This window comes from Strix uralensis, chromosome 22, assembly GCF_047716275.1.
Source record: "Strix uralensis isolate ZFMK-TIS-50842 chromosome 22, bStrUra1, whole genome shotgun sequence".
NCBI classification, from domain to species: domain Eukaryota; kingdom Metazoa; phylum Chordata; class Aves; order Strigiformes; family Strigidae; genus Strix; species Strix uralensis.
This window is the reverse complement of record NC_133993.1, coordinates 4927994-4998060: the sequence shown is the minus strand read 5'-3', so window position 1 is coordinate 4998060 and position 70067 is coordinate 4927994. Positions and strand designations below refer to the sequence as shown.

The window sequence follows — 70067 nt, the reverse complement described above, 5'->3', positions numbered from 1 at the left end:
GAGGCAGCACAGCAAACACAGAGCAGCGGCCTCTGACTACTCTGGCAGGATGACACTATGGGGAGCAGCTGCTATACCCCAAACCCAGTAACCTACGGTCCTGCATCAGGACCCAGACGCTTTCTTTACAGGCCAAGAAAGTTTCTTGAAAGGCAAATGTGTCTGCTGGACAACCCCAGCTTCTAACAATGTTTTACTAGTTGGAGAGGTGTCAGCATGATGCAGAGCAGCCAGTCCTGCTCTGAGACTACAGTCCTGGAGGAGGAGGGCTCTGCGTGTAGCACAACACAGCAGAGGCCAGGATCACCTCAGGTTATCTGTTACATGGATCCAGAACTCCTCAATGTACAATGGTCTTCAGGTGAGGGTCACAACACCCTGCCAGTTGTTTACTTCATGTGAACAAATGCCAGTTCCTGAACCTGCTCAGAGCAGCTTTTGCATCCCTGTTTCTTAGGGCCTAAATCAAGGGGTTGAGATGGGGAATAAGAACAATGAAAACAAGAAGCACTGCTCTGCCTAGTGACCCTGCTGAAGGGGGGTCCCATGTAGATGAAGACACATGGGCCATAGAAACAGGCCACAGCAGTGAAGTAAGAAGCACAGGTTGAGACAGCTCAGTGCCTGCCTTACACACAGCAGACACACAGCATGGTTTAAATCACTATTAAAAGACAACCAATTCTGGAAACAATACCCTTAGTTTGAAGTATAAAGCCTGCATGGCAACTGTGCCCTTATCCTAAATTTTCCACATCTCCACAGTTGTGCATTCTAACTAGAAGTCATGCCAACAGTCAGTAGCAGAGCTTTGGCAGTGTTTCGTCCAAAGGGCTTACTCATCTGTCAGAAACAATGCCATCCCTCCCTCTTCTACAAGGACAATTGCAGACGGTATAATCATTGCGAAGGACCTGAGGTACCTTCTGCTTCTGATAAGGTCTAGTCTGGTAGCATAGGAGGTCTATATGAGATGATGATGATGGTTATTAGCAGCATGACTAGGTAAAAATGATTTCAGACATGCAAGTGAAACGCTGTTATAGAGCTTTTGTCTTTCAGATGTTCTGAGCTGTGCTTCATGAGCTGTAATTTCCTCTTGATGAAGGACATGTGTGGGGGGATTTCCATTCTTCCACTTGTACACTTTTGTCAAGGCATCTGGATGTTCACATAGGAAAAAGCATGAGAGTGTAGTGTCTGCTGAGACACATTTCCACCGATCAGAAGGGATGAGATTTACATGTAATAAAGTCCTCTCTCCCCACAATGGCAGCCAGTTCCTGAGCACAAACTCTCTGGAGGGACCAATGAAGCAGTCAAGAGCTCTGCACTTACCCACAGCTCTCTTGGGAAGTGCACCCAGCACCCTTGTCCTCACTGATCTTCATGTTCTCCTGCACACTATGTCTCAGAGCAATTAGATCCCCCTCAGAAATACACTGTCTCACTGTCTCCATTTCTGACTACCCTCAGGTCCCACAGGCGTAGCTCCAATTTCCAGCCTCAAGACATTCAGCAGCATGGGCGACTTTTCCCTGCTAGTCCCGTCCATGTTTGCTGGCCATGGCCCCTAGATTGAGTGGTGGAGGGCAGAGGAAGGTGGAGTAGCAGCTCTGGGCCATCCCAAGGGCTCTTCCCTTCTTTACCACTCTTGTCATTCTGCAAAGCAAATCACCTTTCAGAGCCCAAAGCCAACCCCCTGCCAAGGCAGTGCAGCTCCAGCCATAGCAAGAGGAACGCTCTTGCTCAGGAGCTGATGGGGCTGCTGAGCCCTCAGAGCCTCCTGCCTTTCTGGGCATTTGTGCACAGAGACACAACAAGGCAAGGTCTCCTTGTGCCCTCACCCCCTTGCACCCAGAGCAACACCCTTCTCCTTTGGCAGCTTGGGGCGTGTCCACAGAGGGAAGGACCACATGGAGGCCAGGCTTGAATGCAGCAGAACTTTAATGAGTCAAAAGAGGGAAACAAAGTCACTCCAAGTGGAGGTCAGCAGCAGAGCGAGCCCTGGGGGCAGCTGAGAATCTGCAGTCCTTGGCCATAGAGAAGTTCCTGCATGATGTCTGTCTGCCTGTCCGAGGGAGGGAGACGAGATAAATGGGCCTTCTCCAACTGCTGCTGGGAAGACTGTCAGGGTGAGGTGGTAGGAAGCAAACAAAGAAAATGGAAAGAAAGGGAAAACAATTCAGCTATCCTGAAAAGCAACCTCCAAAATGTTCATCCTCTGCGCAGCGACATTTTCTGAGTTCCTCCAGGTGTGTGCCTGGGGATTTCCTAACACCTTTAGCAGGGGGGGCACCTTCTGCCACAGTAGCGGCTGGTAATGCAGGAGAGGTCAAAACCCCCAGAGTTGATGGGCACTCCGTCACAGCTGAGGATGCTGCCAACGGCAGCGGAGGTGGAGGAGCCCACAACGGTGTTCTGTGGGAAGGAGCTGAGGATGGGTCCGGGCAGGGTCACCACCACGGGGGAGGGCTGGATGGCAACGGTGGAGCTCTGGCACTGCCTGACACAGGGCTCATTGCAGCTGTTGGCCAGCGGGGTCGGGCCGCAGGGCCGGCATGGCAGGCACTGGTCGTAGCAGGACATGTCTCTGAGGGTGGAGGTGCACCTGGGTAGAAGCAGGGAGGAAGCAGAGCACAAGGGTGGGTGAGGAGCTTCCTTGATTACCCTGTCACAAAGGAGCCATGTCTACTGCTGAGTAGGGAGCTGGAAGCTCTGCCAGAAGCCGTATGGTCTTCATGCCCACAAAAAAGAGCAGCCTGACCCAACAAAGATCTGTCCTAATTCATTAAGCAAAACCGCCTTAACTTGCCAGTCTCTCTGTACACAGACCTTGTCCTCAGTTCCCTCTGTCATGACAAGAAGATCCAAACCCCAGGACAGGAAAGAGCAATACCAGCTGGGATGTCTCTCAAGTGGCAATCTCACTGTGGAAGAGGAGGAGAAGGGGCTTCAGACTCACCTGGTTCCCAAGCAGAAGGAGCCAAGAGAAGTGCATGAGAGAGCAGGGACTTGGGCTGCCTTTTATACCTGCCCTTCACTGCCGCAGGACCAGAGGCACCTTTGCAGAGGTAACAATTTTCTGACAAGCTCATCTTGAATGCAAACCATCGCAGCTAATGCTATGGGCTGTGCTTTCATTTCCTGCACTGCTCCTTTTCATTTCCAGGTTTGTGCCATGCCCATTCCCCAGTGAAGGCTTGTTCTGAGCACTGGGATGAAAGGCCCCAGGATTTCCAGGGCAGGAATGCAGCAGTGCTGGCAGAAGACTCAGCTCAAGTGTTGGATGTTTCCAGAGCAGGCAAGTGATGTCAGTCTGGGTCACTCTGGTGGGGCTGTTTGAAATGTTGTTTCTGAGGAAGAAGCTCCAGCCGTCCTCAGATGGATGCCGTGGGCTCCCATGCATGAGATTGTGCCATGTCATGTTCTTTTCCTGCCTCCTTCTTCAGCTCACCTCAGTTGTCTCTTTTTGTTGCCTCCCCAGATGTAGGTGTTGTGCTACTGCGGTTTGACCCCATCATGCCTAACACTTGGGATGCTCAGCAGAGGCCATGGTCCCTTTTGTTCCCATCTGTGTTCTTTCCTTGTCTTTGCTTGTAAGCAGATGGGGTTTTTTTAATGCATCTGGGAGCATAGACTTGTGTATACTGCCATGATGGTGTGCAGAAGCCTCTCTTTTTATGTCCTTGTGTGTGTCCTTTATCACGAGGGAATGTGCTGCTCATGGCCCAGACACTCTCCTCTGCTCTGTCCATGAGCACCACAGAGCAGCAGGTTGCCAGGGTCAGAAGGAGCCTGAGTGCAGCTGAACGGTGATGGCACCAGCCTGCTAGAGATGTGTCCAGGGAAGACACTCTGAAGTGCAGCCCCTGGATCCTGAGCCCTCCTGTTCCTGCCCCTCCAAAGCTCACGCTCTGCTGCTGCCAATGTCAGGCCACTACAAGGATGGTTTCACTCCAGCTTGCCTCCTTACTTTAATTCAGTGTAACAGCAGTGGGAGTGCCTCAGCACGGCTGGCAGTGCCCCCTCCCTGCCTCTCCAGGCCAGGACACGGCTGCTCTCCCCAGCTCTAGAGAGTTCAGAAGGACGGGGATTGCTTTCTGGGCAAGGAGAAAGGCTGAGGAATCCTGCTGACCATGTGCTGGCCATCCCTGAGTGCATCTGCTTCCCGTGCAGTGTCGGTGGTGTCTGGGCTGGGACATGGCCCTCTCTCAGGTCCCTGCACATGACAAATGTATTTGTGCATCCCATTAACCTGGTGCTGTATCAGGCAGGGACCGAGATCTTGGAAGAAACAGGTACTGAATGAAAGGGGTATGAAGCCTGATATCGCTGTGCTGTGAGTGGGGGGACAGACCTTGTGGGTTTCACAAGGAAAGCCAAAGAAATTATGATGGCTTGGGATTTCAGACCATAGAAACGTACATGCCCCACACTGGAATCTCACTCTGAGTGCCCAGCAACTGCCCCGGGCAGGGAAGGGTCATTAGGTTTGACACCACATCCCCCAAAGCCTGCTGCTGTCCCACAGGGCTGTCCAGAAGAGACTCTCTTTCCAACAACGGGTACAGTGGGTAAGTTTTCTAAGCCCATCTCCCCTCCTGAATATTTGTCTGCCTGGGCTCAGACCCAGCTTGGACACAGTGCAGCCAAGGCTTCCCCCCTTCCCTTGAGTGACCTCGGGGAGATCAGTGCCAGGGAGCTCTGCTGGGAGAGCTCAGCCAGGGCTCATTCCCCTCTCTGTGGAGCTGCTGCTGAGCTGAGACTCTTTTGTAGCTGAGGACCACCCTCATTGCTTTCTGAGGAGTTAAAAGGCACAGTGGAACAAGGAAAGGGCAGGGGAGCTGCATACCTAAAGTTTAGCAAGACCTTGACAGCCTGTCTTGCACTTCCTTTATGAACGAATTTTTGAGAGATGGGTTCAGTGAGAAGATGATCAGGTGGGTGAATATTGGCTGGACTATGAGGCTCAAAGAGTTGTTGATGAGTCAAAGCCCCGCTAGCAAACACTTACTGTTGGGCTTTCTCAGCGATCAGCAGGAGGATCGATACTCAAATGTTTTCATGAACACCACGAGTAGTGGGAACATCAGAACTTCCTGCGAGTTTGGGGATGACACCCAACCACAGGCAACGGGCAGACACTGATCTCTGTCAGCCAAATTGTTCCTGCAGGTGCAGGAAATAAGATTTCAAAGGAAAGAGAAAAGATGGACTAGACTGTGGACGTGCTCTAAGACTCTGTAGGTATTTTCCCTCCATGTGAGACACCTTTGGAGTGAGGAAGAGGAGGGAGGACCAAGGGCTTGTGAGTCACGGTGTCAGCTGGGGAGAGAAGCTGCCTGAGAAGTGCTGGAGAGGAGGGCTGGGTTTGTCCTTGTGTTTGCAGGGAGGAAGAATCCATCTGGCTCCAGAAAGATGCTGTTTCTCTCCCAGACCTCATCCCTGCCAGCAGCACTGATTTCTCCTCTCATGCGTTCAGCTTCTCCCCCTGTACTTTTTCCACCTCCCCCGCTTGCACAACCTCCCCCTGCCTGCCCTCCTTGCCCCGAGAAGTGCCCGTCAGCACTTGGTTCTTCCTGCATTTTCCCTGGCAGTCGACACGTGCGTGGCGTGGCCTGGAGACTTCACCTGAAATCTGCCTTTGCCTTTTGTCCTGATGGAGGAGAGCACCCAGCAGCAGAACCGCGTGCCCTTTCCTCCCACATCTTTTACTCTTAAGTGCCCGGTTTTCCAATTCGAACACACAAAGCTTCCCGCCACGCCCTGTTGCCGTGCCGTTCCCCGTCCCCTTGGGCTCCTCCCAGGGAAGCGGCGTCCCCGCGGCCGAGGTGGCGGTGCCGGTGCCGCCTCTGCCCGCACTCCCGCACAGCCCGTGTCGCTGCGGGCAGCTCCGCTCCGGCCGGTCTCTGCCGCGGCGCCGCCTCCTGCTCGCTGCGCGCTCCCAGCCGCTGTTCCCGGGGCCGCTGCCGGCCTTTCACGGGCCCCTCGGCCGGCGACAGCGGCTCCGAGGGCAGCAGCAGCCCGAGGGGCCCCCGGGGCGGGCTCGGAGTGCTTCTGGGGTGCCTTGTCCCCGCGCAGCAGCAGCGCCCTGCACCGGGTTTCAGGAGCTGCGGCAGCGCCGGGTGCCCCCGCGGCGGCGGCTCGTCCCGTGCCCGTCTGCGCCGGCCACTGCGGGGGGACCCGGGCTCGGCAGCGCCGCGTTCCTCGCCCCGGGGGCAGGGCTCAGCCCCGGGGCGGAGCTGGCGGCGGCCGAGAGGAGCGGAGGCGGCCGAGAGGAGGTGCCGCGGCCGGAGCAGAGAGCCGGGGCTGGCGGGGGGCAGCGAGGCGCGGGCGGCGGAGCGGCGGGATGCGGCGGGGCCGGGGCGCAGGGCTGGCGGGGCTGGCCGCGGTGCTCCTGGGTGCGCGGGGCTGGCGGCGGCGGCTGGGCCAGGGGCTGCGGGGGCCGGGGCTGGGCCGGGGCTCGCCTGTGACCCTCCTGCTCCTCTTGAACCTTATTCTCTTCTCTGTCCTCCCTTCTGTCCCCAACGAGCTCTTCCCTCTAAGCTTTCTTCTCTATTCTCTTACTCCACTTCCGCATCCATCCATCCATCCATCCATCCCAGCCAATCTCTTTTCCTCAGTCCCTTCTCCTCTTCCTCACTCGGACTGTCCTTCCAAACATTCCTGTCCCCAAAGAACCACTCTCAGAGGAACTGTCTCTCCATCCCGTGTTCTCAGATCACACCCCCATCATTTGTGAAGTGTCCCCTTCTCCCCTCTCCCGCTGCACGACATGTTCAGCTGAAGCAAAGGGATTCTTCTTTTCTCCTCGGCAGTGGCTGCGGGCAGAGCCCAGGTGCAGCAGGAGCCGTCGGCAGAGACCACCGAGGGCACCGGCGTCACCATCACCTGCTCCCACCCCAACATCCAGACCGGGAACGTCATCCAGTGGTACCGTCAGCTCCCGGGCCGAGCTCCCGCATTCCTCGTGAGCTCTTTTCAGGGCTCCAAAGAGCTGCAGGCCCCGCCGGGGCGGCTGTCGGTGGCGGCAGACCGCCGGTCCAGCGCCCTGTGGCTCGCCCGGCCCCGGCGCGGGGACGCGGCGGTGTATTACTGCGCGCTGGGAGACACGGGGAGAGGAGCCGGGGCTGCGGCCGGGCACGAACCGCCGCGGGCGGGGCCGGGCGGGGCCGGCGGGGGCGGGGGGACAGTCCGGGGAGGGCCCGCCAGGGGGCGCTGCCGCTCCGCCCGCCGCGGCCGCCTCGCCGCGCCCGGCCCCGCCCGGCCCCGCCTGTCCCTGGGCCCCGGGCCGCTTCCCCCGCCCGCCCGGCCCCGCCACCAACACCGGCACCACCAGGCCCCCCCAGCAGTCAAGGCCTGGCCTCAGCACCTCTTCTCATTGACGGCCGCTGCGGGTCTGTGCTCCCGAGGCCACCAAAGAGCCGCGCTTGGGCAGCGCTGCCCAGGGACAGGCAGACGGGCTGGGCAAGGCAGGCAGGGCAGGGCGGGCTTTCCCCCAGGCTCTCTTGCTGCCTCCCGACGGGCTCAGACTCTGCTGCCTAACGGGGCGTCCTCGGGCCTGTCTGTAACGGCCGGCCAGCTCTGCCTCAGAAATGCCTCGCCCAGGGGACAGAGTCTCCCAGAGCTTTTGCCCTTCCCGGGCACATGCACCAAGGGCTCCCCCAAGGCTGTTAGTACCGCCAACAGCCTTCCTGCACGTTCGACGGAGCCAATTAGCAACGGGGCAATTAAGAAGCCAATGCACCCAGGAAGTACAAATTGTAGAATACGTCGCTACTGCTGTCAGCCCTTACATGGCAAAGGCTCATTCCAACAAAGCAGAAACGTTTGTCCGAGCTCTACCAAGTTCTCTTTACTGTGGTCTACCACCTGCTCGTCCACCCTGGCAGGGCCAGACCTTCATCTGGGGTAAGCTGGTTACCTTGCCTTGCAGCAGTGGTTGATTTTATTCCTCTGACACCAACAGAGACAAAGGATCAAAATGAACACACCTTTGGTTCCTCCCTCTTGCCTGGGTAGCTCTTCCAAACAGGGCAGTATGTTGCCCCAAAGGAAACACCAACACAGTGAAGCGGGGTGACCTCGCCAGGGGGCACCTGGCCCTGCTTGTCTTTGTCTTCTCCATTTTTCTCCTCATCTTAGTGGGAATAGCCTCATCCTTGTCCCCGTGCGGAGTGAGCAGCCCCCGAGTCTGCTGATGTGTTTCCCCCTTGGCAGGCTTTCCTACCTGGAGATCTGCTGTGCCACCACCATTGTCCCCTAGAAGCTGGAGACATTCCTTGTCAGCAGAACTACCATTTGTGTTTCCTGCTTTCATTTTCCCACTTCTTCCTGGGTACATTCCTGATCCCCTCAGCCACGTCATTCTATCATATATATCAACTTATGCAAACTGTTTGGTGAAAAACACCATCATGATGAAGAAAGTCTACTTCCTGTCAGCGCTGGCAGCGTGGGCAGTGGGCTTTGTGCTCAACTACTCCCAGGTGACTCTGCTCCTGCATCAGCCTTTCTGCACCAAGGAGGTTGTTGGCCATTTCTACTGTGATGCTGGGCCAGCACCATCCTGGCCTGTTGGCGTTGGGCTGACCTTGGCTGGTGGTCAGGTGCCCACCAAGCTGACACGGGGGGAAAAGAAAACAAAATACTCGTGGGTTGAGATAAGGACACGGAGATCACTCAGGCATTACCATCACAGGCAAAATGGATTCGACTTGGGGAAATTAATTTATCACCAATCAAATCATAGTAGGATAATGAGAAATAGGAACAAATCTAAAACCAAGTGCCCCCCACCCCGCCCTTCTCCTCAACCTCACTCCCAGTTTCTCCATTTCCTCCCCCCAAGTGGCACAGAGGAATGGGGAATGGGGGGTGTGGTCAGTTCATAGCACAGTTTCCCTGCTGCTCCTTCCTCCTCACACTCTTCCCCTCCTCCAGCTTTGGGTCCCCCCCATGGCAGACAGTCCTTCAGGGACCTCTCCAATACAGGTCCTCCCATGGGCTGCAGTTCTTCATGAACTGCTCCAGCGCGGGTCCTTTCCACTGGGTGCAGTCCTTCAGGAACAGACTGCTCCAGTGAGGGTCCCCTGCGGAGCCACAGGTTCTGCCAGAAAACTTCCTTCAGCGTGGGCTCGTCTCCACAGGGCTACAGGTCCTGCCAGGAGCCTGGTCCAGGGCTCTCATGTGGTCACAGCTTCCTTCAGGGCACATCCACCTGCTGTGGCGTGGGGTCTCCACAGGCTGCAGGGTGGATATCTGCTCCACCATGGACCTGCATGGGCTGCACGGGGACAACCTGTGTCACCATGGTCTTCACCAAGTGCTGCAGGGGAATCTCTGCTCCAGCACATGGAGCACCTCCTCCCCCTCCTGCCTCAATGACTTGGTGTCAGCACAGTTGTTTCTCACATTTTCTCACTAATGTTTCCCGACTGATATTGTGCAACAGGTTTTTTCCCCCCTTCTTACATTTATTATCATAGAGGTGCTACCAGTGTCACTGATTGGCTCAGCTTTGGTCAGTGGTGGGTCTGTCATAGATCAGCTGGAACTGGCTCTGTGCGACATGGGGAGGCAGCTTCTGGCATCTGCTCAGAGAAGCCACTCCTGCAGCCCCCCTGCTACCAAAACTTTGCCCTAGAAACCCAATATATTCCACCCCTCTGCTCTGTGAATCACATATTTTAGAATTATCATTAATATATACATTCATCACACAATCTACAGCGTTCACAAACTTCACTTACATCAACAAAAAGAATTCCTCACACCAAAATTAAAATAACACATTCACAGCACCAACAAAGGCAGACAATTTACAGACACTTCATCTCTTGTCCCTTCACCACAATTAAAACAGCAGAAATTCCCCACAATTATTCCACTCCCCCCTCTGCAGCAATGTTCAGTCCATGTTCCAGGGTTCCCCAGGGCTCCATTTTAGGGCCATTTCTCTTCAAAGGTTTTATAAATGATCTGGACGCCGGAATCAAATGTACTTTAAGTAAGTTTGATGATGATACTGAACTAGGAGGAGGTCTGGACTGCCTGGAGGGTAGAGAGGCCTTGCAGAGAGAGCTGGACAGACTAGAGACCGGGCAATCTCCAACTTCATGAAATGTAAAAAGAGTAAGTGCCGGATTCTCCACCTGGGACGGGGTAATCCTGGTTATATGAACAAACTGGGGAACAAGAGGCTGGAGAGCAGCCTCACGGAAAGGTCAATGGCATCCTGGTTTCTGTCAGCAATAGCGTGGCCAGCAGGGACAGCGAAGTGTTCTTACCCCTGTACTCGGCACTGGTGAGGCTGCACCTCGATTACTGTGATCAGTTTTGGGCCCCTCAGTACAAAAAGGACATTGAATTACTCAAGCGTATCCAAAGAAGGGCAAGGAAGCTGGTGAAGGGTCTGGAGCACTTGTCATACAAGGAGCAGCTGAGGGAACTGGGGTTGTTTAGTCTGGAGAAGAGGAGGCTGAAGGGAGACCTCATCGCCCTCTACAACTACCTGACAGGAGGTTGCAGAGAGCTGGGGATGAGTCTCTTTAACCAAGTAACAAGCGATAGGAGAAGAGGGAATGGCCACAAATTATGCCAGGGAAGGTTTAGACTAGATATTAGGAAGCATTTCTTTATAGAACGGGTTGTTGGGCGTTGGAATGGGCTGCCCAGGGAAGTGGTGGAGTCCCCATCCCTGGAGGGGTTTAAGAGTAGAGTTGACATAGCGCTTAGGGATATGGTGTAGTTGGGAACTGTCAGTGCCAGGTTAACGGTTGGACTAGATGATCTTCAAGGTCCTTTCCAACCTAGGTGATAATGTGATTCTGTGAAAGAGATGTGGGGCTTTGTGTTCATGGTAAATTGACTGTGAGTCAACAGTGTGTCCTGGCAACCTAAAGGGTCCAACAGTGTCCTGGGGTGCAACAAGCAGAGCACAGCTAGCTGGCCGAGGGAGGTGGTTGTCCCATTCTGCACTGGTGCGGCCCCACCTCAAGTACTGTGTGCAGGTTTGGGCACCTTGAAATAAGAAGAACATCAAACTATTAGAGTGTGTACAGAGGATGGTGACCAAGATGGTGAAAGGTCTTGAGGGCAAGAGTTATGAGGAGTGGCTGAGGTCACGTGGATTGTTCAGCTTGGAGAAGAGAAGGCTGAGGGGAGACCTCATCACAGTCCACAACTTCCTTAAAGGGGGCAGCAGCAGGGGAGGTGCTGATCTCTTTCTGGTGACCAGTGATAGGAAATGGAATGGAAAGGAAAAGGTCAAGGAAATGGAGTGAAGCTGCATCAGGGAAGTTCAGCCTGAACATTAGGAAAAGGTTCTTCACTGAGAGGGTGGTTGGTCACTGGAACAGGCTCCCCACGCAAGTGGTCACAGCAACAAATGTGTCAGAGCTCAAGGAGCATCTGGACGATGCTCTCAGCCATATGGTTTAGTTTTAGGCAGTCCTGCAAGGAGCAGGGAGTTGCGCTCGATGATCCTTATGGGCCCCTACCAACTCGAGATATTCTATCATTGCATGATGCCATGACATGACAGCACACATGAAACCACATGTGCATGCACAGCCAGTTGCACAGGAACCCCTGCACATGCACATACACACACATGCACACACACACACACACACACATTCAGCCCCGAATCACATCAGTGAATCACACTGTGATTCACATTATCACATCAGTGTTCACAGGTGCTCCTACACCCTTGCACACTCACACTTGCGTGTAGATAGACGTGCAAGCTCGTGTATTGAGATAGATATGTGCTCGTCTGCACACACAGATGCCTACACACATACACAGACATGCACACTGACACCACACACCTGCAAAAATGCCCAGGTACACAAACCCCTGCACAGACACACACAGACAGGCACTTGTTCACACACACACTGGCACACACTCACTCTCAAAAGTGCTAGAGACCATCCCTATTGCTGCAGCTGCAGGGCTTCCCCGCTTTACAAGTCAAAACAATCCCAGAGTCGGACAAGATCCAGCCCATCCCTGGTGATCGCCATAGGGCAGCTGTGGAGGTCTGGGACCAGTTCCAGTTGAGCACAGGGAGAGGTGCTGCCCTGACATGCTCCCATGGCAGCAAAGGGCTGTGTCTGGGGTGAGCCAGATGCCCTGCAGCTGCAAATGCTGAGGCTGGGACACCAGAGAGGAAGCTGTCCTGATGAAGTTGCCTTAAGATAAAGACCTGCTCTTCAGTGGGTGTCTGATGTGTCTGAGGGAGAGATGGGCCACAGGGAAAGAGAAGGAGGCAAAGCGAGTGAGGCACCTGGAGAAAAGTGTCTCTGTGAGGTCCTGCAAGAGATATGAGAAGTCCCCTTTCCACCTGGATGGGCTAAGAATTATATGATGTGGATCCCACCTGGAGGTTGAATTCAGGCCTGTCCTCATGCTGGGATGTTCCCAAAGAGCTGTGAGAGAGGGTTCATGTTCTTGTAGGAAACACAGACATCTGGGCTAGCAAACAATAAATATGTTGGAATATGGGGGTGCAAAGTAATTAATTCCAGAATGACATTTCACATGACCTAAGTACTTTTTCACACCACCTTACCTCTGAGACTGATGGCTCATTTGGCCAGTCTTTCCCTTTTCCTTCATGTTTGCCACATCTCGGGTGTCCTGGAAAGTGAATGCCATGGCTTAGTGCTGCTGCAGGTGCTGCAGGGACACACTTCAAAGACTGAGCTCACCTTGGGGTTTCCCTCCAGAACTCAAATGACCCAATTTTCTCTGGCGTCAGGAAACTTTCAGCGTCTTGAGGAACTCACTCAGCTGAGGAACTTCACCAGACGTCACTTAAAGGCCTGTGGAAAGTGAGAGCATCCAGTTCACTAAGGCTGTCTGATCAAGTGCCCTTCCCTTTCAAAGGGAAGAACAAGTCAAAGGGAAAGTGATAATCAAGGCACACAATGACAGCAGTCTCTCAGGAAGTGATGAGGGAGACAAGGAGGGAGACCAGAGCTCTTCAGCCTCTAATTGATGGGCCATCAGGGAACTGCAGGTGCAGCTTTGAAGTGTTTGAGGCTGAGCTTTGTAAGTGACAAGAAGTGACAAGAGGAACCTGAGGATTTCGGATGTTTGAGGGGGTCTTATGGGACTATGGAACAGTTCTGAAGGAATATTTAGGGGAAGGGTCAAAGGTGGTGGGGAAGAGGGAACTGCGGAGGAGCAAGGGGAGGCAATAGAGGGGAGGAAATATAAAAGGAGGTCAGTGCCCCTAAGCAGGGGCTGGTCAGTGCACTTGGTGGGATGAGCCCTGTGCCTGATCACCACAGTCCCCCCTGATTCCTTATTAAATCCTTTCTTGACCACCCTTCTCTGCAGCTTCACTCCCTTTCCAATGTGTGAGTGCTGCAATGTCTGAGCGCCAGTAGCTGGAGAGACTGGTGTGAAAGGGAGAGCTGGGTGCCAGTAAGTGGGTGAACAGCCAGTGCCTACAGGGATCTTAGACCTTGGTGCCAGTCACTGGAGAAGGGTCACAGGGTGTTTCCCTCTTTGTGCCAGCACCTGGAGGGACTGATGTATAAGCAGTGTGCTTGTGACCCCAGAGAGTGTAAGTGTGTGTGTTTTCACTGGGAACTCTGTGTCTCAGTCATACTGGAGACAGTCAAACAAGGGGCTACTTCCATGATGAAGAGCCTGGAGCATGTCTCGTATGGAGATCCCAGCTGAGAGTGCTGGGACTGTTCAGCACAAAGGAGAGAAGTCTCCGGGGAGCTCTCATCACTGTGTACAAATATCAGCAGGGAGGGTGTGAAGAAGGCAGAGCCAGGCTCTTCTGCGTGGTGCCCTGTGACAGGACAAGAACATTGGGCACAAAGTGAAATGCAGGAGGCTCTGTCTGAACACCAGGAAACACTTTTTCACTTTGAGGGTGAGTGAGCACTGTCACAGGATGACCAGAAGTGTTGAGGAGTCTCCATCCTTGGAGGTTCTCCAAATCCCTCTGGACATGGACCTTTGCAACCAGCTCTAGGTGACTCTTCCTGAGGCAGGGTTTGGACCTGCTGACCTCCAGAGGTCCCTTCCAAATGTACGAATTCTGTGTTTTGGTAACACGAGACATGAGGGGATGCTGAGAGAACTGGCCTTCTTCAGCCTTCCAAAGAGAAGCTTAAGAGAGAGTTTCTTGATGCTTCTAACACCTGACTAGAAGATGCATGGCCAGATGGAGTCAAGCTCTTCTTTGAGCAGAGCAGTAATGCAAGGAGCAGGGAAAACAGTCTGGAACAGGGGAAATGCCTACTAGAAATTTGGAAATGCAGTTCCCTAACTTCTCCATCAACAATTGTCTTGTGGTTACTGTGGGCCTCTGCCTGTGGGGAAATGGATTCCCTGGTTCATGGGGTATTTTCTGAACAGAGGGAGAGAGTTCACACTAAATGGGTGTTTTGACAGGGACAGTCAAGGTCTGACTTGGAGTGTCATTCTTCAGGTGTCTGAGACCTACATCCTAGAATGGTGCTGGGAGAAGCCTCAGGGCAGACACTGATGGACTCAGGTGCAGGCAGGCCAGACAATGTGTAAGGGAAGGTGAGAGGAAAGAAACAGGTGTGATAGAAGGAGAGATTCATGGGTATGTGGCTCTGAGGTCAGTGAGAATGGTTGCTGGTTGAGGACTATGGCTCTATTTCTGCTCTCATTTGAAATGCTGAAGTCCAAATGTTGCTGTAGATGTCTGCTGTGACTCTTAGCAAGGTAGATCCATCCCTTGGAGGGTAAACTTTAGCCTGCTCTTCCACCTGGGAAAGGCTTTGCTAGCTGCAGAACACTCCGCAGTTCTAGGACCCTCCTTTTACCCCAGAAGGAGGTGAAAAACTTCCATGAGAATATTCCTATTGTTAGCATTATCATTACTTGGGTCATTACCCACCGCACTGTGGAGGTTTTATGGGGCAAAGCCTATATGAGACTCAACCAAGATGAACAGGCTTTTTTATCTCTGCTGTGATTGGTGCATGGGATCATTCTGGAGTTGATCTGGAAAGGGGGTGGCAGTAGGGGTCTCCCCCTGCCCATCCCCCACCCTTCACATGTTCTTTAATCTCTGGGTTGCAGGGCTGCCCCATCCCAGCCTGCCACTTGTGCTCCCTGGGTATGTGTCTGGGTGACGCACTGATCCCTCATTCTGTTCCCTGCTGACCCCTCACCCCTTCCCCTATAGAATCAGTTCTCTTGTCACCTCTGGGTTTGTGTCATCCAGCAACCTCACTGGAACCAGGTTCCTCTCTCTCCCCATAGGTTACCACACCAGAATAAGACAAAGGCAGAGCCCCTGAGTGTTGCACAGCAGGGTTCATCTTCTATTTCTGAGCATCTGGGGGAAAGATGTTGTTCCCAGGAAGCTGATGTAGGACAGGGGAGAAGTGACAGAAATGGAGGAGGCTTCTGTTCCCAGAAGAAATAGCAACATCCCCAGAGAGCTGAAGACCCCAGGTGAAGATGTGAAACCTCAGTGGGGAAGAAACCCCTGACATCCCAGATGGCCCAGCAGTGGCTGTGCAGAAGAGCAGGCGAATCTAGCTGGGGAGGTGAGGACTCCACTGCCAGCTGACTGGGTATAGCGCCCTTCCATAATTGGGGCCCCCAGAGCCCCCAGGGCCCCTCACTGTGGAGATGCTGGGAATGCCCTTGGCTAAGGGAGCCACAGGTATTGATGCTGGAGGAGGGAGAAACCCAGAAGGAGCATTTCAGACACAGGAAGAACGGATCGTTTCTTCCCCCAGCTTCTTCCTTTGCTCCCCCAACAGTCACTTCCGGCAGCTCCGTTCTCTTGGGGCTGGGAGATGCTTTTCTGACTCTCACTCACTGAGGAAACGGGCAGGTTGGTCTCGACATGCACCTCAGATATCTCATCCTCCTGACCCTCTGGGGGCAACTGCTAGGTAAGTTCTGACTTTAAACACATAGTTCTTCCTCCCCTGTGGAAACCATCACCAGCCTCATCAGGATGATATGGGCAACTACTATTGTATAATAGGAAAACATTTGGAAATATTGGTTCCAGATGATCTTACTGTTTGAAACAAGAAGAGAATAGAGAGAAGAGATAAATGAGACCCCTTATTTTGTTTTTGTTTCCGGTTAAATCCACTCTCTCTGTGTCTCTCTCTTATGATCAACATGCTGTCATTCTCAGCAACTTCAAAATTTCACCCTTTCCACCACAAATTAGCCCAAACGGTCAATGCTGCTACCAGGACATTAATGCCCTCAACCCAAAGACATCAGTAGGGTGTCCCATTCTGCCTCCTGACTGGCACATACCTGCCATGGCCTGCAGTTTGGCCTGCTGGTTGGTAACGCAGCCAGGGTTCCCTCTTTCCGACATTGGGCTCAGCATTGCATGTACTCAGGCAGCTAAGAGCCCTCTGCAAAGACAGGGAGGGGAAGAAGGATGAATCATTTTCAATATCTCCCTGGCCCCTCAAACTGCTGGAAGGGTGCTGGTCAGAGAACATAAAGATGAGGGACGACAGGCACCAGGAAGAAGGAACAGGGACACAGCACAGCTCTCCTTCAGGTCCACACTGGTCTGAGAGCTCCAAGTTTATGCCCAAAACTAGTCTCCACCTTGCTGTGCCCAGGCCTCATGATATTCCTGCAGGGCAAGGGCAAGGCAGCCTTATCCTTCAGGGTTTTGCATCCATTCCTTGTTTTCCTCCCAGAGCCCTTCCCTGCAGTGCTGCTGACCTTCCCTTTCTTCCAGGCACCATGGGTCAGAGCACAGTCACCCAGCAAGAAGGACAAGTCACAGTGAAGCACAGAGACACCTTCCAAGCCTACTGCACTTACCAGATCTCTGGCTTTGATGCCTTGCTCTGGAACCAGCAGAGGAAAGGCCAAGCTCCCCAGCTGCTCTCATATCAGGCAACAGCTGGCCCCAAGCAGAGCGGCCGTCTCACCACATTGCTGAACACCACAGAGAAATACAGTGTCCTGCAGCTGGAGGAAGTCGAGGTCTCTGACAGTGCCTTGTACATCTGTTCTGTACGTGACACCCTGGTGCAGGGAGCTTCCTTGGCTGTGCAAGAAGCCAGGGGAGGGAGGGAATGTGTGTGCAAGGCTGAGCTTGGGGAAAGGGGCCCTCAGCTCTCCTCTGACAGCTCTGCTTCCCCTGGGCATGCAGGGATGTGCAGGTCAAAATTTTCTTCCAGGAGGGGAGAGTGTCAGTGGTTTGAGATGAAGGAGAAGGTGGTGACAGAGTCTCAGGTCCTCTTGTTCTCACCATGGTTCACATGGTTTTTCTGCCCATTAGATATGGTGAGGGGGCAGGCAATGCAGGAGGTTGTGGCTATTTGTTCAATGGTTCCTTGCTGCTGCTCTTTGCTTTCTGTTTTTCCCTGTTTCACATTGCTTCTTCAGGTTTACCTGCAGGCCTGTCTCTTAGAGTACCTGCTCCGGGATGTGTCCCTCAGAGGTCAGAGTTCAAAGTACGATGGAAAACATAAATAACATGTCATGGGGCGACACTCCTTCCTGGAACTGCATGATTATTAGAATAGTGGATAATAGTCTGAACCACTTTGTGGACTCTTCTGTTGCTGCGTCGTCATGTGCTGGGATCCAGAGGACCTGCTCTCCCCAGTGCACTCTGCTGGTCCTTGGAGCCCTTCTCATGCCCTACCTCATGGGCCTGCCACGAGAGGACCCGGCCTTGGGGACAGCTGTCTCATGCCTGGGGGAAGGAATCTCATGAAGCACAGATGGACCATGGGGGTTTGGGCACTGGCTGCTGTCCTTGGGGTGCCCTGTCTGGTAGGAGATGGGGGTGTGTGAGTGACAAGAGGGGTCCGGTGTGAGGGCCAGACAGGCTGATTTGAACATCAACCTTAGGGTCATCTTAGCCCTTTGAACTGTGTAACTGCTGGGCTGTCCAGTGAACTCTTTGGGGGATGGAGGATGTAGAGGTGACCTGTCCTTGCTATCCTTGCCTTTGAGTGCAGGTCATACCCCCTCATTCTGGGGACAGGTTGGAAGATGAGGAGGAGAACTTCTGGGGCTGTTTTAAAGGATTATTCTCACATCACCCCTTCTCCTGCATCCTTTGCAGACGTCTTTTGACTGAGCTTCTTTTCCCAGCACTAAAGCAAGAAAAACTCCCTTCTGCACAAACTTGTGAGCTACTGACCTCTCAGAGCCTCCAGCAACATTTGGCTCCTCTCTAGGTGATAGCAGTGGTCAGGTTTCTTTTCTGCAGGTCATGCTCTGAGGCCAAGGGCCTGTGTCAGAGCAGAGATACCAGAAGGCAGAGCCCTACGGTCACTGGCTGTGGAGGAGCCAGGGATGTCTTCCTCAGGTCTAAGAAACAGTGCCTGAGAGTGCCCCACTGACATGTGTCCCATCCACCCTTCCTCTGGGCATGATAAAACTTCTAAATAAAAGGATTATGTGGAGGCAGAGGCTGGGATGCAGAAAGCTTTAATGACTCTGAAGAGGGAAATGAGTTCACTTTGAGAGGAGGCAGCCAGAGCAGGGAGAGCACCAGTAGCTGCCAAATGTCTGTGCCCATCGGTCACGGTGGATATCCCAGAAGGGATCCATCAACATGGAGGGAGAGGGGCCAGTAGATTCCCCAGCTTGCCTTTGGGGGTCTTACAGGCCAGAAAAACATAAGACAAGAAAAAGATGGGAGGGAGTAGAAGGCAGAGGAGTTAGACTTTGGCCATGTTATCAGAGAGACCCAGCTGCCCTCCCTTGGAAGGATGCTCAGCCTCTCTGAAATCACTGGCCAGGAGCTCTGTCCTCAGTCCAGCATGAGCTTCTGGGTTCCTGGGGGTCCTTGTCCGCGCTGTCATCAGTGGGTTTAGCAGGGGGGGCATCTTCTGCCACAGTAGCGGCTGGTAATGCAGGAGAGGTCAAAGCCCCCAGAGTTGATGGGCACTCCGTCACAGCTGAGGATGCTGCCAACGGCAGCGGAGGTGGAGGAGCCCACAACGGTGTTCTGTGGGAAGGAGCTGAGGATGGGTCCGGGCAGGGTCACCACCACGGGGGAGGGCTGGATGGCAACGGTGGAGCTCTGGCACTGCCTGACACAGGGCTCATTGCAGCTGTTGGCCAGCGGGGTGGGGCCGCAGGGCCGGCAGCAGGGCTCGCAGGGCTGGCACTGGTCACAGCAGGACATGTCTTGGGATGTCAGTTGCACCTGGGAGAGAGGTCAGGGAGGAAAGAAAACATGGGGATGCATGATGAGCAAATTGTCGCTGCAGTATGAGGCTGTGCAGAGATGTATTGGGGGCGTTCTTGACCTCATCCTGCCAGAGTCCAAAAGCTCTACCCCTGAGTACAGAAGCCTTCTCAGTACTATGCCATACTCCCTCCAAGCTTAACCGCTCCCCACTCCCCTATCCCATGACAAGCAGCCCCAAGATCCAGTATAGAACAAAGCCAGTCACAGCTGACAGGTTCACTGAAGTGAGATCTCTTTTGAGAGAAAACAGAGAAGGAGAAGGGGCCTCAGACTCACCTGGTTCTCAAGGAGACAGACACAAGAGAAGTGGATGAGAGAATGAGGAGCTGGGCTGGCTTTTATCCTGGACCTTTACTGCCCCAGGCTGACAGAGGCATCCCTTGTAGAGGTGGTTATTATCTGACAAGCTCGTCCCGAATGCAAAACATCCCACCTAATGCTATGGGCTGTGTTTTGGCTTCCGGAATCGTCTTTTCATTTCCTGCTTGATGTCAGGTACATTCCCCAGTGAAGGCATCTTTTGCATGACAGGATGAGAGGCCCAAGCATTTCCAGAGCAAGACATGTCAACATGAGCAGAGGACTCACCTCACATGCTGGAGGAATCCAGTAAAGGATACTCAAGGTAGACCAAACAGCTGGCTTAGACAACACACACAGACTCACAAGCATGTGAACATGCACACACACGCACACACACACACACAAATCTAAACCTCGTCATTCAGAGTTAGTTCAGAAGACTCAAGGTGCCAAAAGAGAGACATATATATTGTCGCCACAGGTGCTGGACTGCAGAGAGTCATCTTCTCCAGACTCTGTTTCCAAGGGTTCCATATGGCTGAGGGAAGACCGATCTGTGCTTGTTGAGCGCGGGAGAAGAAACTGATGAGAGTAACATGCCCAACTTGAGCCCAGGACAGACTGTAGGTTCACTCCTGGTCGCATGATGAAGCAAGCCATGGAGATGTGACCAGGTAGGTCATCCCTGCTGTGAGCTTATGTTAGCTGGGGAGTTCAGAGACCACCATGGGTCAAGGGCAGGATCAGTGTCTCCAGAAAGAAGATTCATTCCATTTGCCATGCACATGTGCTTTGGGGTGGCATAAGTCCCATGTAGGAGCTAATGTCTCTTCAGTGACTGTGGGAAGAGTCTGCAGAGTCTGTTAGAGCGGGTCCAGAGGAGGCCTCAAAAATGATGAGCGGGATGGAACACCTCTCCTATGAGGAAAGCTGAGTGAGGTGGTGTTGTTCAGCGTGGAGAGGAGACGGATCTAGAGAGACCTTCTTGCAGCCTTTCAGTTCTTAAAGGGAAGCTTATAAAATAAACAAGGAAAGAAGTTTTAGAAGGGCCTGTAGTGACAAAGGAGCAGTGGCTTTAAACTGAGAGAAGGTAGATTTAGATTGGTCTTAAGGAAGAAAATATTTCCTATGAGGGTTTTGAGACCCTGGAACAGATTGACCTGAGAAGTTGAGAAAGTCCCATCATTGGAAGTGTTCAAGGTCAAGTTAGATGGGGCTCTGAGCAACCTGACCTAGTGAGAGATGTTCCTACCCATGGCAGGAGGCTTGAACTAGATGGTCTTTCAAGGTTCCTTCCAACACACGCTCTTCTTTGATTCTGGGAGTCTATGAATTATGCTGGTGAGTCTGGGCTGAAAGAGCCTCTACACAAGGATGTGCTGGAATCTGAGTTGGTCCCACAGGGCTGGAAGGACATATCCCCTGAAGGGATCTTGTCCAATTTCACTCACAACCCCTTAATTACCTGTATTTTCTAAAAATGAGGTGCACATTTTCTAAGAGTAAGATGCAAAACATGGCACAGAAGTCAGAAGAGACTCCTTCTCCCTCATGTGGAAGAGCTCATTTGGGCAGCGTGCATGGCAGCAGGAGGCTGCAGCAACACTACACAGCTCTGACTTCTATCCCCACACAACCTTCTTGGACGAGTGAAGACTACTGGTCAGGGGTGGAATGTGCCTGGCAAGGTGAGGCAAGAATGTCTTTCCAAATTGCTGCTAAACTGGGAAGGAAGTATTTAAAGTACGTATGGAGGGAGAGGTCTCCCACAGACTGAAGAGCAGGGATGTCACAAGGGTAGAAGAGGTATGCACGGGGGAACAGCATGCCAGGGGAGGCTTTCACACTTCCGCTATGGTGCAGGTTGTGGTGTACTTAGGTGACTCTTACACATCTCCCGCCCAAGAAGAGGAGGCAGATGACACCTTTGTCAGGCAGTTGGTGAAAGCCTCACAGTCACAAGCCCTGGTACTCACCTGGTACTACCTCCAGCTTTACTGCTGGAGGAAAATGGCTGGGCACAAGCAAAACAGGACATGTCTGGGACCTATGGAAGCAAATTCTTCATGCAGGCAATCCATGAATGGGCTAGAAAAGAGGAACGCTTAGACCTGCTACTCACAAATGAGGAAGAGCTATTGGATGATATAAAGTTCATGGGCAGCCTTGCCTGCAGTGACCAGGAGACTGTGGAGCTCAGGATCCTCAGAGGACTGACCAAGACAAACAGGAGGATTACTGCCCCTGCCTTCAGCAGAGCACGGCTTAGTCTCATCAGGGACTTGCCTGTTGGTATGCTGCCATGGGAAACTGCCCTGGAGCACAGAGGGTCCCTGGAGAGGGGGCTAACCTTCATGACCGCCTCCTCAGAGCACAAGGATGGTCCCTGCAATGTGCGGAATGGTGAGTCAGGAAAAGAGAAAGCACAGCTGGAGTGGGAACTTGTAATGGAAGTGAAGTGATACAAGAAAGTTATCTCTGAGCCGATTTGCAGCAAAAGGAACGATACGTATTGTTCGGGGAGGAAGGGGACTTGGTGACAAATGACAGGGAAAAGGCTGATGTACCTGATGCCAATTTCTTCTGTGTTTTTACTGATAGGGCTAATCCTCAGGCCCACCACAAACCTCAACCTTCCCGCAGACTCTCTGGGAAACAACGCAACCCACAGCAGAAGCAGAAAGAACTAAGGAGCTCTCTACTTTCATCTGGACATACACAAGTTCATGGGATCACTTGGGATGTATCCAAAGGTGTTCAAGGAGCTGACAGGACAGACTCTACTCCGTCTCTGAAAGGAAAATGGAGCAAATATTCTCAGAAGCCGTTCCTAAACTCATGAAAGGCTCAAGACTGGACTTGGGAGCAGCTCACATGAGTTGACTGAGGATAAATCATGCCTGAGTAACCTCATTGCTTTCTGTGAGGAGGTGACTGGCAGTGTGGGGCAGGGGAGGGGCACTGGCTGGGCTGTACCTGGATTTTAGCAAGACATTTGACATATCCTCTTGGCTGCACACACATGCACACCTATACCCACACTGAGGGATGCACACACACAGACGTGTGTCATATCTGTGCACTTACAAAGAGGTGTGTGCACACAGGTTTCCAAAGGAGCCCATGAGCAGACACAGGCACAGCCACCCCACAAACCAACATGTACACACAGATATTCAACACACATGCTGACATATATGCATCCTCCTGAACCCAGGGGTGTACAGATATAATTCAACATTCATGTACAGCGACGTGCAGACATAGAAGCACATACCCACACACACCTGTGCACACTCTCTTACATATCTGCAGACCAATGTCACACCTGTCCATGCTCACCTGCATGAAGGCACGTGCATGTGATAAAACACATACGCCCTCTTCAACTGATGTGCACAAACACACCCGCAGCCAATATTTGCGCACACTCCTGCTTGCCTGTGCATTGCCCCAGGCACACACAGACACACATATGTGCAAATAGACACGTGAGCACAGCCAGAAGAACATGTATGTGAGCATGAACATGCACACACAGCACTGACAACCAGGAAGTTCAATGCCAGCTCTCAGCCTCTTGCGATGACAAGTCCTAGGCAAGTCCTTCAGGCCCTACAGTTAAAGCAACGAATTAGTTCCTGGCCATTCCCATCAGCTTTATTGAGATCAGGAGTTTGAGTGTGCTTCATTCTGGTGTTTTCTCACTAGAAATGTGAGAGATGAAGCTGCTATGGCCTTTCTAGTCACTGAGCCTCTCTGTGTCCAGGGTCTCTGTGTCAGGGATAATGTAAAAAGTAGAGAACATCCATATTGCTGTAGCCACAAAGAATCCCCACATCACAAGTGAGAAAATTCCTACAGCCTTAGATGCTCCAAGCTGTGCTTATGATTTCCTGAAGGGGTGGGGGACAGGCCCCTGCTCTGTAAAGGAAGTGATGCCTCAGTGGTGTATTTACACAGCAGCAGAGCGTGGTGTCCCCTGGGACAAGCCAGACTCTCCACAGACTGCAGACACCGAGGCTGGGGCAACAGAAATGAGAGTGGCTGGTTCCAGTTAAAGAGGAACTCAGCCTCTTCCAAGCATTCCTTAAAATGTCATTAAATAACACTAAAGCTAGAAAGAAAGAAGGATAGTGTAGATAACCTTACATGCCTTCAGATGCTGGGAACCCTGAGCTGCTCTACATCAGCTGCTCTCCCAGAATGAGAGAATCACAGAACAGTTGAGGTTGGAAGGGACCTCTGGATGTCATCTGGTCCAAACCCCCTGCTCAAGCAGGGCCACCTCAAGCCAGTTGCCCAGGACCGTATCCAGGTGGTTTTGGAGGAGGGAAGATCAGTGACCTCCCTGGGCAACCCATAGCAGTTGTCAGTCAGTCCACAGCACAGCACAACGTGTTTCCCACTTGCCAGAGTACAGGACAATGTGCACGTCCCACCCACACACGAATTACCCCATTTTGGTCAGTCAGGCTTTTAGAACATTTTCGTCAAATGGAAACAGATCTCGTCATCATTTCACCTGCCTAACACTAGAAACTGGCCAGTGTTGGCAGTGAACAATACCAGCAGCTTTCACATCCTTGTTTCATAGGGTGTAAATCAAGGTGTACAGCACAGGAATAAGTGTGATGTAAAGAACAGCTTCTGCTCTTTCAGTCGGTAGTATAAATCACCATAACTAAAACTTAACCTCTGGCACAAATGCCCTTAGTTAGATGTGTAAAGCCTGCATGGGTCCTGTGGCCTTTTCCTACCTTTCATAGAGCTCTTTAGTTGAGCCAGCAAACCAGGAGTCATGCCAAGAGTCAGTAGCAGCACTTTGGCAGTGCTTTGGCCAAGGGTCTTACTCATCTGTCAGAAACAATGCCATCCCTCCCTCTCCTACAAGGACAATTGCAGATGGTATCATCATTGCCAAGGACCTGAAGTACCTTCTGCTTATTATAAGATTCAGTGTGGTAGCATAGGAGGTCTATATGGAATGATGATGATGGTGATTAGCAGCATGACTAGGGAAAAAAGATTTCAGAGATGGAAGTGAAATGCTGTTATAGAGCTTTTGTGTTTCAGTTGTTCTGAGCTGTGCTTCATGAGCCATAATTCCCTCTTCATGAAGGGCATGTGTGAGGGGATTTCCATTCTTCCACTTGTACACATTTCTCAAGGCATCTGGATGTTCACATAGAAAATAGCATATGAGAGTGTAGTGTCTGCTGAGACACATTTGCACCAATCAGAAGGGATGAGATTTACATGTAATAAAATCCTCTCTCCCCACAATGGCAGCCAGTTCCTGAGCACAAACTCTCTGGAGGGACCAGTGAAGCAGTCAAGAGCTCTGCACTTACCCACAGCTCTCTTGGGAAGTGCACCCAGCACCCTTGTCCTCACTGATCTTCATGTTCTCCTGCACACTCTGTCTCAGAGCAATTAGATCCCCCTCAGAAATACACTGTTTCACTGTCCCCATTTCTGTGCTGACTACCCTCAGCTCCCACAGGCGTAGCTCCAATTTCCAGCCTCAAGACATTCAGCAGCATGGGCGACTTTTCCCTGCTAGTCCCATCCATGTGTGCTGGCCATGGCCCCTAGATTGAGTGGTGGAGGGCAGAGGAAGGTGGAGTAGCAGCTCTGGGCCATCCCAAGGGCTCTTCCCTTCTTTACCACTCTTGCCATTCTGCAAAGCAAATCACCTTTCAGAGCCCAAAGCCAACCCCCTGCCAAGGCAGTGCAGCTCCAGCCATAGCAAGAGGAACGCTCTTGCTCAGGAGCTGATGGGGCTGCTGAGCCCTCAGAGCCTCCTGCCTTTCTGGGCATTTGTGCACAGAGACACAACAAGGCAAGGTCTCCTTGTGCCCTCACCCCCTTGCACCCAGAGCAACACCCTTCTCCTTTGGCAGCTTGGGGCGTGTCCGCAGAGGGAAGGACCACATGGAGGCCAGGCTTGAATGCAGCAGAACTTTAATGAGTCAAAAGAAGGAAACAAAATCACTCCAAGTGGAGGTCAGAAGTGCAGCAAGCCCTGGGGGCAGCTGAGAATCTGCAGTCCTTGGCCATAGAGAAGTTCCTGCATGATGTCTGTCTGCCTGTCCGAGGGAGGAAGACGAGATAGATGGGCCTTCCCCAGTTGGTGCTGGGGTGTGTGAGGGGAGAGGTAGTAAACAAAGAAAATGGAAAGAAAGACAAAACCATTCAGCTATCCTGAAAACAACCTCCAAAATGTTGATCCTCTGCTCAGCACCATGTTCGGAGTTCCTCAAGGTGTGTCTGTGGGGCTTTGACAGCACCTTTAACAGGGGGGGCACCTTCTGCCACAGTAGCGGCTGGTAATGCAGGAGAGGTCAAAGCCCCCAGAGTTGATGGGCACTCCGTCACAGCTGAGGATGCTGCCAACGGCAGCGGAGGTGGAGGAGCCCACAACGGTGTTCTGTGGGAAGGAGCTGAGGATGGGGCCGGGCAGGGTCACCACCACGGGGGAGGGCTGGATGGCAACGGTGGAGCTCTGGCACTGCCTGACACAGGGCTCATTGCAGCTGTTGGCCAGCGGGGTCGGGCCGCAGGGCCGGCATGGCAGGCACTGGTCGTAGCAGGACATGTCTCTGAGGGTGGAGGTGCACCTGGGAGAGAGGGCAGGGAGGAAGCAGAGCACAAGGGTGGGTGAGGAGCTGACTCGTTACCCTGTCATAAAGAGCCAAGGACAATACTTACTGGGGAGATGGAAGCTTTGACAAGGGACACACTGTCTTCATTCCCCAACAAAGTTCAGCCTGGCCCAACAAAGATCTCTCCTAATGCATAAACTAAAACCCCTCCATCTTTCTCCAACCAGACCTGGTCCTCATTTCCCTCTGTCATGACAAGAAAATCCAAACCCCAGGACAGGACAGAGCAATATCGTGTTTATCAAGTGCAGATCTCACTGTGGAAGAGGAGGAGAAGGGGCTTCAGACTCACCTGGTTCCCAAGCAGAAGGAGCCAAGAGAAGTGCATGAGAGAGCAGGGACTTGGGCTGCCTTTTATACCTGCCCTTCACTGCCGCAGGACCAGAGGCACCTTTGCAGAGGTAACAATTTTCTGACAAGCTCATCTTGAATGCAAACCATCGCAGCTAATGCTATGGGCTGTGCTTTCATTTCCTGCACTGCTCCTTTTCATTTCCAGGTTTGTGCCATGCCCATTCCCCAGTGAAGGCTTGTTCTGAGCACTGGGATGAAAGGCCCCAGGATTTCTAGGGCAGGAATGCAGCAGTGCTGGCAGAAGTCTCAGCTCAACTGTTGAATGTTTCCAGAGCAGGCAAGTGATGTCAGTCTGGATCACTCCGGTGGGGCTGTTTGAAATGTTGTTTCTGAGGAAGAAGCTCCAGCCATCCTCAGCTGGATGCCATGGGCTCCCATGCATGAGATTGTGCCATGTCATTGTCTTTCCCTGCCTCCCTCCTCAGCTCACCTCAGTGGTCACTTGTTACCTCCCCAAATGTAGGTGTTGTGCTGCTGGGGTTTCACCCCATCCTGCCTAACACTGCCCAGTGCCCAGGGATCCTCAGCAGAGTCTGTGGTCCGTTGTGTTCCCATTTGTGTTCTTTTCTTGTGTTTACTTGTAAGGAGATGGGTTTGTGGGGATGTAGATGGGAACACATATTTTTATATAATTCCACCCTGGTGTTCATGAGCCTATGTGCTTCCTTATGTGTCCTTCATCACGAGGGAATGTGCTGCTCATGGCCTGGACACTCTCCTCTGCTCTATCCATGAGCACCACAGAGCAGCATGTTCCAAGGGTCAGAAAGAGTGTGAGAGCAGCTGAACGGTGATGGCACCAGCCTGCTAGAGATGTGTCCAGGGAAGAGACACTGAATTTTCCAAATGAGATGGCAGGGACACAGGACAGCAGGCTATCATGACAGTCATTACTCAGTGACTCATGGTCTTGTACATTTTCTTTCTTCCATGTCTTAGCACAGTTAGCTTTTGTTAATACCACCGTTTCCTCCACTGACCTCTGCTTCTCAGCATAGCTGCTAGGGGTAGGAGTCACCTCTTTGGAATTTTGCCATTTCAGAGTCAGGGGAAGGACTTCTGCTCACCCACTTGAAAGGTGTATGATGAAGTCCTCTTATCTCAGTTCCTCAGCTTACCCCCCATTTTTGGACAGAGTAAAGGTTCTTGGGAGAGAGACATGGCCCATCTTGCCTCATAGACATGATTAAAAACCCACTAGAAGTGCAATGTTGTCTTTACAGACTAAGGCAGGAAGCTAGTGAGAAGCTTAGATGAAAAAGTCAGACATCTCTACTTGGGCAGAGGCACCCATGCCTCAGTGGTTGAAGGCAAAATCCTCTCAGTTGAAACCCCCTCAAGGTAGCTCTGTTGAGAACCCCGGTGAACTGAGGGGTTTCATCTATGCCCTCCCTGCAGATAAAGGAGGATTCTTGATTAATGCTCTAGGGGAGAACGAATCTCATCCTCAGGTAGGTATCTAAGACAGTTGGATCTGAACCACCATCTGAAGGATCCCTTTCCCTCCTTTCTCCCTCCTTAGGAATTTACATACCAGAAGTCTCATGTGGCTTAAGAGTAGAGAAATCCCCCTTAATCCAGCTCTCCTTAAACATGTAAGGCATTGGAAGTGTTTGCTAGAAGTCTTGGGCAGGCTTCACTCACCAGCTCAGCCAATGGGAATGATCCAGATGACATCTCTTCATGCACCATTCTCCAGATGTCCCCTTGGCTGAGGGAGAACATTGGAGAGAGGTTGATTTATTGGAGGAGCTCTTGAAAGAGGAGCTGCTTCAAGTATACTTGAAATATAAATGAATATAAATCAAGTTATATACATTGCAGTAAAATACAAAAATAAAAATAACGTTACTGGTTTCTATACACTGACAAAGTCAGGGGGTCTTGAGAGGTGTACTGGTCTTGTAATTTCACAGAATCACAGAATCATCAAGGTTGGAAAAGACCTTGAAAATCATCCAGTCCAACCATTAACCTCACACTGACAGTTCTCAACTCCACCAGATCCCTCAGCGCTGGGTCAACTCGACTCTTAAACCCCTCCAGGGATGGGGACTGCCCCCCTGCCCTGGGCAGCCCATTCCAATGCCCAACAACCCCTTCTGCAAAGAAATCCTTCCTAAGAGCCACTCTGACCCTGCCCTGGCACAGCTTGAGGCCATTCCCTCTTGTCCTATCACTTGTTAGTTCGTTAAAGAGACTCATCCCCACCTTTCTCCAACCTCCTTTCAGGTAGTTGTAGAGGGTGATGAGGTCTCCCCTCAGCCTCCTCTTCTCCAGACTAAACAACCCCAGTTCCCTCAGCTGCTCCGCACCAGACTTGTGCTCCAGACCCTGCACCAGCTCCGTTGCCCTTCTCTGGACACGCTCGAGTCATTCAATGGCCTTTTTGGAGTGAGGGGCCCAAAACTGAACACAGTAATCGAGGTGCGGCCTCACCAGTGCCGAGTACAGGGGTAAGATCCCTTCTCTCACCCTGCTGGTCACACTATTGCTGATACAAGCCAGGATGCCATTGGCCTTTCTGTGGGGCCACCTGGGCACACTGCTGGCTCATGTTCAGCCGGCTGTCAATGAACACCCCCAGGTCCCTCCCTGACTGGCAGCTCTCCAGCCACTCCTCCCCAAGCCTGTAGCGCTGCTGGGGGTTGTTGTGGCCCAAGTGCAGCACCCGGCATTTGGCCTTATTGAAACTCCCCCAGTTGGCCTCAGCCCGTCGCTCCAGCCTGTCCAGATCCCTCTGCAGAGCCTCCCTACCCTCGAGCAGATCAACACACCCAACTGGGTGTCATCTGCAAACTTACTGAGGGTGCAGTTGATCCCCTCGTCTAGATCATCAATAAAGATGTTAAACAGGAGTGGCCCCAAAACCCAGCCCTGGGGGACACCACTCGTGACCGGCCGCCAACCGGATTTGACTCCATTCACCACAACTCTTTGGGCCCGGCCAGACAGTCAGATTTTCACCCAGGAAAGCTTGTGCCCATCCAAGCTGCAAGCAGCCAGTTTTGCCAGGAGAATGATGTGGGAAACGGTGTCAAAGGCCTTACTAAAGTCAAGGTAGACAACATGCCCAGACTTTCCCTCATCCAATAAGCGGGTCACCCTGTCATAGAAGACGATCAGCTTTGTCAAGCAGGACCTGCCTTTCCTAAACCCATGTTGACTGGGCCTGATCATCTGGTTGTCCGGCATGTGTTGTGTGATGGTGCTCAGGATGAGCTGCTCCATCAGCTTCCCGGGCACCAAAGTCAAGCTGATAGGCCTGTAATTTCCCAGATCATCCTTCCGACCCTTCTTATATATGGGCGTCACATTGGCCAGTTTCCAATCTGTTGAGACCTCCCCGGTCAGCCAGGACTGCTGGGAAATGATGGAAAGCAGTTTGCCGAGCACCCCAGCCAGCTCCTTCATCACCCTCGGGTGTATCCCATCCAGTCCCATAGACTTGTGTATGTCTGTGTGATGCAGTAGGTCACTGACTGTCTCCTCGATTGTGGGGGGGTCGTTCTCCCAGTCTCTGTCTTCTGGTTGAGGAGGCTGGATTCCCTCAGTACAGCTAGTCTTGTTATTAAAGACTGAGGCAAAGAAGCCATTAAGCACCTCAGCCTTTTCCTCATCACTTGTTACCATGTTTCCTCCTGCGTGTAGCAGGGGATGGAGGCTCTCCCCGGTCTTTCTTTTGCTGTTGATGTACTTATAGAAACATTTCTTGTTATCTTTGACGGCTGAAGCCAAATTAATTTCTAGCTGGGCTTTAGACCTCCTGATTTCTGCCCTGCATAGCCTTACAGCATCTTTGTAATCATTGTGAATCACTAGCCCCTTCTTCCAAAGGCCATAAACTCTCCTTTTCTCCCTGAGTTGCAGCCAAAGCTCCCTGTTTAGCCAGGGAAGTCTTCTCTGGTGCCAGCTTCTCTTATAGCACCTGGTGACAGCCTGCTCCTGTGCCATTAAGACTTCCTTCTTAAAGAGTGTCCAGCCTTCCTGGACCCCTATACTCTTCAGGACCGTCTCCCAAGGGATTCTCTCAAGCAGGTGCCTAAACAAGTCAAAGTCAGCCCTTGGGAAGTCCAGGATGGCAGTTCTGCTGCCCCCTCTCCTGGCCTCTCTAAGAATAGAGAACTCCATTATTTCAGGACTGCTGTGCCCTAGTCAACCTCCAACCACCACATCATCCACCAGTCCTTCTCTGTTCACAAAGAGGAGATCCAGCAGGGCACCTTCTCTGCTCGGTTCACTCACCAGCTGTGTCAGGAAGTTATCTCCCACACATTCCAGGAATCTCTGGGACTGGTCCTGCTCTGCTGTGTTGTATTTCCAGCAGATGCCTGCGAAGTTAAAGTCTCCCACAAGAACAAGGGCAAGCGATCATGAGATTACTCCTAAGTGCCTATAGAATATTTCATCCACCTCTCTGTCCTGGTTGGGTGGCCTATAGTAGACTCCTACTACAACATCTGCCCTGTTGGCCTTCCCCCTGATTCTAATGCAAAGACACTCCACCCTGTCTTCACTACACATGTGATCGAAGCAATCCTAACAGTCCCTAACATACAGTGCCGCGCCACCCCACCGCCTCTCCTGCCTTATCTGTCCCTTCTAAAGAGCTTGTGGCCATCAACTGGCGTACTCCAGTCATGGGAGACATCCCACCATGTTTCTGGAATAGTCACTACATCATAATTTTCCTGTTGCATCACAGCTTCAAGCTCCTCCTGTTTGTTACCCATGCTGTGTGCATTGGTATAGATGCACTTCAGATGGATTGATGTCCCCAGCACCTTTTTGCATTTAGAGGTCCTAAGTCCGGCCTGACCTTTCACAGGTGTTAACACAGTTACTGATCCATCAGTATCCCTTGCATCTTTGGTGTGCTGCATGTCTACATCCCTTGCCTCCACTGAGATGGCAGGGTGAGGGTCATCACTGCCACAACAGCCCACAAGCTCTGGTAATCTACCCTGGGGCTTATTTCTGGGAGTTCCAGTTTTGTCCCCTTCTCCCTTCAAACCTAGTTTAAAGCTCTCTTAATGAGTGGTTTCTACTTGCCAAGTCAAATTCTCTATCATTACTTGATTTTCTAAAGTCATTAGTCCTGGTAATAGGAAACTTTGGAGCCTCCAATCAAGTTGGGTACTGCTATGGAAGGCCCTGTCCAGGTATCAAGGTCTTTTTCTGTTTCGGTATCCCTTTTAATTTGTCCCCAGTATCGTGCTTTGATTGACTTCTTTTTCCGTGTACGACATAGGGTCAGTAATCCTAAAGTTACTTGTCTAGTTATTGTACTAAGCTGTAGTCAGGTAGTCCAATATCCATTTGATGTGACCCATGTCGTGTAACGTGGAGACAAAATTCCTTGTTTACAATCTCCATTTGAGAAATTTTGTTTCTTACAATATTCTGTCATCATCAAAGTAGAATTTAGGATTGATATTTTACTATGATTTAGGACATTGGGGCACCTCCAACTAGCTCTGCTGTCATAAATAGGCTTCGTGCCCCAATTAAAGCACCAGTCTACCTTTCCTATATACCTCCAATACCTATATACCTCTTATAGATCTTCTAAAGGTCTTGTCCAAACTCTGACTTTTTTCCTAAGGTTAGTACATTCTGGAGCGGTGGCCCCATTAGGCACTTTGCTAGCAGTAACACAGAGTTCCAGTAATCCTGCAGCCTGTCTGCCAGAGGCCCAAAAACTGGGCATTTAAGGGTTGTGATCCTTAGGGACATTGTTCCTCTGAACCCCTCCCGAATACTGTTCTATTATCTCCTAATCTCCAAGGAGTAGCATCTTGTAAGACATCACTACCTCTTTGTCTACACTTGTTCTCTTTCTCTAAATAATAGGAGACGTTAGCCCGTTCAAAGGCTTTTTTGATGTTATCATATTCCCCTAACAAAGATGAATTCATTGGTAGAACAGCCCACGGGATAGGCTGACTAGTTGAATGAGGAAATGGGATGCGTGCTGTAACACTAGTAAGATTATGCATTCTACCAAACCCTTGTATCAAAGTTAGAATCAAGTTTTCATCTAAGTCTGCATCGCCCCCCCCCCGTCTGTATCAACTTCTGCACCTCCTGAGATCACCACAAGAGGTGTAACCCAGGACTTCATGATTCCCGGGTTAATTTTAAGCGCAGAAGTCCTTCTTGTTTAACAGTCCATTCTGGTGGTGTGGCTGGCTTGGTCCTGCTGTGGTGTATCCACGGGGTGACTCCTTCAAGCTTGACAGCTGTGTAGGTGGTAAGTAAAATCTGGAAATTTCTTCCCCTTGGATGTTTCCCAACTCTGTTGTCCAGCCAAGATGTTCTTTTTTATCTGCCTTGTTTGAGCAATTCTGCCAGGATATATCTATTCTCAAGATTAGGATATTTTCTCTGTACACATTAATCACTAATTGTTATAGGCCTCCACTTGCAGACACCAACCACACACACACACACATGTACACACACAGAGGTGTTGGACTCAGCAGATTAATCTTCTGCAAGTCCTGTCTCAAAGGTTTCAGTGTGGTTGAGGGGAGAATGATCTGCACCTGCTGTGAGGGGGAGATGCAGATGATGAGAGTAACATGAACAGCTTGAGCCCATTCACACACAAAAAAGCTTTCTCCCTGCTCTCCATCTGTCCTTGAGAACTTTGGACATGGCTATGGGGTTTGGCCATGGGATTGAAGTGCTTGGAAGGCTAACTAGATGTGGGCTTATTGCTCAGTGAGGATGGGGACCTGGTGACAAATGATAGGGAAAAGGCTGATGTACTCAATGCCTATTTCTACTCAGTTTTTACTAATATGGCTTCTCCTCAGGCTCACCACATCTCTCAAACTTCCCGCAGGCTCTCAGGGAATGAAGCAGCACCCACAGTAGAAGAAGAACTCAGGAGCTCTTACTCTCATCTGGATATACACAAGCTCATGGGACCACCTGAGATGTATCCAAGGGTGTTTGAGGAGCTGGCTGGACAGTCTCTACTCAGTCCCTGGAATGGAGATGGAGCAAATACTCTCGGAACCTGTTCCTAAACAACTGAAAGGCAAGAAGTGTGTTGGGAGCAGCTGACATGGGTTTACTGAGAGCAAATCACGCCTGAGCAACCTCATTGCTTTCTGTGAGGAGGTGACTGGCACTGTGGGGAAGGGGAGGGGCAGTGGATGGGCTGTACATGGATTTAAGCAAGACCTTTGACGCACCCTCATGGGTGCACACACATGCACACCTATATGCACACCAACGTATACACACGCACAGACATGCTCACACACACAGATATGGGTGCTGTTTGGGAATTTTTATTGCACACTTTCAGGCAAATTAAACACATACTTTTGGTTAGATATGAAAAAAGTCACCATCACCAAATGATCAAAATATTAGAGTGTTACCACCATAATAATTTCTACAAGGAGTCTGCAAAGATGCGTCAGGAGCCGATTCCTTATGTGCACTGGCACCAGCACCAATCCTGTGAGGGCTGGCATGAGGCACCTCAGCCTGGCATTGGGTCTGTCCCCCAGCACCTGCTCTGCTGCCCAAAGGTGGCCACTGAGCGTTCACATTCCAGCACTGCTACAAGACAATGCTGCAGCTGTTTCTTCTGTCCTCACCAAGGGAAACTGCACTCCCTTGCAGGGAGTCCTTCTGTCTCTGGCATCCCTGCTGCCAGCCACTTTCACCCCTTCTGCACCTGGGCCTTCTTGCCCTCCCTGCCAGAACATTCCTTGGTCACAGATCACCACTGATGAGCAGTTACACTTTGAATTTCCCTTCAGTACACAAACGAATTCACACACACAGGCACAACCACACACATGGTCTGACACGCACCCACAGAGCAACTCGTACGTGTCCCTTAGAAAGAGGGGTGTGCACACATGTTGCCAAAGGAGCCCATGTTCATACCAACATGCACATCCACCCCCCCATGCCAAATGTACGCACAGATAGTCAAACACATGTATGCTTACACATATGCACGTTCCTGCTCTAAAACTCCAAAACGAGTCTTAGAGTTCCTCTGCCAGCTTTTACGGTAACATTGCATGCATGCATTTGCATACAGATATACATGCATGCTCCTCTACACACATGTACACACACAAAAGCACACATCTACATCACCTGTGCCCACACAATTACATACATGCTGATCAGTCACACACATTCATGCTCTCCTGCACGAAGACATGTGCGTGTGCTAAAATACATGCACAGTCGTGGACACACTTTCCCAAACACACACAGAGAACATCTGTGCACACCAATGTTTGTATGTGTATTTCCGTGTGTATGGGCTGCAGCCCCACAAAGAATTCACCAGTTACATGTAAAAGAAAAAACAAATCCTGCATGTTAGAAACTCCGGCCTGAAGTTAGTGACCTCCTCAAGGGTCTGAGACCAACCCCTGCCCTTGCAAAGGGAGCGGTGCCACAGTGACACACTCATGTGGCAGCAGAAGGGTGTGTGCCTGCGACAAGCCAGACTCCCCTCAGGCTGCAGACACTGAGGCTGGTGCACCAGAAGTGATGTAGTAGTGAACCCACCTCTAGACTCACTTTAAGGTAAATACTCTGTCTTCAAAAGGCAGAGAATTACAGAAGCAAAAGTAATTTACAAAGCAGCTGAAAAAATGGTTTGACTACTCTGTGAATGTTCATGTAATTCCCGCCCCCCCCCCCCCCATTTTAACTGATGTGCTGGTGGTTTTTCTTGTGTTTTGCATGCAGGTGCAGGTGGTGTACTTGCCTGCAGGGAGAGGGACCTGCTTGCAGTCTCCTCGGTCATCATGAGCTGGCTGAGTTTATCCTGAAGCCAAAGTTCCTATATGCAAAACGGTTTCTGCACATAATAGCACAAGAATAAGGAGAGTGCATTTGATTTACCTGCCAAGGTTTTGGTAGTGGAAGGGCTGCAGGGGTGGCTTCTGTGAGAAGTTGCCAGTAGCTACCACCATGTTGGACAGAGCCAGTAACAGCTGGCTCCAAGGTGGACCTGCTGCTGGCCAAACCTGAGCTCATCAGCAACGTTGGAAGAGCCTCTGTCACACCATATTCAAGGAAGGGTAAAAGCCTCTGCACAGCAGCTGCAAGAGAAGAATGAGAAAATGTGAGAGAAACAACTATGCAGACACCAAGATCAGTGAAGTAAGAGGATAAGGAGGTTCTCCAGGTTCTGGAGCCATGGAGAAGACAGTGGTAATGCAGATTGTCCCCCTGCAACCCATGGAGGACCACAATGGAGCAGAGATCCACCCTGCAGCCCACAGAGGACTTCACCCTGGAGTAAGTGGAGATGCCCTGAGGATGTTGCAGCCAGTTTCTGTCAGGAGCCAAGCTAGAGCAGACTCCTGACAGAAACCATGACCCATGGAGAGAAACCCACACTGGAGCAGGTTTTTTCCACACCATGGGAACAGACTGCATTCCTTCTAGTGCTGGGCCACAGTCCCCTGGGAAGGCAGGAGGCTGTGCCCATACCCCTGAGGCAGCACAGCAAACATAGAGCAGCGGCCTCTGACTACTCTGGCAGGATGACACTATGGGGAGCAGCTGCTATACCCCAAACCCAGTAACCTACGGTCCTGCATCAGGACCCAGACGCTTTCTGTACAGGCCAAGAAAGGTTCTTGAAAGGCAAATGTGTCTGCTGGACAACCCCAGCTTCTAACAATGTTTTACTAGTTGGAGAGGTGTCAGCATGACGCAGAGCAGCCAGTCCTGCTCTGAGACTACAGTCCTGGAGGAGGAGGGCTCTGCGTGTAGCACAACACAGCAGAGGCCAGGATCACCTCAGGTTATCTGTTACATGGATCCAGAACTCCTCAATGTACAACGGTCTTCAGGTGAGGGTCACAACACCCTGCCAGTTGTTTACTTCATGTGAACAAATGCCAGTTCCTGAACCTGCTCAGAGCAGCTTTTGCATCCCTGTTTCTTAGGGCCTAAATCAAGGGGTTGAGATGGGGAATAAGAACAATGAAAACAAGAAGCACTGCTCTGCCTAGTGACCCTGCTGAAGGGGGGTCCCATGTAGATGAAGACACATGGGCCATAGAAACAGGCCACAGCAGTGAAATAAGAAGCACAGGTTGAGACAGCTCAGTGCCTGCCTTACACACAGCAGACACACAGCATGGTTTAAATCACTATTAAAAGACAACCAATTCTGGAAACAATACCCTCATTTGAAGTGTAAAGCCTGCATGGCAACTGTGCCCTTATCCTAAATTTTCCACATCTCCACAGTTGTGCATTCAAACTAGAGGTCATGCCAACAGTCAGTAGCAGAGCTTTGGCAGTGCTTTGGCCAAGGGTCTTACTCATCTGTCAGAAACAATGCCATCCCTCCCTCTTCTACAAGGACAATTGCAGATGGTATCATCATTGCCAAGGACCTGAGGTACCTTCTGCTTCTTATAAGGTTTAGTCTGGTAGCATAGGAGGTCTATATGGGATGGTGATGATGGTGATTAGCAGCATGACTAGGGAAAAAAGATTTCAGACATGCAAGTGAAATGCTGTTATAGAGTTTTTGTCTTTCAGATGTTCTGAGCTGTGCTTCATGAGCTGTAATTCCCTCTTGATGAAGGACATGTGTGAGGGGATTTCCATTCTTCCACTTGTACAATTTTGTCAAGGCATCTGGATGTTCACATAGAAAATAGCATATGAGAGTGTAGTGTCTGCTGAGACACGTTTCCACCGATCAGAAGGGATGAGATTTACATGTAATAAAATCCTCTCTCCCCACAATGGCAGCCAGTTCCTGAGCACAAACTCTCTGGAGGGACCAGTGAAGCAGTCAAGAGCTCTGCACTTACCCACAGCTCTCTTGGGAAGTGCACCCAGCACCCTTGTCCTCACTGATCTTCATGTTCTCCTGCACACTCTGTCTCAGAGCAATTAGATCCCCCTCAGAAATACACTGTTTCACTGTCCCCATTTCTGTGCTGACTACCCTCAGCTCCCACAGGTGCAGCTCCAATTTCCAGCCTCAAGACATTCAGCAGCATGGGCGACTTTTCCCTGCTAGTCCCGTCCATGTGTGCTGGCCATGGCCCCTAGATTGAGTGGTGGAGGGCAGAGGAAGGTGGAGTAGCAGCTCTGGGCCATCCCAAGGGCTCTTCCCTTCTTTACCACTCTTGCCATTCTGCAAAGCAAATCACCTTTCAGAGCCCAAAGCCAACCCCCTGCCAAGGCAGTGCAGCTCCAGCCATAGCAAGAGGAACGCTCTTGCTCAGGAGCTGATGGGGCTGCTGAGCCCTCAGAGCCTCCTGCCTTTCTGGGCATTTGTGCACAGAGACACAACAAGGCAAGGTCTCCTTGTGCCCTCACCCCCTTCCACCCAGAGCAACACCCTTCTCCTTTGGCAGTTTGGGGCGTGTCCACAGAGGGAAAGACCACATGGAGGCCAGGCTTGAATGCAGCAGAACTTTAATGAGTCAAAAGAAGGAAACAAAATCACTCCAAGTGGAGGTCAGCAGTGCAGGGAGCCCTGGGGGCAGCTGAGAATCTGCAGTCCTTGGCCATAGAGAAGTTCCTGCATGATGTCTCTCTGCCTGTCCCACGGAGGGAGAGGAGATAAATGGGCCTTCTCCAGCTGGTGCTGGGGAGACTGTCTGGGTGAGGTGGTAGGAAGCAAACAAAGAAAATGGAACGAAAGGCAAAACAATTCAGCTATCCTGAAAACAACCTCCAAAATGTTCATCCTCTGCGCAGCGACATTTTCTGAGTTCCTCCAGGTGTGTCCCTGGGGATTTCCTAACACCTTTAGCAGGGTGGGCACCTTCTGCCACAGTAGCGGCTGGTAATGCAGGAGAGGTCAAAGCCCCCAGAGTTGATGGGCACTCCGTCACAGCTGAGGATGCTGCCAACGGCAGCGGAGGTGGAGGAGCCCACAACGGTGTTCTGTGGGAAGGAGCTGAGGATGGGTCCGGGCAGGGTCACCACCACGGGGGAGGGCTGGATGACGACGGTGGAGCTCTGGCACTGCCTGACACAGGGCTCATTGCAGCTGTTGGCCAGCGGGGTGGGGCCACAGGTCCGGCATGGCAGGCACTGGTCATAGCAGGACATGTCTCTGAGGGTGGAGGTGCACCTGGGTAGAAGCAGGGAGGAAGCCGAGCACAAGGGTGGGTGAGGAGCTTCCTTGATTACCCTGTCACAAAGGAGCCATGTCTACTGCTGAGTAGGGAGCTGGAAGCTCTGCCAGAAGCCGTATGGTCTTCATGCCCACAAAAAAGAGCAGCCTGACCCAACGAAGATCTCTCCTAATTCATAAACCGAAACCGCCTTAACTTGCCAATCTCTCTGTACACAGACCTTGTCCTTAGTTCCCTCTGTCATGACAAGAAGATCCAAACCCCAGGACAGGACAGAGCAATACCAGCTGGGATGTCTCTAAAGTGGCAATCTCACTGTGGACAAGGAGGAGAAGGGGCTTCAGACTCACCTAGTTCCCAAGCAGAAGGAGCCAAGAGAAGGGCATGAGAGAGCAGGGACTTGGGCTGCCTTTTATACCTGCCCTTCACTGCCGCAGGACCAGAGGCACCTTTGCAGAGGTAACAATTTTCTGACAAGCTCATCTTGAATGCAAACCATCGCAGCTAATGCTATGGGCTGTGCTTTCATTTCCTGCACTGCTCCTTTTCATTTCCAGGTTTGTGCCATGCCCATTCCCCAGTGAAGGCTTGTTCTGAGCACTGGGATGAAAGGCCCCAGGATTTCTAGGGCAGGAATGCAGCAGTGCTGGCAGAAGACTCAGCTCAAGTGTTGGATGCTTTTAGTGCAGACAAGTGATGTCAGTCTGGGTCACTCTGGTGGGGCTGTTTGAAATGTTGTTTCTGAGGAAGAAGCTCCAGCCATCCTCAGATGGATGCCGTGGGCTCCCATGCATGAGATTGTGCCATGTCATGTTCTTTTCCTGCCTCCTTCTTCAACTCACATCAGTGGTCACTTTTTTGTTGCCTCCCGAGGTGTAGGTGTTGTGGTGCTGCGGTTTGACCCCATCCTGCCTAACACTGCTTGGTCCCTTGGGATGCTCAGCAGAGTCCGTGGGCCATGGTGTTCCCATCTGTGTTCTTTCCTTGTCTTTACTTGTAAGCAGATGGAGTTTTTTTAATGCATCTGGGAGCATAGACATGTGTATAATTCCATGATGGTGTGCAGGAGCCTCTCTTTTTATGTTCTTGTGTGTGACCTTTATCATGAGGGAATGTGCTGCTCATGGCAGGGACACTCTCCTCTGCTCTGTGCATGAGCACCACAGAGCAGCAGGTTGCCAGGGTCAGAAGGAGCCTGAGTGCAGCTGAACGGTGATGGCACCAGCCTGCTAGAGATGTGTCCAGGGAAGACACTCTGAAGTGCAGCCCCTGGATCCTGAGCCCTCCTGTTCCTGCCCCTCCAAAGCTCACGCTCCGCTGCTGCCGATTTCAGGCCACTACAAGGATGGTTTCACTCCAGCTTGGCTCCTTAGTTTAATTCAGTGTAACAGCAGTGGGAGTGCCTCAGCACGGCTGGCAGTGCCCCCTCCCTGCCTCTCCAGGCCAGGACACGGCTGCTCTCCCCAGCTCTAGAGAGTTCAGAAGGACGGGGATTGCTTTCTGGGCAAGGAGAAAGGCTGAGGAATCCTGCTGACCATGTGCTGGCCATCCCTGAGTGCATCTGCTTCCCGTGCAGTGTCGGTGGTGTCTGGGCTGGGACATGGCCCTCTCTCAGGTCCCTGCACATGACAAATGTATTTGTGCATCCCATCAACCTGGTGCTGTATCAGGCAGGGACCAAGTTCGTGGATGAAACAGGTACTGAATGAAAGGAGCATGAAGCCTGATATCGCTGTGCTGTGAGGGGAAGGACAGACCCTGTGGGTTTCACAAGCAAATCCAAAGAAATGATGATGGCTTGGGATTTCAGACCATAGAAACCTTCCTGCCCCACATTGGAATCTCACTCTGAGTGCCCAGCAACATGTGGTTCAACACCACATCCCCCAAAGCCTGCTGCTGCCCCACAGAGGTGTCCAGAAGAGACTCTCTTTCTGACATGGGCTGTGTACAGTGGGTAAATGTTCTAAGCCCATCTCCCCTCCTGAATATTTGTCTGCCTGAGTCAGGCCCAGCTTGGACACAGTGCAGCCAAGGCTTCCCCCCTTCCCTTGAGTGACCTCGGGGAGATCAGTGCCAGGGAGCTCTGCTGGGAGAGCTCAGCCAGGGCTGATTCCCCTCTTCGTGGAGCTGCTGCTAAGCTGAGGCTCTCGTGTAGCTGAGGGAAACCTTGCTGGTGTGTCAGGAGGTAACAGGCACTGTGGACAAGGAAAGGGCAGGGGAGGTGTGTACCTACAGTTTAGCAAGACCTTGACAACCTCTCTCGCACTTCTCTTATGTCCACCTTGGAAATGAATGGGTTCAGGAAGAGGATGATCAGCTGGGTGGGATATTGGCTGGACTACCAGGCTCAACGTTTTGTGACCATAGTCCAAAGCCGAGCCGGCCATCACTCACTACTGTGATCTAGTAGTAGGGATCAGTAGTAGGAGCAATGCTGTTTAAAGTTTTCATGAATGCCATGAGTAGTGGGAAGTGGGGGAGTCCCAGCAAGTCTGTGGAAAACACCCAACAGTGTCTCCAGGCTGGAGAAGGAGAGAAGGAACATGTTTCCCAGAGAAGTTTGGCAGTGTCCACCCTGGGAGGTGTTCAGGGCTGGACTGAATGTGACTTTGAGTGACTTGATTTAAGGGGATCTGTTGCAAGGGGGGGTTGATCCAGACAACCTCTGCAGGTCCCTGCTCAGCTACACTGTGACTCTGTGATTCCCCCTGTCCCCTGCCCTCCCTGAACCCTGCACGCCCAGGTCACCCTTGGCCTCCCATCCCCTCTGCTAGAGAGCAGCTCGGAGGCATTGTGCTCGGCCTGCAGAGGGGCAGCTGAAGGGAGGCTCTCAGCCTCCTCCGTGCCATGGGCAGGAGGTGAGTGGCTGCTGTTTGCAGGCGCTGAGCTCGGGGACAGCTCTGGGAAGCTGCTGCATGTGCTGGGCCAAGGCCCTGCTGCTGGCCCAGGCTGCAGCTGGCGCTGGGCAGGCTTCTTGTTGCTGGGGAGCCCTTGCTGGAGGAGGGAGAGAGTGGGATTGCCGGGAGCGCAAGTGGTGGCGGTGCAGAGCCGCTGAGCACTCTGAGCCCGGGCGAGCCCCCGAGCGGCGCCGGCGCAGGGCTCAGCCCCGGGGCGGAGCTGGCGGCGGCCGAGAGGAGCGGAGGCGGCGGAGAGGAGGCGCCGCGGCCGGAGCAGAGAGCCGGGGCTGGCGGGGGGCAGCGAGGCGCGGGCGGCGGAGCGGCGGGATGCGGCGGGGCCGGGGCGCAGGGCTGGCGGGGCTGGCCGCGGTGCTCCTGGGTGCGCGGGGCTGCCGGCGGGGGCTGGGACAGGGGCTGTAGGGGCCGGGGAGGGGCCGTCTATAACCTTATTCATTTCTGTGTCCTCCCTTCTGCCCCCAATAAGCTCATTCCCTCCCAGCTTGCCTCTCTATTCTCTTACTCCACTTCTTCATCCATCCATCCATCAATCCATCCATCTCTCCCAGCCAATCTCTTTTCCTCACTCCCTTCTCCTCTTCCTCACTCGGTCTGTCCTTCCAAACATCCCTCATACATTCCTGTCCCCAAACAACCACTCTCAACGAAACTGTCTCTCCATCCTGTGTTCTCAGATCACACCCCCATCATCTGTGAAGTGTCCCCACTCCCCTCTCCCGCTGCACGACATGTTCAGCTGAAGCAAAGGGATTCTTCTTTTCTCCTCGGCAGTGGCTGCGGGCAGAGCCCAGGTGCAGCAGGAGCCGTCGGCAGAGACCAACGAGGGCACCGGCGTCACCATCAACTGCTCCCACCCCAACATCCAGACCAGGGAGTTCATCCACTGGTACCGTCAGCTCCCGGGCCGAGCCCCCGCATTCCTCGCGCTCACTCTGAAAGGCTCCAAAGAGCTGCAGGCCCCGCCGGGGCGGCTGTCGGTGGCGGCAGACCGCCGGTCCAGCGCCCTGTGGCTCGCCCGGCCCCGGCGCGGGGACGCGGCGGTGTATTACTGCGCGCTGGGAGACACGGGGAGAGGAGCCGGGGCTGCGGCCGGGCACGAACCGCCGCGGGCGGGGCCGGGCGGGGCCGGCGGGGGCGGGGGGACAGTCCCGGGCGGGCCCGCCAGGGGGCGCTGCCGCTCCGCCCGCCGGGGCCACCTCGCCCCGCCCGGCCCCGCCTGTCCCCGGGCCCCGGGCCGCTTCCCCCGCCCGCCCGGCCCCGCCACCAACACCGGCACCACCAGGCCCCCCCAGCAGTCAAGGCCTGGCCTCAGCACCTCTTCTCATTGACGGCCGCTGCGGGTCTGTGCTCCCGAGGCCACCAAAGAGCCGCGCTTGGGCAGCGCTGCCCAGGGACAGGCAGACGGGCTGGGCAAGGCAGGCAGGGCAGGGCGGGCTTTCCCCCAGGCTCTCTTGCTGCCTCCCGACGGGCTCAGACTCTGCTGCCTAACGGGGCATCCTCGGGCCTGTCTGTAACGGCCGGCCAGCTCTGCCTCAGAAATGCCTCGCCCAGGGGACAGAGTCCCAGAGCTTTTGCCCTTCCCGGGCACATGCACCAAGGGCTCCCCCAAGGCTGTTAGTACCGCCAACAGCCTCCCTGCACGTTCGACGGAGCCAATTAGCAACGGGGCAATTAAGAAGCCAACGCACCCAGGAAGTACCCGGTGCAGCAGAGCTCCTCCTGCCCACGGGCAGCCGGGCAGCCCTCGGCTCACACGGAACATACAGGGCCCCTCCTCGGGCTCCGGCCTTTCCCCCCGAGGACAGCCAAGGGAACCCCGAGCAGGTGCTTTCCTCTGCCCCGGCCCCACGGGCACTCCAGGGCTGAGTTGCTAATGAAAAGCTTTCCTTGAGAAAGAACAGCCAGTAGGTGTTGCACATTTCTTTACTGAATGAAAAATTGTATCCTCTGGCTAAAGGTTTCATGGAGCTTTCAAACTGTTCCTGCTCCCGTTACAGAGTCATCCCATGGAGTCAGGAGTTCAAGCTCCACAGCGAGAGGAGAAGCAGATGTCGAGGTCACAGGCACCTTTAAGTGCTCCCCACAGTACCTCAGTGTTGAGACCATGAGCTTCTTTGACAGGTTTCAATAGCTTTGGACTTGAAGCCCAGTAGACAGGGTAAAAGCTTGGACTGGACACACCGACCGCAGCCTCAAGGGATGCCATGACTCCTACTTGATGAGTGAGTCATAAACATATTTGCTGGGTTGCCCAAAGCAGCTGAAGGTCTGAGCTTAGTAAGACCTAGGAGGAGGCCTCTGGGAAGAGCCTGTGGGCTCCAGACAGTCCCCGGGGAACCCTGTGTGGCTTGGGGAGCTGACACAGCTCTTCAAAGTCCATGGTCAGAGGTTTTCAAGGCACAGAGTGAAGGATCAGCCGTGGTGCCTGTCCCAGCTGCACTTTGTAACTGTGTTTGCAGAGAACTACTGGCAGGGGGACAAACAAGGCAGAGCCACAGGCATGGCCAGGCCAGCACAGGGATCAGCCCCATGGTCACATGGCATCAGCCCCTCTTGTCCCTGTTTCCAGCTCTCCTCCCATGTCTGCTCCAGTACAAACTGCCTTGCTCCTTCCATTTCTGTGTCTCTGCTGCTTCCCCTAAACAACCCATGCACAGCCCCTTGCACAGTCCCCCAATTCTTTTCCACTGCATCCCATAAGGAGATTTCCCCTGTAGGCAGAAACACCCCTGAGTTCCTAAGATGATCCTCTCTTCTCACTCTTCTCAGAAGTGTCACCTCCAAAGAGGCTGATCAGTTGTAACGAGAGGGATGTGGATAAGATTTTTGTGAAGCAGAGGGTTGTGCTGGATGTCCTCCTGCCACAGAGAGGTCATGTCTCTGACTCTGGCTGGGATGTTTACAGCATCTGCTGTTCCCAGAGACATTTCCCTTGAAGGGCCTCATCCATGGTGTGGGGAGAAGGGAGAGAAAATCCCTGTGGGGACAGAGAGTCACACTCCTGCTTCCAGGTGCCTGTAGCTGTTCCTGGTTCCACCTCCCTTCAGACACTACTGAGGAGGGACAAGGAGCACATGAGGGGCTGCAAAGGGGCCTGTCTCCAACCCTGAGAGAGGTGGGTGCAAGCCCCTGTCTCTGGCTGGACACCGGATGGCAGGAGATGTTCATCATGGAGTCCAGAACTGGACCCAGCACTCCAGAAGTGGCCTCACCAGCATTGAGAAGAGAGGAAGGATCAGGTCCCTTGTCCTGCTGGTGATGCTCTTCCTACTGCAGGCCAGGATGCTGTTGGCTTTCCTTGCCACAAGAGTGCATTGCCACAGCAGACTCGGGAACAATCCTGAGCTGCTGAAAGTGAGCTGGACACAGCACTGAGTATTCAGGAGAAGTATTGCAGCTGCTTGCCCAAATCTTGCTCTTCCCTCAGTGTCCACCAGTGACCCCTCTTGGAGAAGGGGACTCTTGGTAGGAGATACGACGGCTCCTGTGGGGTTACCTCCTTGCCAAAAGAAACCCAAGGAAGGCAAATGTCCTCCTAGCCCTGCTTCTGGGGATCAGTGAAAGCCTCAACTTGTGACAAAGACCCATGAGCCAGGCACTGGACAAGATGCTCTGTTCAACCCCTTGAGGTCTCCCCCTGCTTTTCATGTCTCTCCTGCAGCTGTGGGAACTCAACAGCACTTGGCTGGGGGAGTCCCTGTGTCTCTGAGTCCCTGTGAGTTCTTTGCCCAACAGTAAACTGCTGGTGGCTGCAGTTCTGGGATGTGCATTTCTGGGTTCTAGTGTGTCCCTCTGTGCACACGTCTCTTATTATGCTCAGTCTGTCTGTTCCTGGAGTGGGGAAGCTGTGGGATGAGCTGGAAAAATCTGCCACGGTGGCAGACCAACATGTCTTAATTACGAGAGTGGGGTCAGCTCAGTAGGCCATGACAGTGGATGTTGACAGTGAGGCCGCTTGAGGTGTCAAAGAAATTTCCGTTTTTGTGGAAGACAGTGGGTGTCTTATGTGTCCAAAGGAGAGATGGGCCAGAGGGAAAGAGAAGGAGGCAAAGAGAGTGAGGCACCTGGAGAAAAATGTCTCTGTGAGGTACTGCAAGAGATATGAGAAGTCCCCTTATCACCTGAGTGGGGTAAGAATGATAAGATTTGGATCCCACCTGGTGGTGGAATTCAGGTCTGTCCTCATGCTGGGATGTTCCCAAAGAGCTGTGAGAAAATGTTCAGGGTCTTGCAGGAAAGGCAGGACATCTGGGAGAGCAAACAATAAATACGTTGGAATATGGGAGCACAAAGTAACTCATTGCAGAATGATATTTCACATGACCTGAGTGCTTTTCTACACCTGTCTTATCTCTGTCTTATCTCTGAGCTTGCTGGAAGGGGCCCTCAGCTCTCCCCTGGCATCTCTGCTTCCCCTGGGCACACAGTGATCTGCAGGTCAAAATTTTCTTCCAGGAGGGGAGAGTGTCAGTGGTTTGAGATGAAGGAGAAGGTGGTGACAGAGTCTCAGGTCCTCTTGTTTTCGCCATGGATTACATGGTACATCTATCCAAATGCTCTGGTGAGGGGGCAGGCAATGCAGGAGGTTGTGGCTGTTTGTTCAAAGTTTCCTTGCTGCTGCTCTTTCCTTCCTGTTATTCCCTGTTGCACATTGCTTCTTCAGGTTTTCCTGCAGGCCTGTCTCTTAGAGTATCTGCTCCAGGGTGTATCCCTCAGAGGTCAGAGGTCAAAGTAAGATGGAAAACATATCATGTCATGGGGCAATGCTCCTTCCTGAAATTGCATGATGATTCCAATTTTGGATAATAGTCTGAACCACCTTCTGGAATGTCCTGTTGTTGCATGGTCATGTGCTGAGATCCAGAGGACCTGCTCTCCCCACTGCACTCTACCAGTCCTTGGAGCCCTTCTCATGCCCTACTTCATGGGCCTGCCAGGAGAACACCTGGCCTTGGGGTCAGCTGCCTCATGCCTGGGGGAAGGCCAGGCAGCACAGATGGACCATGGGGGTTTGGGCACTCGTTACTGTCCTTGGGGTGCCCTGTCTGGTGGGAGCTAGGGGTGTGTGAGTGACAGGAGGGCTCTGGTGTGAGGGCCAGACAGGCTGACTTCATCAACCTTAGGGTCATCTTAGCCCTTTGAACTGTATAAATAGTGGGCTGTGCAGTGAACTCTTTGGGGGATGGAGGTTGTAGCGGTGACCTGTCATTGCTATCCTTGTCCTTGAGTGCAGGTCATAACCCCTCATTCTGGGGACATGTGGGAATATGAGGAGGATTAGTTCTGGGGCTGTTTTAAAGGATTTTTCTCACATCAATCCCACTCCTGCATCTTTTGCAGACATCTTTTGACTGAGCTTCTTTTCCTACCATTAAAGCTAGAAAAACTCCCTTTTGCACAAACATGTGAGCTACTGACCTCTCAGAGCCTCCAGCAGAATTGGGCTCCTCTCTAGGGGATAGCAGTGGTCAGGTTTCCTTTCTGCAGGTCATGCTCTGAGGCCAAGGGCCTGTGTCTGAGCAGAGATGCCAGAAGGCAGAGCCCTATGGCCACTGGCTGTGGAGGAGCCAGGTATGACTTCCTCACCTCCAAGAGACAGTTCCTGAACACTCCCCACTGCCATGTGTCCCATCCTCCCCTTCCTCTCTGAATGATGAACGAAACATCTGCTTTGGTCCCCGACCCGATCACCCACCAATCAAGACAATGCCTTTCTTCCTCAGCAACTCGATACAATGTCGACCAATAAAAGGATTATGTGGAGGCAGATTCTGGGATGCAGAAAGCTTTAATGACTCTGAAGAGGGAAATTGGTTCACTTTGAAAGGAGATGGCCAGAGCAGGGAGAGCACCAGCAGCTGCCAAATGTCTGTGCCCTTTGGCCATGGTGGAGATCCCAGAAGGGATGCATCATTATGGAGGGAGAGGGGCCGACAGATCCCCCAGCTTGTCTCTGGGGTTCTATACAGCCCAGAAGAAAGACAAGACAAGAAAGAGATTGGAGGGAGGAGAAGGCAGAGAAGTTAGACTTTGGCCATGTTTTTAGAGAGACCCTGCTGCCCTCCCTTGGAAGGATGCTCAGCTTCTCTGAAATCACTGGCCAGGAGCTCTGTCCTCAGTCCAGCATGAGCTTCTGAGTTCCTGGTGGTCCATGTCCGGGCTGTCATCAGTGGCTTTAGCAGGGGGGGCACCTTCTGCCGCAGTAGCGGCTGGTAATGCAGGAGAGGTCAAAGCCCCCAGAGTTGATGGGCACTCCGTCACAGCTGAGGATGCTGCCAACGGCAGCGGAGGTGGAGGAGCCCACAACGGTGTTCTGTGGGAAGGAGCTGAGGATGGGGCCGGGCAGGGTCACCACCACGGGGGAGGGCTGGATGACGATGGTGGAGTTCTGGCACTGCCTGACACAGGGCTCATTGCAGCTGTTGGCCAGCGGGGTGGGGCCGCAGGGCCGGCAGCAGGGCTCGCAGGGCTGGCACTGGTCACAGCAGGACATGTCTTGGGATCTGAGTTGTACCTGGGAGAGAGGTCAGGAAGGAAATAAAACACAGAGATGCATGATGAGCACCTTGTCACTGCAGTATGAGGCTGTCCTGAGGTGTATGAGGGCTTCTTGACCTCTTCCTGCCAGAGTCCAAAATAGCCGGCAGCTCCTATGTTGCTACTATCTACCCCTGAAACAGAATCCAAGACAGTACTGTCCCAGACTCCCTCCAAGCTTAATCTCTCCCCCTCTTCCATGACAAGCAGCCCCAAGATCTGGTATAAAACAAAGCCAGTCACAGCTGACAGGTTCACTGAAGTGAGACCTCCTTTGCGAGAAAGCAGAGAAGGAGAAGGGGCCTCAGACTCACCTGGTTCTCAGGGAGAAGGAGGCAGGAGAAGTGGATGAGAGAACGAGGAGCTGGGCTGGCTTTTATCCTTAACCTTTACTGCCCCAGGCTGACAGAGGCATCCCTTGTAGAGGTGGTTATTATCTGACAAGCTCATCCTGAATGCAAAACATCCCACCTAATGCTATGGGCTGTGTTTTGGCTTCCGGAATCGCTGTCTTTTCATTTCCTGCTTGATGTCAGGTACATTCCCCAGTGAAGGCATCTTTTGCGTGACAGGATGAGAGGCCCAAGCATTTCCGGAGCAAGACATGTCAGCATGAGGAGAGGACTCACCTCACATGCTGGAGGAATCCAGTATGGGAGACTCAAGCTAGACCAAACAGCTGGCTTAGACAACACACACAGACACACAAGCATGTGCACGTGCACACACACATGCAATCACACACAAAAATCTAAACCTCTAGTCTTTCAGACTTAATTAAGAAGACTCAATGCACCCCAAGAGAGACATATACACTGTCCACACACGTCTTGGACTGGACAGAGTCATCTTCTCCCAGCCCTGTTTCCAAGGGTTCCCTGTGGCTGAGGGAAGACTGATCTGTGCTTGGTGAGAGCGGGAGATGCAACTGATGAGAGTAACATGCCCAGCTTGAGCCCATTCACCCCACAAAACCCTTTTCCCTGCTCTCTGTCTGTCCCTGAGTACAATGGACATGGATATGGGCTTTAGCCATTGGATGGAAGTGCTTCTAGGTGCTGGTGGGACAGCCTGTGGGTTCACTCCTTGTCGCATGATGAAGCAAGCCATGGAGGTGTGACCAGGTAGGCCGTCCCTGCTGTGAGCTTATGTTAGTTGGGGAGTTCAGAGGCCACCATGGGTCAAGGGCAGGATCATTGTCTCCTCAACCTTCTCGCAGACTCTCTGGGAATGAGACACCACCCACAGTAGAAGAAGAAAGAACTAAGGAGCTCTTACTCTCATCTGGACAACAGAAGTTCATAGGATCACTTGGGTAGTAACCAAAGGTGTTCAGGGAGCTGACAGGACACTCTCTACTCAGTCCCTGGAATGGAGATGGAGGAAACACTCTCAGAAGCTTTTCCTAAACTCATGAAAGGCTCAAGAAGGGGCTTGGGATCAGCTGACATGAGTTGAGTGAGGCCAAATCATGCCTGAGCAACATCAATGCTTTCTGTGAGGTGGTGGCTGGCACTGTGGGGAAGGGGAGGGGCACTGCCTGGGCTGTGCCTGGATTTTAGCAAGAGCTTTGACATACCCTCATGGGTGCACACACATGCACACCTATACCCACACCGAGGTACGCACACACACGGGCATGCACACACACAGACATGTGTCATATCTGTGCCCTTGTAAAGAGGTGTGTGCACACAGGTTTCCAAAGGAGCCCATGAGCAGACACAGGCACAGCCACCCCACAAACCAACATGTACACACAGATATTCAACACACATGCTGACATATATGCATCCTCCTGAACCCAGGGGTGTACAGATATACTTGCACGCTCATGTACAGCGATGTGCACACATAAAAGCACATACCCACACACACCTGTGCCCACACACTTACATATCTGCAGACCAATGTCACACTCGTCCACGCTCACCTGCATGAAGGCACGTGCATGTGATAAAACACATACGCCCTCATCAACACATGTGCACAAACACACCCGCAGCCAATGTTTGTGTACACTCCTGCTTGCCTGTGCATTGCCCCAGGCACACACAGGCACACGTATGTGCAAATGGACACATGAGCACAGCGAGAAGAACATGTATGTGAGCATGAACATTCACAGACGCCACTGAGAACCACGAAGCCTATGCCAGTTCTCAGCCTCTCGGGATGACTCTAGGCAAGTCCTTCAGGCCCTACAGTTAAGGCAGTGGATCGGTTCCTGGCCATTCCCATCAGCTTTAGTGAGATCAAGGGATTGACTGGGCTTCATTACTGTGTTTTTTTACTAGAAAATTGAGAGACGAAGCTGCCATGGCCTTTCCAGGCATTGAGCCTCTCCGTGTCCAGGGTCTGTGTGTCAGGGATAACGTAAAAAATAGAGAACATCCATATTGCTGCAGCCACAAAGAATCACCACATCACAAGTGAGAAAATTCTTACATCTGTGCTGTTCTTACTGATTTCCTGAAGGGAGACATGAGAGTAGGGACAGGCCCCTGCTCTGTAAAGGAAATGGTGCCTCAGTGGTGTATTCACACAGCAGCAGAGCGTGGTGTCCCTGGGACAAGCCAGACTCTCTACAGACTGCAGACACTGAGGCTGGGGCAACAGAAATGAGAGTGGCTGGTTCCAGTAAGAGAGGTACTCAGCCTCTTCCAAGCATTCCTTAAAATTAGCCCATTATTAGTGCTAAGACAAGAAAGGAAAGCAGGTTTATGTCAGTGACCCTACATCCCTTCAAGTGCTGGAAAGGCTGAGCAGCTCTACATCAGCTGCTGTCACAGAATGAGAGAATCACAGAAGAGTTGAGGTTGGAAGGGACCTCTGGATGTCATCTGGACCAAGCCCCCTGCTCGAGGAGGGCCACCTCCAGCCAGTTGCCCAGGACCGTGCCCAGGTGATTTTGGAGGAGGGAAAATCAGTGACCTCCCTGGAAAACCCACACCAGTTGTCAGTCACTCCCACAGCACAGCACAATGTGTTGCCCCTTGCCAGGGCACAGGAAACTGTGCACATCCCATCCACACACGGATTACCCCATTCTGGTCAGTCATGCTTTTAGTGCATTTTCTGGAAACAGATCTTCTCATCATATCAGCTGTCAAACACGACAGACTGGCCAGTGTTGGCAGTGAACAAATACCAGCAGCTTTCACATCCTCTTTTCTTAGGGTGTGAATCAAGGTGCACAGAACAGGAACAAGTGTGATGTAAAGAACAGCTCCTGCTCTGTCAGTCGATGGTTTAAATCACCATAAATAAAACCCTACCTGTGGCACAAATACACTTAATTTGAAGTGTAAAGCCTGCATGGATCCTGTGCCCTTTTCCTACCTTTGCAAGAGCTCTTTATTTGGGCCGGCAAACCAGGGGTCATGCCAGGAGTCAGTAGCAGCACTTTGGCAGTGCTTTGGCCAAATGTCTTACTCATCTGTCAGAAACAATGCCATCCCTCCCTCATCCAGAAGGAAAATTTCAGACAGTATCTTCATTGCAAGGACCTGATGTACCTTCTCCTTGTTACAAGGTTTAACTTGGTAACATAGGAGGTCTATATGGGATGGTGATGATGGTGATTAGCAGCACGACTAGGGAAAAAAGATTTCAGACATGCAAGTGAAACACCGTTATAGAGCTTTTTGTCTTTACGATGTTCTGAGCTGTGCTTCATGAGCTGTAATTCCCTCTTGATGAAGGACATGTGTGTGGGGAGTTCCATTCTTCCACTTGTACACTTTTGTCAAGGCATCTGGATGTTCATATAAGAAATAGCATATGAGAGAGTAGTGGCTGCTGAGACACATTTCCACCGATCAGAATGAATGAGATTTACATGTAATAAATTCCTCTTTCCCCACAATGGCAGCCAGTTCCTGAGCACAAACTCTCTGGAGGGACCAGTGAAGCAGTCAGGAGCTCTGCACTTACCCACAGCTCTCTTGGGAAGTGCACCCAGCACCCTTGTCCTCACTGATCTTCATGTTCTCCTGCACACTCTGTCTCAGAGCAATTAGATCCCCCTCAGAAATACACTGTTTCACTGTCCCCATTTCTGTGCTGACTACCCTCAGCTCCCACAGGTGTAGCTCCAATTTCCAGCCTCAAGACATTCAGCAGCATGGGCGACTTTTCCCTGCTAGTCCCGTCCATGTGTGCTGGCCATGGCCCCTAGATTGAGTGGTGGAGGGCAGAAGAATATGGAGTAGCAGCTCTGGGCCATCCCAACGGCCGTTCCTTTCTTTACTACTCTTGCCATTCTGCAAAGCAAATCACCTTTCAGAGCCCAAAGCCAACCCCCTGCCAAGGCAGTGCAGCTCCAGCCATAGCAAGAGGAACGCTCTTGCTCAGGAGCTGATGGGGCTGCTGAGCCCTCAGAGCCTCCTGCCTTTCTGGGCATTTGTGCACAGAGACACAACAAAGCAAGGTCTTCTTGTGCCCTCACCCCCTTGCACCCAGAGCAACACCCTTCTCCTTTGGCAGCTTGGGGCGTGTCCACACAGGGAAGGACCACATGGAGGCCAGGCTTGAATGCAGCAGAAATTTAATGAGTCAAAAGAAGGAACAAAGTCACTCCAAGTGGAGGTCAGCAGTACAGGGAACCCCCTCTTAGGGGCAGCTGAGAATCTGCAGTCCTTGGCCATAGAGAAGTTCCTGCATGATGTCTGTCTGCCTGTCCTGAGGAGGAAGATGAGATAGATGGACCTTATACAGCTGGTGCTGGGGTGCGTGAGGGGAGAGGTAGTAAACAAAGTAAAAGGAAAGAAAGGCAAAACCATTCAGCTATCCCAAAAGCAACCTCCAAAATATTAATCCTCTACCCAGCACCATGTTCTGAGTTCCTCAAGCTGTTTCCTGGGGTTTGTCGGCACCTTTAACAGGGTGGCCACCTTCTGCCACAGTAGCGGCTGGTAATGCAGGAGAGGTCAAAGCCCCCAGAGTTGATGGGCACTCCGTCACAGCTGAGGATGCTGCCAACGGCAGCGGAGGTGGAGGAGCCCACAACGGTGTTCTGTGGGAAGGAGCTGAGGATGGGGCCGGGCAGGGTCACCACCACGGGGGAGGGCTGGATGGCAACGGTGGAGCTCTGGCACTGCCTGACACAGGGCTCATTGCAGCTGTTGGCCAGCGGGGTCGGGCCGCAGGGCCGGCATGGCAGGCACTGGTCGTAGCAGGACATGTCTCTGAGGGTGGAGGTGCACCTGGGAGAGAGGGCAGGGAGGAAGCAGAGAACAAGGGTGGGTGAGGAGCTGCCTGTCACAAAGGAGTCAAGTCCACTACTTAGTGGAGATATGGAAGCTCTGCTAGGAGCCACATGGTCTTCATTCCCCACAGGGAGATGCCTGGCCTACGGAGGCTCTCTCTTAATTCATAAACTGAAACCAGCTTAGCCTCCCAGACTCTCTGTAAGCAGACCTGGTCCTCAGTTCCCTCTCTCATGACAAGAACATCCAAACCCCACGACAGGACAGAGCAATATCAGCTGGGACATCTCCAAAGTGGAGATCTCCCTTTGAAAGAGGAGTAGAAGGTGTTTCAAACTCACCTAGTTACCAAGCAGAAGGAGCCAAGAGAAGTTCATGAGAGAGCAGGGACTTGGGCTGCCTTTTATACCTGCCCTTCACTGCCGCAGGACCAGAGGCACCTTTGCAGAGGTAACAATGTTCTGACAAGCTCATCTTGAATGCAAACCATCGCAGCTAATGCTATGGGCTGTGCTTTCATTTCCTGCACTGCTCCTTTTCATTTCCAGGTTTGTGCCATGCCCATTCCCCAGTGAAGGCTTGTTCTGAGCACTGGGATGAAAGGCCCCAGGATTTCTAGGGCAGGAATGCAGCAGTGCTGGCAGAAGACTCAGCCCAAGTGTTGGATGTTTTCAGAGCAGGCAAGTGATGTCAGTCTGGGTCACTCTGGTGGGGCTCTTTGAAGTGTCATTCTTAGGAAGAAGCTCCAGCCATCCTCAGATGGATGCTGTGGGCTCCCGTGCAGAGATTATGCCATGTCATTACCTTTCCTTGCCTCCCTCCTCAGCTCACCTCAGTGGTCAGTTGTTGTTGCCTCCCCAGGTGTAGGTGTTGTGCTGCTGGGGTTTGACCCCATCCTGCCTAACACTGCCCAGTGCCCAGGGATCCTCAGCAGAGTCCATGGACCGTTGTGTTCCCATGTGTGTTCTTTCCTTGTGTTTAGTTGTAAGCAGATGGGTTTGTGTGAACGCACGTGGGAGCACAGTTTTCTGTATAGTTCCATGGCGGTGTGCAGGAGCCGCTCTTTGTGTGTCCTTGTGTGTCCTTCATCACGAGGGAATGTGCTGCCTATGGCAGGGACACTCTCCTCTGCTCTGTCCATGAGCACCAGAGAGCAGCAGGTTCCCAGGGTCAGAAGGAGCCTGAGTGCAGCTGAACGGTGATGGCACCAGCCTGCTAGAGATGTGTCCAGGGAAGACACTCTGAAGTGCAGCCCCTGGCTCCTGAGCCCTCCTTTTCTTGCGTGGGCTGTGTACAGTGGGTAAATGTTCTAAGCCCATCTCCCCTCCTGAATATTTGTCTGCCTGGGCTCAGGCCCAGCTTGGACACAGTGCAGCCAAGGCTTCCCCCCTTCCCTTGAGTGACCTCGGGGAGATCAGTGCCAGGGAGCTCTGCTGGGAGAGCTCAGCCAGGGCTGATTCCCCTCTCCGTGGAGCTGCTGCTGAGCTGAGGCTCTCATGTAGCTGAGGGAAACCTTGCTGGTGTGTCAGGAGGTAAAAGGCACTGTGGACAAGGAAAGGGCAGGGGAGGTCTGTATGTAGAGTTTAGCAAGGACCTGACGGCCTCTCTCACACTTCATTTATGATGGAATTTGTAAGAAATGGTTTCAGTTAGAGGGTGATAATGTGAGTGGAATATTGGCTGGACTAGTAGGCTCAAAGGGTTGTTGATGAGTCAAAGCCCAGCTAGCAGCCACTTGCTATTGTTTCATAATTGTTTCATAAAACCACAAGTAGTGGGAAGGTCAGAACTTCCTGCAAGATTGGGGATGACACCCAACCACAGGCAACAGGCAGACACTGATCTCTGTCAGACAAATTGTTCCCAGCAGGTCCAGGAAATAAGCGTTCAAAGGAAAGAGAGAAGATGGACTGGACTGTGGAGGTCCTCTGTGACATGAGTCGAGGCAATGAACAGCTTCTGGGATAGGGAAATTTCTATTTAAGCAAGAGGCAAAAAGAAACAATTAGAATTGGAATGGATTTCGCAGGGAAATTCTGCAATCTCCGTCCTGGGGCAGACTGATCTAATGGGATTTATTCCAAGCAGGGGTTGGTCCAAACAACCTCTGCAGGTCCCTGCTCAGCTGCATTGTGACTGTGTGATTCCCCCTGTCCCTTGCCCTCCCTGAAGCCTGCACGCCCAGGTCACCCTTGGCCTCCCATCCCCTCTGCTAGAGAGCAGCTCGGAGGCATTGTGCTCGGCCTGCAGAGGGGCAGCTGAAGGGAGGCTCTCAGCCTGCTCCGTGCCATGGGCAGGAGGTGAGTGGCTGCTGTTTGCAGGCGCTGAGCTCGGGGACAGCTCTGGGAAGCTGCTGCATGTGCTGGGCCAAGGCCCTGCTGCTGCCCCAGGCTGCAGCTGGCGCTGGGCAGGCTTCTTGTTGCTGGGGAGCCCTTGCTGGAGGAGGGAGAGAGTGGGATTGCCGGGAGCGCAAGTGGTGGCGGTGCAGAGCCGCTGAGCACTCTGAGCCCGGGCGAGCCCCCGAGCGGCGCCGGCGCAGGGCTCAGCCCCGGGGCGGAGCTGGCGGCGGCCGAGAGGAGCGGAGGCGGCGGAGAGGAGGCGCCGCGGCCGGAGCAGAGAGCCGGGGCTGGCGGGGGGCAGCGAGGCGCGGGCGGCGGAGCGGCGGGATGCGGCGGGGCCGGGGCGCAGGGCTGGCGGGGCTGGCCGCGGTGCTCCTGGGTGCGCGGGGCTGGGCCGGGTCTCGCCTGTGACCCTCCTGCTCCTCTTGAACCTTATTCTCTTCTCCGTTCTCCCTTCTGCCCCCAATGAGCTCATTCTCTCCCAGTTTGCTTCTCTATTCTGTTACTCCACTTCTGCATCCATCCATCCATCCATCCATCCATCCATCCATCCATCCATCCATCCCAGCCAATCTCTTTTCCTCAGTCCCTTCTCCTCTTCCTCACTCGGACTGTCCTTCCAAACATCCCTCATACAATCTTGTCCCGAAACAACCACTCTCAGAGACACTGTCTCTCCATCCTGTGTTCTCAGATCACACCCCCATCATCTGTGAAGTGTCCCCACTCCCCTCTCCCGCTGCACGACATGTTCAGCTGAAGCAAAGGGATTCTTCTTTTCTCCTCGGCAGTGGCTGCGGGCAGAGCCCAGGTGCAGCAGGAGCCGTCGGCAGAGACCACCGAGGGCACCGGCGTCACCATCAACTGCTCCCACCCCAACATCCAGACCGGGGACGTCATCCACTGGTACCGTCAGCTCCCGGGCCGAGGCCCCGCATTCCTCGTGAGCTCTTTTCAGGGCTCCAGAGAGCTGCAGGCCCCGCCGGGGCGGCTGTCGGTGGCGGCAGACCGCCGGTCCAGCGCCCTGTGGCTCGCCCGGCCCCGGCGCGGGGACGCGGCGGTGTATTACTGCGCGCTGGGAGACACGGGGAGAGGAGCCGGGGCTGCGGCCGGGCACGAACCGCCGCGGGCGGGGCCGGGCGGGGCCGGCGGGGGCGGGGGGACAGTCCCGGGCGGGCCCGCCAGGGGGCGCTGCCGCTCCGCCCGCCGGGGCCGCCTCGCCCCGCCCGGCCCCGCCCGGCCCCGCCGTGTCCCGCGCCGCTTCCCCCGCCCGCCCGGCCCCGCCATCGCCACCGGTATCGGTACTGCCATCGACATAGGTCCCTTCGCAGCCCTGCAGCTGCCACGCCGCACAGCCTTGATCCTTCCCTTTCCTTGCCTCTGCTCCTTTCCCTGGTGGTCCCGTGTCTTGTACAATCTCAAAACACTTTTTCACTGCATGCTGTAAGAAGTTTGATCCTCCTGTAGCAGAAATACCCCTGAGTTGATTGCATGGTCACATCACCCTTCTGGGAGGTGTAACCTGCAGACAAGGGGTCGATTACAATGCCCTGAGGGTGAGTGAGAAGATTTTGGTAAAGAGGGTTGTGTTGGATGTCCTCCTGTAAAGAGGAGGCCTGGTCTAACTCAGGGTAGGGGTGGCCACACCACGTGCTGTTCCCAGAGATGTTTCCCTTGCAGGGTCTCAGCCACGACCTCAGAGAAGAGAGAGAAAATCCCTATAAGGACAGGAAGTCAGACTCCTGCTTCCAAATGCCTTTAGCTGAATGGTTCTTTCTCCATTCAAACACTACCGAGGGACAAGGAGCACATCAGTATCAGCTTTCTCCCTCTACCCAAACTAAAGTACCTCAGGAACCAGTGTATCTCCCTGCCTGCCTGTAGTGGCCCACAGTAACCAGAAGATGATTGTTCCTGGAGGAGTTAGGGATCCGCATGGCAGCTGACCTGAGCAGGCACGGACACGTGCTGTGCTGTGCTCTATATATCACTTGGCACTCGGCAGTGATGCCACAAACACGTCCTTGTCTTTACCCAGGAGTGAATGAAACACCGTGTTTTCATATGAACGTTATTTTTCTCAGCAGTAGAAATGATGAACAGACTTGCCTATGTCTAAGAAAATCCCATGACAACTCCAGAGACGACAATGTCAGTGAATCTCAGAACGGGCAGGATTTGCTGCACGTGACAAACCCCAACTCAAGGTCCTTTTCATGATCCATAATTGGGATTTGCCAGAATCTGAAGGGACATAACATTACCTGTGCCATCCCCTTTTCCTTCTTGTCTTATCTCAGTTAATGGTATTTTAACCAACACCTTATGGAGCTGCAGTGCCATTCTTACTGGGATCCATCTACACCCATGCTCCAACCACATGGGTAAAACCAAAACACATTCCTAATTTCCACTATAAATTTCCCCTGTTCCAGACTGTGTCCATTGCCTTTCTTTCCATCACTATGCTCAAGGGGAGTTTTGCTCCCTCTGGCTTCCTCCAATCATCCTCCAGGTTTGGCTCCTCTCTCCATCCTCCAGTCAAGTGTTAGAAGGTTAGAAACCTCTCCCTTTAACATCTCATTTGAAGGCTGAAACAGGTCATTTCTCTCAGCTTCTCCTCATGTCTCACGTTATGGAATCACAGAATTGTTAAATTTTGAAGGGACATGTGAAGGTCACCTGCTCCAATCCCCTGCTCAGGAAGGCTCACCTAGAGCTGCCTTGTCAGGACCATGTCCAGATGGCTTTTGAATGCCTCCAAGGATGGAGACCCCACAAACTCTCTGGGCATCCTGTGCCAATGCTTCCTCATCCTGACAGTCAAACATTGTTCCCTGGTGTTCAGAGAGAGCCTCCTGTGTTTCACTTTGTGCCCAATGCCTCTTGTCCTGTCACAGGGCACCACGCAGAAGAGCCTGGCTCTGCCTTCTTCACACCCTCCCTCCCGATATTTGTACACAGTGATGAGAGCTCCTCTGAGACTTCTCTTCTCTGTGCTGAACAGTCCCAGCTCTTTCAGCTGGGATCTCCATGTGAGACATGCTCCAGGCTATTCATCACCTAAGTAGCCCATGGCTTGACTGTCTCCAGTATGGCTGTGACATACAGTTCTCTGTGAAAACACACATGCTTACACCGTCTGCTGTCACTCAACACTCACATTTGTTCATCCCCCAAATACCAGCACTGTCCCTCAGCCCATCTAACAGCCCTGCCTGGAGCCTGGGCCCTCTCACCCAGCACCTGCATCTCCTCCTTCTCTCTGGCTAGGCCAGCCTGATGTTCACTAGCAAAAAGATGTGTGAAATCTCCCACTCCTCTCACCATCATCCCCACACTCTTGGATCCCTCAAACATTACCATGGCTTGGTAATATCAGCCTGTCTAGCAGCCATGAGTGGGCCCTGGGCTCCCTTACCCACCTCTGTCTCAGACTTCAGATACAGCTTTTCTGCCCACTCCCTGAAATATGCTGCCAATTCCACATACACCCCCGTGACCATCGGGTTCATTTCACAAAGAAGAATGAGAAACACACTGAGGTCCCTCCAGTCACTGGTTCTCAGACCTGCCACACATACATGTGCAGTGTGGTCCCTGCAGTTGCTGACAGCAAGATGTATGACCCCTCTGCCACCTTCTTCCTTCTCCAGTTGCTGGCACCCAGACCTTGCTTACACTCCAGTCCCTCCAGCTGCTGGTGCAGAGGGTGATAGGCTCTATGACCTGTGACCCTTCTCCAGTTGCTGGCACTTAGATTTTACAGCACACGGCCTGGTGATTCAACTGTTAGCCCCTAGGCCTACAATCCCTATGGCATGGGTTGGCTCTCCAAATATTGGCACCCAACTCTCTCTTTCGCACCAGTCTCTCCAGTTGCTGCACTCAGACCTTGCAGTGCTCTGAGATGGGAAATTGAGTGAAGCTACATGTACGGGTGGTCAATAAAGGATTTCATAAGACAAAGGGAATGGTGGTGATCAGGAACAGGGAAAATCCAATCATGTGCTCTGACTGAATACTGCTTCTGTGCTACTGGCTCCTTTTTTCCTTCATTCTCTCTATTGCCTCCCCTTGCTCTTCTGCAGTCCCCTCTTACCCACCACCTTTGACCTTTCTCCTAAGCATGCCTTCAGAACTGTTCCCTATTCCCGCAGGACCCCCTCAACCTCCCAAATCCTCAGGTTCCTCTTGTCACTTCTTGTCACTTACAAAGCTCAGCCTCAAACACTTCAAAGCTTCCCCTGCAGTTCCCTGATGGCCCATCAATTAGAGGCTGAAGAGCTCTGGTCTCCCTCCTTGTCTCCCTCATCACTTCCTGAGAGACTGGTGTCATTGTGTGCCTTGTTTATCACTTTCCCTTTTAGTTGTTCTTCCCTTCGAAAGGAAAGGGGACTTGATCAGAGAGCTTTAGTGAACTGGCGACTCTCACCTTCCACAGGCCTTTGCAGTGACTTCTGGTGAAGTTCCTCAGGTGAGTGAGTTCCTCAAGAAGCTGAAAGGGTTCTGTCCCCTGAAACAATAGGATCTCCTGAGTCAAGGCTCTGGGGGGAAACCTCGTGGTGATTCTGGGTGTCCCTAGTGAAGAAAGAGACCTGAAAAGCAGGGGGACAACTCAAGGAGTTGAAGAGAGCATCTTGTCCAGTGTCTGGCTGATGGGCCTTTGACACATGTTGAGGCTTTCACTGATCCCCACATGCAGGGCTAGGAGGACATCTTCCCTCCTTTGGCTTTTTTTTTCCAGGAGGTAAATCCACAGGAGCACTTATGTCTCCTACCAAGAGCCCGCTCCTCCTATAATGTTCACATGTGGATGTTGAGGAAGAGTAAGAGCTGGATAAGCAGCTGGGATACTTCTCCTGAATACTCATGGCTGTGTCCGCTCAGTTTCAGCAGCTCAGGATTGTTCCCGACTCTGCTGTGACAATGGACCCTCGTGGCAAGGAAAGCCAAGAGCATCTCCTGGGCTGCAGTAGGAAGAACATGACCAGCAGGACAAGGGACCTGATCCTTCCTCTCTACTCAGCACTGATGAGGCCACCTCTGGAGTGCTGGATCCAGTTCTGGGCTCCCCAGTACAAGAAAGATAGCTGAATGAGCCCAGCAAAATGGTGCAGGGACTGGAGCAGCTTTCCTATGAGGACAGGCTGAGCGGGCTGGCAGTGTTCAGCCTGGGGAAGAGAAGGCTCGAGGGGGATCTTGGCAGTGTCTGTAAATACCTGATGGGAGGGAATGAAGAAGAGACTCTTCTCAGCAGTGCCCACTGACAGAAGCAGAGGTAGTGGACACCGGTTTAAAAACCCAAACTAACATGGTCCTGGGCAACCTGCTCTATCTGACCCAGCTTGAACAGGGGCTGCATGATCTCAGAAGGTGCCTTCCAACCCAACCAGTTCTGTGATTCATTGCAATATGCCCAAATTTTCACCCCCCTGCACAGGCTGGGCAGGCAGAGACCCAGCCTCACCCCAGCACCAGTGTGCAGTTCCTGGGCAGGCTGAGCTCAGAGCTACACCCAAGCAGTGGTGGGGAGGGAGTCGCTCCCCAGCACACACCCTCCCCTTCCTGCGCAGTGCTGCACACTGAGGGCACAGATGTGGACTCAGCACACAGAGGCAGAGAGCGCTGTCCTGGAGCTCGGCATTCCCCACACACAGAAGCACCTGGGAGTCCTCTGCAGACAGCACAGAGGAGAAATTCCCTGAATCCACACGAGCTTTGTACTCACTCAACCCCAGCAGCATTGGAGGGGACTGGTTTGGGAGCTGCTGGTACCAGTAGATGTCGGGGTTGGAATAGTTGGTGAAGTCGAAGTATTCTGTCCTGCTTGGATGGTCCTTTCTGGAGGAGATTGGAGCACGGAGTCCTTCTGCGCATGACCTGTAAAGCCAGAAAGGAATTTCAACACTCCTTGCATTGACCCAGCCTTCTCCTGATGATTTTGGCCATTCCTACACAGGCTGAAAGCATTTTATCAAATATGCCTGGGAGAGAAGTTTCCATTTCTAGTGTTGGACTCTACCCTAGCAGCTCTGTCTTTCTCAAAACACCTGTGCAAAAAAAACCCCTAGAAAGGTGGTTGTGAACTCTTACAGGGATGTGCAGAGTCTTCTTCCTCCCTCCATTCCCATCACAGCTGACATCTCTCTGACGATGTTCCAGTCCCACCTGCAGTCCCTGCTCTACCTACAGAATCAGCCCCAGTTTCCTGCAGAGTCACAACTGGAATTTCCCCTCCCACCACTGGCAGGACAACCTCTTGCCCTGCTCCTCCCCAGCCTGAACGCTGTGTCTCACCAAAAGATGCCAGTGCCACCAGTGCTGCCAGGAAAACCAGGACCATGTCACACACTCCCATGCACGGCATGTCCAGGGTACACACAGAAAGAGGGAGATGAAGCTTGAGAGTTCACCAGTTCTCCTCCTTCTGCCAGCCCAAAGCATCCACCAAACCTCAGTGTCAAGGGTGGAGCAACACTCTCCCTGCTGCTGCAGACAGATGTGCTTGGGACTCCACACCTCTGCCACAGGGAGGCTCTGTAGGGAGATAAATTAAAGTTGTTCAAGTGCTCAGCCCTAAGGAAGACACCAAATTGTGACTCTTACTGTGTTCCAGGTTTGCAAGGGCCAAGGGGAGGTTGTTCAGCACTGGGGGGCTCATCTTTGGGCAGTCAGGCCACAAATGGGCTTTTCTCAGCCCTCCAAGTCTGGAGGTGCTTGAGCATCCCCTCAGACACACATACTCTGCTGTAGAAGCGCTGCCTCTCAGCTCGAGGTGACATTGCCAATGGGGTCTGGGGCACCTGAAAATTAAGGCCTGAGCCTGAAGGATGATATCAAGCAGCCTGCTGTCAGGCAACAGGAGGCTACAGGCTGTTTTCCTGCTTTTTGCTGCTCCTGAATCCCAACCAGCCCCCAGCATGGGAGGAGTGTCCATGGTGAACTTCTCCTGCCATCCAGTGTCCAGCCAGAGACAGGGGCCTGCACCCACCTCTCTTGGGGTTGGAGACAGGCCCCTTTGCAGCCCCTGATGTGCTCCTTGCCCCTCGGTAGTGTCTGAAAGGAGGCAGAACCATTTACAAAGAACCTAGATCCAGGAGTCTAACTCCCTGTTCCCACAGGTGTTTTCTCTCCCTTCTCCTCAGACCAAAGATCAGGCCCTTCAAAGGGAAATGTCTCTGGGAACAGCACGTGCTGTGACCACCCCTTCCCCAAGTCAGACACACCACTCTCTCAGGTAGAAGGACATCCAGCACAACCCTCTCCTTCACAGACAGCTTGTCCACATCCCTTCAGGTGTCACAATCATCCCCTTTGTCTGGGGATGTCTTACCCTAGAATGGGGAGAAGAGAGGATCGACTTATAAATGTATTTCTGCCTACAGGGGGATAGGACTTCTTATGGAAGTCTTGGAAAAGCACTGGAAAAACATTTAGGGATTGTCCAAGACATGGGATGCTTAGGGGAAGGGGCAGAGACAAGCAGAGAGAGGGATCAAGGCAGTCTGTCCTGCAGCAAGCATGGGAAGACAGATGGAGGCAGAGATGAGGAAGATTGAGTGTGACCATGAGGCTGATCCATGTGCTGGCCTGGCCATGCCTGTGGCTCTGCCTTGTTTGTCTCCCTGCCAGTAATTCCCTGGAAACCGAGTTACAAAGTCCAGCTGGGACAGGCAGGAGGGCTGATGCTTCACTCTGTCATTCAGAAAACTCTGACAATGAGCTTTGAAGAACTCTGTCAGTATCATTCCCAAGATCATTATTCACCTAATTGTGGACATTTTCTGGAACAAAGACCTTATGACACTTAAGGAAAATGACCAGGATGTTATCTTTGTTGTGACTGGTCCATGGGACCACTCTGTTGGTCTGGAAAGGGGGTGGCAGTAGGGGTCTCCACCTGCCCATCCCCCACCCCTTTGTGTGCCCTTTCAGCTCTGGGGTGCAGGGATGCCCCATCCCCACCCCTCGCAGTGCAGCGCTCCAGTGGGTGCCCCATGGGCTCCCTGTGTGTATGTGGTGGGGGTGATCCACTGATCCCTCATCCTGTTTGCTGGTGACAAATCAGCCCTTTTTTCCTGTGGAATAAGTTGTCCTTATTTGCTCTGGGTTTGTGGCATCCAACAGCCTCACTGGCAGCAGGTTCCTCTCTTAGACTGTAGTTTACACCAGCAGAGCAGGACACAACCAGAGACCCTGGGCTGCTGCACAGCAGGGCTCACCTGCTATTTCTGAGGATGTGGGCGAGAGGTGCTCCAGAGCAAAGGAAGGGGAGAAGTGAGAGAAACAGAAGAGACTTCTCTTCCCAGAAGAAGTAGCAGTGTCCCCAGAGAGCTGAGGACATCAGGGGAAGATGTGAAACCTCAGCAGGGAAGAAACCCCTGACCTCCCAGATGGCCCAGCAGTGGCTGTGCAGAAGAGCAGGTGATTCTAGCTGGGGAGGTGAGGACTCCACTGCCAGCTGACCGGGAACAGACTCTTCCCACAACTGGGACCCCCAGAGACCCCAGGGCCCCTCACTGTAGAGATGCTGAGAATGCCCTTGGCTGAGGGAGCCACAGGTGTTGCTGCTGGAGGAGGGAGAAACCCAGAAGGAGCATTTCAGGCATAGGAAGAACAGATTGTTTCCCTCCCCCGCTTCTTCCTTTGTTCCCCCAACAGAGTCATTTCCGGCAGCTCTGTTATCTCGGGGCTGGGAGGTGCTTTTCTGACTCTCTCTCACTCAGCAAATGGGCAGGTTGGTCTCAACATGCACCTCAGATATCTCATCCTCACGTCCTTCCTGGGGCAACTGCTGGGTAAGTTCTGGCTTTCTACAAACACATAGTTCTTCTTCTCCTCAGGAAACCCTCAGCAGCCTTATCGGGTCCATACGGGGAAGTACTGATAAATACCAGGAGACCACTGGTAAAATGTCAGCTGACATCTGTGGTTTTGCACTGATTCTCTCAAGATGCTCTTACTGTTAGAAAGGAGAGAGGAGAGATACCTCAGGCCCCCTCTCCATCTTCTCTCTCCCCTTTGATCCATTCCTCTCTACCGCTCTCTTCAGATCCACCTGCTGTCACCATAGGAGATCTCAGCTGTCTCTGCTGTCTCTTGTTTCTCGATTTACAAAGCAAGTTAGCAGATCCTATCAGTGCTGCTACAGGGACTTTAGAACACTCATCCCACTGACCCCTGAGGATCCTAGGGGCCTCAGGTCTGCCTCCTACCTGGCACATCCCTGCCATGGCTTCCACTTTCCTCATGGTTGTCAACACAGTGAGGGCTCCTGTTTCCAACACTGGGTTCAGATGTGTGTTTACTGAGGGAGCAAGGACCCCTCAGAGATAACAGGGATGGGGAAGCAGGAGGAAACTTTTTACTGCAGCTCCAAGGGCCCATCAAACTGCTGGAGCGGTGCAGATCCCAGCACACAAAGTACAGGCATGACAGGCTTTTCCCTGCTCCTCTGAGCAGTACGAGAAGGAACAGGGAGATAGGAGCAGTGACAGCACAGCTCCCCTCGGGGTCCATTCTGGTCTGAGATCTCTGAGCTCCTGCCCAAAACTAGTCTCCACCTTGCTGTGCCCAGGCCTCATGATGTTCCTGCAGGGCAAGGGACAGGGAGCCTTCTCCTCCAGGGTTTTGCATCCATTTCTGGTTTGCCTCCCAGAGCCCTTCCCTGCAGAGTCACTGACCTTCCCTTTCTTCCAGGCACCATGGGGCAGACCACAGTCACCCAGCAAGAAGGACAAGTCACAGTGAAACACAGAGACACTTTCCAGACCAACTGCACATACCAGACCTCTTACTTTAATGGTTTCTCCTGGTACCAGCAGAGGAAAGGCCAAGCTCCCCAGCTGCTCTCATATCAGGCAGCAGCTGGCCCAAGGCACAGCGGCCGTCTCACCACGCTGCTGAACACCACAAGGAAATACAGTGTCCTGCAGCTGGAGGAAGTCGAGGTCTCTGACAGTGCCTTGTACCTCTGTGCTGTGGGTGTCACCCTGGTGCAGGGAGCTTCCTTGGCTGTGCAAGAAGCCAGGGGAGGGAGGGGATGTGTGTGTGCAAGGCTGAGCTTGGGGGAAGGGTCCCTCAGCTCTCCCCTGGCAGCTCTGCTTCCCCTGGGCACCCAGGGATCTGCAGGCCTAAATTTTCTTCCAGGAGGGGAGAGTGTCAGTGGTTTGAGATGAAGGACAAAGTGGTGAAAGAGTCTCAGGTCCTCTTGTTTTCATCATGGGTTACATGCTTTTTCTGCCCAATGGCTCTGGTGAGGGGGCAGGCAATGCAGGAGCTTGTGGCTGTTTGTTCAATGGTTCCTTGCTGCTGCTCTTTGCTTTCTGTTATTCCCTGCTTCACATTGCTTCTTCAGGTTTTCCTGCAGGCCTGTCTCTTAGAGTACCTGCTCCGGGATGTGTCCCTCAGAGGTAAGAGTTCAAAGTAAGATTGAAAACATATCAATGAGAAGTGAACCTTCTGTCACTCTGTATGTGTGACTGTAATGTTCTAATTTCACATACTATTTTCTAGCTGTCTCTCAGTGTGCTACTCCCACAGTGGGGTACCTGGTAGGATGGGTTTCAGAATTTTAAAGGATCTCACAGTATTATGGATTGTTTCCGTACAATTTTTCCAACTTCTTGTAGGTCTAGGATTACCACAAATAGACCCTTTTCCCAGGTGGAATAGCATTTTTCTGCATCCTTAAAACTGCATGAAAAGAACCCAAGAGGGTGAATGGGGCCCTCTGGTCCCTTTTGCCATATATGTATAGATGCTTCATGGATTGCAAAGACCCATTCAATTTGAAGGGGGTCTGTGGGGTAGATCAGGCCCAGGGTCTGATATACTCCTGCCTCAAACACTAATAACTTCAAGGCCTCCTTATGAACAGGGGTCCAATCCCAAGCAGCTTGGTTACATACTAGGTCATAAAGAGGATGAGATATAATGGAGAAATGTGGAATATATTTTCTCAAGAAAACCAGCAAGCCTAAAACATGTTGAAGTTCCTTTTTATTGTCTGGGACTTCTACCTGTTCCAAGGCAAGCAGGGTTTCAGGAGGTATGCACGCTGTGCCACCTTTCTACCATATGCCTAGAAATTTCACCTCAGGGCAGATAACTCTATTTTCTCAGTGGGAGTTTGGAGGCCCAATTTTTCTAGGTGGGTAATTATGTTTCTTTGGGCTTCAGCCACTGCAGCAACATTGGTCCCCCCTATCAGTACCTCATCTATGTACTGGTATGTTTTTACTCCCTCCTCGGGAAGAGGGGCTTCCGCTAGCGCCTGGGCTAGGGCATGGTGTGCCAAAGTAGGTGAATGTTTATAACCTTGCGGAAGGCAGGTAAAGGTATATTGTATACCATCCCAGGTAAACCCAGATTTGTCTCGATCACTCTCTTGCAGGGGCACCATGGAAAACATGTCTTTAACATCAATAGTTGCTAAAATATCATGACACTGTTCTTGGATAGTGGAGACTAGCTCTACTATGTTAGGGACAGCTCCTGTTAGTGGGCCAGTGCCTGCACTGAGGTGTCGATAGTCAATTGTTAACCACCATTTTCCATTTGGCTTACGTGCTGGTCATATTGGGCAATTATAAGAGGAGTGAGTTTTTATAATTACTGCTGGCTCTTGCAATCTTTTATCACTGGAGTAATTCCCTCTCTGGCTCCCGAAGATAAGGGGTAAGGTTTTACTTTTACTCTATTAGATGGAGCAAGTGCTGGGGCTGTCTGTAACAATTGTATGGAGGTGATGGTGGGAGATCCAAATTTCCATTCCCTCCCTCTCGAGTCCTTCCACCCTCTCCCTTTTAATACATCAAGTCCTAGAATGTTCACTGGGTATAGGCCAACACTGATAACTACCCAAATGGGACTGTCTTCTTTGGGCAACCAGCACTTCGCTGTGGCTGTGTTTTGGGGCAGGGACTTCCCAAACACATAGTAACCCATATTTGATTTTTATCTGGTACAATATTGTGGTGGGCTGCCACATCAGCGCATAAAGCTGACACCTACCCTCCAGTTATCTACTAAAAAGGTAACGGATGTTCTTCGGGGCCCTGTGGGGAAAGTAATCATTAGATCTCCCTGCTGATTTGTGGTGAGCTGCCTTACATACATCCACAAGCTGTGCCAGCAAAACCAATTTCCCTGTTTAACACCAGAACCCTAGTGTTTCGGTGGGGGAGCGGGGTTGGGGGAGTGGTCTTTTCAAAGGACAATTGTCAAATTCCATTCTCTTAAGCGAGACTTTGCCTTTTTGTGTGTCATGTGTCCGCCCCCCCCATTTCCCCCACCCCCCACCCCCCCCCCCCCCCCCCCCCCGAGCTTCCTACATTGGGGTAGTAATATATCAGCTCCTACGCAATCTCTTCTCAAGTGAGGGGGAATTCCACTGAAGAGGGTTGTGTTTGGTTTCTCCCTGGCATTAATGTTTTTGCCAAGTGCTCCTGGATCGGGAATACCGCCCTTAGACGGTCTGTATAGCATATAGTTTTAAGGAGTCAGGGAGGCCCTTTGATAGAGGTTTCGGGTCAGCTCTTAACAGCATCGGGAGGGCAGATGGGGTACTAAACGCCTGTCCTGCATAAACTGAAGACAAGCGCCTTCTGCACACTTTAGGTAATTTGGTCCAGCCCCTGCATGGGGATGGTTCCCAGGTCTCCCCACTTCAGGGATCCAGCCCTCCGGCCCAGTATGCCATCTTCTGAGTTAAACACCAGGGAGCCCTGGTATCTGGGACAGTCAGAAACACACCCAGACCCCAGTATTCCTGTGCCTCTTCTTCACTGAGTTTAATTCTGTCTCCCCCCATGAGTGAAACCCTCCACATATATTCAATCTCTGTTTCTCTAGGGAGTCTACTGTATTTTTCCTGCAATTTTGTCAGTTCATTTGGACTATAGGGTATTTATTTTGTTATGATTTCTGGCACAGCATCAGCTTCCCCAGGGTACAGAAATTCTGTTCTGACCAGTGGGCGGAGTTGAGGATTGATTCTCTCTTTTTCGAGCTTTATCTGCTCCATCTCCTCCCAGGGGTAATGGCCAGGTACTTTTCTGTTAATCGTTTTGCATTCCTCTGGTAAATTAGAGCACCCACACTCACTGTCACCATCCTCTTTCAGTGCCTCGGCTAATTCCAAGCGCAACTCTCGCTCCTGAACAAAAGCGTTTCGCCACTGACTTTTTGAACTGTCCTCGGTTACCTCCTCCTGCAGCCGCTTTTCCCGCTCAGCTTCTAATTCTGCTTGTAAGTTCTTAACTAGCCCTTGTAAAGATTCATTCTCTTTCTGCTCAGTCTGCTTCACTATACATCTATCTTTTTGTGCTGCTATCCGTGCTGCTCACAAAACACCACAAACCACAGCTTTTCCAGGTCTCGACCTGTTCTCTTTCACCAAATCCTTTATTTGCTCTGCGACAGTGAGTGGGAATTGCCAGTTGTCCTCTGCCCAGGGTGTCTTTTTAAGAGTTGGGTGAGATTTATATGTTTTCAACAGCTCTAGCAAAGGGGAGCAGTCCAGATCAGACTGAACCCAGGAAACCACAATCATCTGCCAGAGAATTCGGACTCGGCTGATTTTATCAGTCGATATCCCTTCTACATTCCTCTCACTGACCAACTCGGGGAATCCCACTTCTGACACCAAAATTATTATCTCGTCCCACGTGGTGGACTACGAGGGGGGTGAATCTTTTGAATTCCCCGAGAGCCTGCATGCTGGTCAAAGAGCCAGTCTCTGCTTGGCAGAGCTGCAGGACGGCTGAGACACCACAAGGACTCAGAGGAACAGTTGTGCTGGTGACTTTATTAACTGACCACTTTAGTAAGTGAATGGAGACAATTTGGCTACAATCAACTGATAACCCTTCAGAGAACAAATAAAGGCACTTTGGCGATGAAACTATATTCCTAATAACCCGTCAATGAACAACCAATTCAACTCCTACAGAACTTATACACGTGAATATATGTAAGAGAGAGAGAGCAGAAAAGGGAAAGAGAAAAAGACAGGAGGAGGGGATAGAAAAAGGAGAATGAACACCATCGGATCCCACGTTGTCGCAGAGTATCCAGTGCAGTCCATAGGTAGCTGTTTGTCAAAGACATACGTGGGGTATTACCTTTATATAGTCTTTCTTGCACATGTGCAATAGGTTGTTCCAGAAGGTTGTCATTTTCTCTGTCTTGTACCTCTGCAGTTAGGCAAGTTCTGTCTCTGGACAACAACAGCAGGAAACTCGGTTTTGGGGCCACTCCTGTTTAATATCTTTATTGATGATCTGGACAAAGGGATCAAGTGCACCCTGAGTAAGTTTGCAGATGACACCAAGCTGGGTGGGAGTGTTGATCTGCTCGAGGGTAGGGAGGCTCTGCAGAGAGACCTGGACAGGC

General features: G+C 52.4%; 3 protein-coding genes and 2 pseudogenes across 3 annotated transcripts; 1 reads left to right on the top strand and 4 right to left on the bottom strand.

Annotated features, from left to right (window-relative positions):
- Nucleotides 1-2283: 2283 nt before the first annotated feature.
- LOC141953716 (feather keratin Cos1-2) lies at nt 2284-2589 on the bottom strand. Its single transcript, XM_074892509.1, has one exon. It carries the CDS (start codon nt 2587-2589, stop codon nt 2284-2286), a length of 306 nt encoding a protein of 101 aa, XP_074748610.1.
- Nucleotides 2590-25823: 23234 nt separating this feature from the next.
- LOC141953721 (feather keratin Cos1-2-like) lies at nt 25824-26548 on the bottom strand. Its single transcript, XM_074892513.1, has 2 exons — nt 26478-26548; nt 25824-26133 (listed from the first exon to the last, which is right to left on the bottom strand). The coding sequence occupies exons 1-2, from the start codon at nt 26522-26524 to the stop codon at nt 25824-25826; spliced, it is 357 nt and encodes a 118-aa protein (XP_074748614.1). The 5' UTR covers nt 26525-26548.
- An 11783-nt stretch (nt 26549-38331) lies between these two features.
- Nucleotides 38332-39146, bottom strand: LOC141953702 (feather keratin Cos1-2-like; annotated as a pseudogene).
- An 8610-nt stretch (nt 39147-47756) lies between these two features.
- Nucleotides 47757-48568, bottom strand: LOC141953696 (feather keratin Cos1-2-like; annotated as a pseudogene).
- A 7426-nt stretch (nt 48569-55994) lies between these two features.
- LOC141953267 (uncharacterized) lies at nt 55995-57887 on the top strand. The gene is made up of 3 exons (XM_074891733.1): nt 55995-56046; nt 56459-56839; nt 57706-57887. The coding sequence occupies exons 1-3, from the start codon at nt 55995-55997 to the stop codon at nt 57885-57887; spliced, it is 615 nt and encodes a 204-aa protein (XP_074747834.1).
- Nucleotides 57888-70067: the final 12180 nt, after the last annotated feature.

Excerpts from the sequence above, each read along its gene's own strand:
- LOC141953716 (XM_074892509.1), bottom strand. The coding sequence starts at position 2,589 with ATGTCCTGCTACGACCAGTGCCTGCCATGCCGGCCCTGCGGCCCGACC.
- LOC141953721 (XM_074892513.1), bottom strand. The coding sequence starts at position 26,524 with ATGCACTTCTCTTGGCTCCTTCTGCTTGGGAACCAGGTGAGTCTGAA. Across the intron at positions 26,134-26,477 it reads GGGAACCAGGTGAGTCTGAA|AGACATGTCCTGCTACGACC; the intron begins GCCCCTTCTCCT and ends CTCCACCCTCAG.
- LOC141953267 (XM_074891733.1), top strand. The coding sequence starts at position 55,995 with ATGCGGCGGGGCCGGGGCGCAGGGCTGGCGGGGCTGGCCGCGGTGCTC. Across the intron at positions 56,047-56,458 it reads GCTGGCCGCGGTGCTCCTGG|TGGCTGCGGGCAGAGCCCAG; the intron begins GTGCGCGGGGCT and ends TCTCCTCGGCAG. Across the intron at positions 56,840-57,705 it reads GGGCGGGGGGACAGTCCCGG|GAGTGAATGAAACACCGTGT; the intron begins GCGGGCCCGCCA and ends GTCTTTACCCAG.